Source organism: Lithobates pipiens, unplaced genomic scaffold (assembly GCF_037356315.1).
Source record: "Lithobates pipiens isolate NorthernLeopardFrog02 unplaced genomic scaffold, aLitPip1_a1.2 Scaffold_11, whole genome shotgun sequence".
Taxonomy (NCBI): domain Eukaryota; kingdom Metazoa; phylum Chordata; class Amphibia; order Anura; family Ranidae; genus Lithobates; species Lithobates pipiens.
The window spans coordinates 2,659,120-2,731,208 of NW_027507696.1; the positions used below are offsets into that span (position 1 = coordinate 2,659,120).

General features: G+C 43.9%; 1 protein-coding gene across 1 annotated transcript; it reads right to left on the reverse strand.

Moving 5' to 3' along the window:
* Positions 1–9,062: 9,062 nt before the first annotated feature.
* SLC2A6 (solute carrier family 2 member 6) lies at positions 9,063–54,405 on the reverse strand. The gene is made up of 10 exons (XM_077468171.1): positions 54,168–54,405; positions 47,453–47,615; positions 46,335–46,541; positions 30,593–30,692; positions 26,314–26,525; positions 23,578–23,730; positions 18,731–18,839; positions 11,805–11,975; positions 11,227–11,372; positions 9,063–9,675 (listed from the first exon to the last, which is right to left on the reverse strand). The coding sequence occupies exons 1-10, from the start codon at positions 54,257–54,259 to the stop codon at positions 9,520–9,522; spliced, it is 1,509 nt and encodes a 502-aa protein (XP_077324297.1). The 5' UTR covers positions 54,260–54,405; the 3' UTR covers positions 9,063–9,519.
* Positions 54,406–72,089: the final 17,684 nt, after the last annotated feature.

The window sequence follows — 72,089 nt, forward strand, 5'->3', positions numbered from 1 at the left end:
CCAGTCAGAACTTTCTCCGCATTACCATGTTAAGTCCACTAGAGGGTGCTGGGCACAGGAATACCGTATACTGTGCCTTCTGGTGGATTTATCATAGAAGTGCTCAGAGGCAAGATAAAAAAATAGGCAAACCAAAGATTGGGAGCTTTCAGTGTGTCGCTATTAAAAAAATAAATAAAATAAAAAATGAGAGAGATAGATATATATATATATATATATATATATATATATATATATATATATTCTCTCTCTCTCTCTAATATATATATATATATATATATATATATATATATATATATATATATATATATATATATTATATACATATATATAAAAATAAATACTTTTTTTTTTTTTTTTTTTTTAGCAATTTGGTGAGAGTCCTCTTTTGTCATTTTTGCAGGACTGGAAATAAAAAAAATATATAAAAATTCCACTGCAAAGGACACTGGCACCAGTGAAAACCATTACAACTAGCTGCCATCTTTTCTGGGCAGCATTTTAATCCCTAAAGACGGGGGGCATTGTGCAAGCACCCAAAACGCATGAGCTGTTTGATCCTGTTTATGATCTAATATACATGTTTTGGGCTTTTGATTGTTTCCAAACTTCACGAAATCAAAACCTGCCCAGTTGTAACCCTCTCCCCAATAAAGTGGGTGGAAGAATCCAGTCCTGCCATTGACAATACTTTGCTGCCACTAGTTGCTGCACCTTTAGTATGTGTGGCCTCCATCCTTTTTTTTATTTTTTTTTATGACTATAGATCTGCGCAATGATAGGATTGTTTCATTCTTTGCTCCGTTTTTTTTTTTTTTTTCGGTCATTTTGCACTCAAGCAACAGAAAATTTTGAGCAAAGTGCAGGAATTGCGAGGCTCCTATCACAGTCTATCACCCCGCTAGGAACGCTTGGAATCGGCCATTTATTTACATCTTACCAGATTACTGCAAACAGCTCCAGTCTTTGTTGTACCAGGCAAAAAGAAAAAAAGTGTATAAATAGCTTATGTATCAGTCAAGGTGGCTGCAGCTCTCTAACTTTTTATTGGCTACACTCATAGGTGTGCGCGGCGTTGGGGTGCGCACCCCAAAGCTCCAACACGCATGCTTTTCTTTGCAGCCTCAGCTGCACGGGACAGTGAATGAATGGAATGTGCTTTTGTTCTGAGCGGCTTCCTGTTCATTCGCAAACTGAAGCATAGTAAATGCAGTTTAATATGCTTGAGTTATGAATGGACACAGTGTGAGCGTGTTCATTTAGAAAAGTAAGGTGCTGGTAAATTACATATTGACTAGCCCCCCCCCCCCCCCCCCCCCGCTCCATCCTGAAACACACTCTGCAGCAGCCAGGGGGAAAGGAGCTTAGCCAGAAGCACTGCGGGGAAGCTGGGGGAAATCAGCACTACACAGAGTAATTTAGGGTGTGCCCCGGCACACCTGGCACACCCCTTATGCACGCCTATGATCATGCTACATGGTAGCCTCCATTGTTGTTGGTTGTAGACCAGCAACGCTCAATCCTGCTAGTACCGACTTGTTATTTTCTGTTTAAAATATTTGCAGCAATGGTTTATACTCTTCCCGATTTGTTTTAATGAGGCAATGCAGGGCGCAGGGAATGTGTGCAATGGGAAGTAACCCACAGCAACCAAAAACCATCTCTGAATCCTCATTGGTTTCTCTGGCTTGCAGCACTTTGCATTGGCCTCTCCAAACCAGCCTGATGTATTATCTTTTATGATTATTTGATTACAAATTGTAACAATTTTGCGAACACTAATGTGTTATACTGTGAACTGGAATTGTATATTTATTTATGTAGCATCTTACCAGCACAATTTTTTTTTCTCTTGGTAATTTGTAGCAGTTTTAACAGGAAATTTACTAATCGCATTAATAAATACACTATGTTTTAATACTTTTTAAAATTGCTGTAATTTTAATAATTTCAGGTACTGCAGTAGTCCTCTTAATAGTCAGTTAACTTTGAGATTTATTGGCTTCCTGTCTATGCAGTGAATAAAGATGATACCTTTCTACCTCCAAATGTCACGGACTATTCTTTGTTTTAGAGGGGCGGCACCCCCCAGAAAAATAACTGATATTTTGTGATTGATGGATGCTGAGGTTTTATTTTGAAAAAAAAAAAATGAACACAAGGGGGCGCCAGCTAAGTGCAGCATCAAAGGGTTTATTACGATTAAAAAGCAAACGGCGTTTAGTCAGTAAGGGAAACCAAGTCCAATATTCCAGGTGGTGAGGAGAGCCACGGTGGGACACAAGGCAGGATTTGATGTCACACCTAGGGAGGGCTGGTTGCTATGATGATGCGTTTTGTAACTCCTATTGGTTCCTTTCTCACCTAGGAAGATTTGGACTTAGTTTCCTTACTAACCACATGCTGTTTGCTGCCACAAGCAGCTCTCCTGGTGGACGGCTTCCAACAAATGTGGAATGGCTGCAGATAAGCTGTTTGATTTTATATTTATGTGAGTTTGCATTTTGGCTTTTTAATCATAGTAAACCCATTGACGCTGCACTTAGCTGGCGCCCCCTTGTGTTCCATTTCCTTTTTTTTTTCTAATATCGGATTTGGATTCTGTCTAAGACCCCTTTCACACTGGGGGCGCTTTGCAGGTGCTACAGCGCTAAAAATAGCACCTGCAAATCGCTCTGAAAGAGCCGCTCCTGTGTCTCCAATGGGAAAGCCCCGAGGGCTTTCACACTGGAGCGGTGCACTGGCAGGACACTAAAAAAAAAAAAGTATTAAAGCGGGAGTCCACCGGGACTCCGTTTTTTTTTTTTTTTTTTTTTAAAGCCAGCAGCTACAAATACTGCAGCTGCTGACTTTTAAATAGTGACACTTACCTGTCCAGCGCGCCCGCGATGTCGGCACCCGAAGCCGATCGCTCGCTCGTGCCGCCGCCATCTTGGGTATGGGAATCAGGAAATGGAGCCTTTCGGCTTCATTTCCCGGTTCCCTACTGCGCATGCGCGAGCCGCGCGGCGCAATCCGGACGGTCCCCGCTGCCTCTGGGAGCTGTGTGTTTCCCAGCAGGCAGCGGGGCACTTGCTGAAGGGGGCGGGCGCTTGCGGAAAGGGGCGTAACGTACGCCCCTTTCCGCAGAGAGCTAGCCCGGAAGTGGGTGCAGTTACCTGGATTATCCAGGTAACTGCACCCCCCTCCCCCCTGAAAGGTGCCAATTGTGGCGCCGGAGGGGGGGGGGATTCCGATGAGCGGAGGTCCATTTTAGGGTGGACCTCCGCTTTAATAAAAATGCTATAAAACTATCCCCTATTTTGTAAATGCTTTAACTTTTGCGTAAACCAATCAATAAATCGCTAATTGCTATTTATTAATATTTTTAGTTTTTTTTTTTTTTTTTTTGTTTACCAAAAATATGTAGAAGGATACGTATCGGCCTAAACAGGAAAAAAAACTTTTTTTTTTTTTATATATATTTTTGGGGGATATTTATTATAACAAAAAGTAAAAAATAATGCGTTTTTTTTTATTTTATTTTTTTCAAAATTGTCGCTCTATTTTGGTTTATAGCGCAAAAAATAAAAACCGCAGGGGTGATCAAATACCACCAAAAGAAAGCTCTATTTGTGGGGAAAAAAGGACGTCAATTTTGTTTGGAAGCCACGTCACACGACCGCGCAATTGTCAGTTAAAGCGACGCAGTGCCGAATCGCAAAAAGGGGCCTGGTCCTTTGGCTGCAAATTGGTCCGGGGCTTAAGTGGTTAAATAGCTAAAAAAAATAAAAATAACTGGACTTCAGACAAATGGCTACGTGCACATAATGGAAAAGTTTCACTTGCCATATGATTTCTAATTCTGTTCAGCCAGTCTTGTGCGGAAGGCTTCCCTGCCAGACAGCACAGCCAGGTCTCTTGACACAACAGGACATGAAAGCAAATCTCCCCCCCGGTGGGAACAGTCATCTAATCCTTCCCCATTCCATCCAAAATGAAGGAAAAACCCCTTTGGGGTGCTGGTTTAAGCATCCACAGAGAAGGCATTTCCCGGGGAATGGTATTACATTTCTCAATTATTATTGCCTTTTACCTATTTCTTTGACTACAACAAGTAAAAGCAGAACAAGTCTGGAGGGAGAGCCGAGGAAATGTGTGTTTGCATAATGTCCCGTACACGTCAGTGCCGGCTTCCCACAAGCGAATGGTGTAAGAGGTGAGCACACAAACACTTCCAGTAATAGCCACACTCTCCGGAAGTTTTATTTTGGGACAAAGTGTCAACTTCTGACTTGACTAAAAAAATGCCCAGCGCTAGATGTACTCTTTAATCAGTGTATATGATGTTACATTTGGTATGTATCTACCACAGGGTGGTCCTGGGGATACATTGCATAAAACACATGCCACGTCCCGAGATTTAGATTTACTAGAAAACACAGCAAATGGTGTTGAAAATGATGGACTTTTTAGGCATAAATATAGATTTAAAAAAAAATGAATAATTTTAAACAAATTTTATTTCTAAAAACAAACAGATTTTTAATGCCTCAGAGAATAAGGGCAGGTTCACACTGCAGGCGCGGCGAGGCAAGTCGGAGACCTGCGGCGACCTCAGCGGCGACTTGCAGATGACTTCTGTATAGAAGTCAATGCAAGTGGCCCCCGAAGTCGCCCAGAAGTAGTACAGGAACCTTTTTTCTGAGTCGGAGCGACTCGAGTCGCTCCTCTCAGAACGGTTCCATTGTACAGAACGGGGGCGACTTGCGGGAGCGAGGCGAGTCGTGTCGCCTCGCATCGCCCGCTGTGTAATAGTTTCACTGTCTAGTATGATATAAATGCATCACATTTTACATATATTCCCATCTGCATCCAACATGGGGACATTGAGAAAAGAAACCATCAATACAAAGAATACAATTTATACAGACAGTGTATCATGGACAACTCAGCTCAGAGATGCTCTACATCAGAGATATGCAATTAGCGGACCTCCAGCTGAACTACAAGTCCCATGAGGCATTGCAAGACTCTGAGCCACAAGCATGACACCCAGAGGCATGATGGGATTTGTAGTTTTGCAACAGCTGGAGGTCCACTAATTGCATATCCCTGCTCTACATGTTACGCGTTCTCTATAAGGCTTCATCAGGAGCTTATAACTTTTTGTGTATAGGAGCTGTTTCCTAATAAAGTTTCGACTTGGCCTTGAGGGAGAAGGGGAAAGGAGAACAACCCCTCAGTACCTCCGTAGCCACACACCGGGGCTACTAAGCAAGCAAGATGTTTTTTTTTTCTCTCTGGCTATCCATAGGGAACAAAAAGTTATAAGCTCCTGATGAAGCGCTGTAGAGAACGCGTAACATGTAGAGCATCTCTGAGCTGAGTCGTCCATGATAAACAAACAGCTTTTCAATGCCTCAGAGTATAATAGTTTCACTGTCTAGTATGATATAAATGCATCACATTTTACATATATTCCCATCTGCATCCAACATGGGGACATTGAGAAAGGAAACCATCAATACAAAGAATACAATTTATACAGACAGTGTATCCATGGACGACTCAGCTCAGAGATGCTCTACATCAGAGATATGCAATTAGCGGACCTCCAGCTGTTGCAGAACTACAAGTCCCATGAGGAATTGCAAGACTCTGAGCCACAAGCATGACACCCAGAGGCATGATGGGATCTGTAGTTTTGCAACAGCTGGAGGTCCACTAATTGCATATCCCTGCTCTACATGTTACGCGTTCTCTATAAGGCTTCATCAGGAGCTTATAACTTTTTTTGTGTATAGGAGCTGTTTCCTAATAAAGTTTCGACTTGGCCTTGAGGGAGAAGCCAGTAAGGTAGGTAAGACAGTAGTGTTGCCCATATATCGTGTAAAAAAGGCACAAAGGGAAACGAAGACTCCAAAAACATAGGACAAGGGAAGGGGAAAAGGTTGTAGAAACTGCGATCTTCCAATGTGTAAAGGAGCTGTTTCCTAATAAAGTTTTGACTTGGCCTTGAGGGAGAAGCCACACACCGGGGCTGCTAAGCAAGCAAGATGCTTTTTTTTTTCTCTCTGGCTATCCATAGGGAACACAAAGTTAAAAGCTCCTGATGAAGCGTTATAGAGAACTCGTAACATGTAGAGTCTACATGTTACGCGTTCTCTATAAAGCTTCATCGGGAGCTTATAACATTTTTTGTTCCCTATGGATAGCCAGAGAGAGGAAAAAAAAAAAGCGTCTCTACAGAGGTAAGGCAGTAGTGTAGCCCATATATCGTGTAAAAAAGGCACAAAGGGAAACGAAGACTCCAAAAACATAGGACAAGGAAAGGGGAAAAGGTTGTGGAAACCGTGATCTTTCAATGTGTAAAGGAGCTGTTTCCTAATAAAGTTTCGACTTGGCCTTGAGGGAGAAGGGGAAAGGAGAACAACCCCTCAGTACCTCCGTAGCCACACACCGAGGCTGCTAAGCAAGCAAGACGTTTTTTTTTTTTCTCTCTGGCCATCCATAGGGAACAAAAAGTTATAAGCTTCCTGATGAAGCGTTATAGAGAACGCGTAACATGTAGAGCATCTCTGAGCTGAGTCGTCCATGATAAACAGATTTTCAATGCCTCAGAGCATAATTGTTTCACTGTCTAGTATGATATAAATACATCACATTTTACATGTATTCCCATCTGCATCCAACATGGGGACATTGAGAAAAGAAACCATCAATACAAAGAATACAATTTATACAGACAGTGTATCATGGATGACTCAGCTCAGAGATGCTCTACATGTTACGCGTTCTCTACAATGCTTCATCAGGCGCTTATAACTTTTTGTTCCCTATGGATAGCCAGAGAGAAAAAAAAAAATGTCTTGCTTGCTTAGCAGCCCCGGTGTGTGGCTTCTCCCTCAAGGCCAAGTCGAAACTTTATTAGGTGTCTGTCTCTGTAGAGATGCTTTTTTTTTTTTCTCTCTGGTTATCCATAGGGAACAAAAAGTTATAAGCTCCTGATGAAGTGTTATAGAGAACGCGTAACATGTAGGGCAGGGATATGCAATTAGCGGACCTCCAGCTTTTGCAAAACTACAAATCCCTTCATGCCTCTGCCTCTGGGTGTCATGCTTGTGGCTCTCAGAGTCTTGCAATGCCTTATGGGACTTGTAGTTCTGCAACAGCTGGAGGTCCGCTAATTCCATATCCCAGATGTAGAGCATCTCTGAGCTGAGTTGTCCATGATACACTGTCTGTATAAATTGTATTCTTTGTATTGATGGCAGGCATGTACTGGCCATTGGGACTACCAGGAGTTTCCCGGTGGGCCGATGGCTCAGTGGGCCACTCTGATGTAAGGGGGTGGTGATGGGACACTCTGATGTAAGGGGGGTGGTGATGGGACACTCTGACGTAAGGGGGCTGGTGATGGGACACTCTGATGTAAGGGGGTGCTGATGGGACACTCTGATGTAAGGGGGTGCTGATGGGACACTCTGATGTAAGGGGGCTGGTGATGGGACACTCTGATGTAAGGGGGCCGGTCTGGATGACGTCCAGGGCCAAATTTCTGTCCCAGTCCAGCCCTGATTGATGGTTTCTTTTCTCAATGTCCCCATGTTGGATGCAGATGGGAATATATGTAAAATCTGATGCATTTATATCATACTAGACAGTGAAACTATTATTCTCTGAGGTATTGAAAATCTGTTTGTTTTTAGAAATAAAATTAGTTAAAAATTATTCTTTTTTTTATCTATATTTACGCCTAAAAAGTCCATCATTTTCAACACTATTTGCTGTGTTTTCTAGTAAGTGTATATGATGTGATCTCTGCTAATAGGAAGAGAGTTCAAGGCAGACGCAGACCCAGACATTCAGCAGCAACTCTTCGGCAGAAGCCACACGCGGTGTTGGTCATGCGACTTTTACTGCAGGAGGAAAGAGTTTAGAGGATTAAAAAAAAAAAAAAGATGTATTTGACATCTCAATTATTTTAATTACTGAAATGTAAGTGAATGGTACGATTCTACACTTAGGAAAACACAAGTCTTGTAACTAATTTACAATGTATACATTGTTAAATAGCTATTTATCCGTGTCTGTTTTGCTTTTTGAATGCACTTTTGGGTGTCGGAACTTCATTTCCAGAATCTTGCGCTCAATCCAGTGCCTGTGTGCCACAAACACATCAGACTCTACCACAGGGCTCAAGTCCTGCGGTAACGCATGGGAACGGAGTTCCTGCACTTTTTCCACAACAGGAACTCAGTTCCCGTTAGCAGCCGCATCCTTCAAGACTTTGAAGTATGTGAGGTGTGTGGCAGGTGCTACACCAGCAGCCACCGACACAGCGCCCAATAGTACGTGCCGCACACCTGACCATTCAGGCATTGCCAGTAGGGGGCACCATGACAGCTTCCGCTGCGATCTACCTGTCAATCACAGCTAGCTGACATGTGGATCAGGTCCCTGCTGCTAAGAGATTGTATTTAGTCAGACCTCTCGTGATGCTCCTCCCCGCCGGCCCCTCCTGATTTTCTGTCTCCTCATCTCCCCCCTCCCCCCAGTCTCCTGCATACTTGCTCTGTTTGTCCCGCTGAATCCCCCCCTCCTCTATCTTCAGTGCCATATGATGAGAGACCCCAGAGGAGGAGCACAGCTATTCTGCTCACAGGACATGCAGGGAGAGAGGTGAGCTGAGGAAGGAACATCAGTTTGGGGTGGTAAGCTGGGCACAATACCTGGCAAAGTTTAATGCCAGGAGGGAAGTTTATGTGGAAATATGTGAAGGGTTGGAATAGCAGCGAGTGTGTGTTGGAGCCCCTGCAGAGTTTGCAGCCCCCCCAAGCTAACATACATCTCCTAAGCAGGAACACATCACTATCTCCCCAACATTCTGTCCAGATAATGTGTACTTCATTTATGACCTTCCCGTTTAACCCTGTGTTATCCAAACTCTGTTCAATGAAAAGTGTAAACTCACCACATAAACACTCTATATACAAAATAACATCCCCCAATAAAGATCAGAACATGATGTTCACATTTGTATGGAAGCACAATGGAATGAATGCTGATTATTCAGAGAATTACCGTATTTATGTTTATTGAGGATTGTTTTTTTTTTATGTACTAACAGTTAAGCTTCATACACACAATACGAAAATTGGATGAAAAATATCATTTTTGAAGCGTTCGTGCATATGAGCGTATCATTTTTTTTTTTTTTTGGGTGGGGGAGGGGATCTTGGGTGGGAGTTCCCACACTTTTTTCCCCAGGACTTGACCCCTGCTGTCCCACGTACTATGACCGCAAAGCAACACAGTGGTGGAATCTGAATGTAATCTCCAGCGCACGGACTTTGCACCTTAAATATAGTCCACAGTGGTGGATCTTTAGTGTACGTTCAGACTCATCGAAGACCTAGAATGGTTTGGTTTTTTTTGATCCGGTCTCTTTGGCACACATCCAGTTTTGGTAGCTCCAAGCTACTAGTTAAATGTCACCACAGTCTTTCCACCTCAGCGTTAGAAGGCCTTCCTCGACTATCTCATGAAAGAACGTCGACCTGATTGGAAGTAGCATTCGATCTGCTCCAGCGTCCGCCCTTTGGTTTCCGGCACAACAAAGTAGGTGAAGATGAGGCAGCAAATACAGATGAAGGTGAAGAAGTAGAAAGGGGTCTCCAGCTCGAAGGCGCTCTGAAAAGATAAAGAAATTTGTTCAACTTTTATATGTGAGATGAGAGGAAATCCGCCATCTTTTAAATTGGGGTCTCTCAACTTATTAACCACTCGCCTACCAGGCAATTACACCCCCCTTCCTGGCCAAGCCTTTTATTCAACTTTTGGCACTGTCGCACTTTGAATGACAATTGTGCGGTCGTGCTACACTCTACGCAAACACATTTTTTAAATCATTTTCTTCACACAAATAGAACTTTCTTTTGGTGGTATTTAATCACTGCTGTTTTTTTTTTATTTTTTACAAAAAAAAAAGACCAAAAACTTTAGAAAAAAATTTTTTTTTTACTTTTTTTCTGTCAGTAAATTTTGTAACTAAGTAATTTTTCGCCTTCACTGATGATGCGCTGATTTTTCGCCTTCACTGATGTGAACTGATAGGCTGAACTGGTGGGCATTAATGAGGTGGCACTGATGGGGAGGCACTAATATGCCGCACTTATGGGCACCGAGAGGTGGCACTGATGGTCACTGATAGGCGGCACTGGTGGGCACTAATAGGGGGTATGGATATGCGGCATTGATGGGTGCCACTGATGGGCATTAACAGCAGTGATGGGCAGCACTGATAGGAGGCACTGATTGCCAGCACTGACTTGCATCGCTAATGAGCACTGATTGGTGGCACTTGTGGGCAGTGGTTGGCACTGATTGCTGCCACTGATAGCTGGCATTGGTGGGCAATGGTGGGCACTGATTGGTGACACTGTATTGCACTATTGTAATCAGGGCACTGATAATCAGTGCCCTGATTACATTCCTACATGTCCCCCTGTGGGGAGAAGCTGCTGATCCACTCTCCTCTCCTCGCATTCTGTCAGTGTGAGGCGAGGAGAGATGAATACCAGCACTTCCTTGTTTACATGTGACCGGCTCTGATTGGACACAGCCAATCACATGGTTAAAGAGCCGCATTTGCTGTTCTGGGACGCCGTTATATGAAGGTGGGCGGGTGGCAAGCAGTTAAACATAGAGCCAGTTTATTGTCCTTTAGGCTTTATGGGGGCTGGACTGTAGCCAGTGGGAGTAGAAAATATCCTGGCATCAGTGGGAGTAAATCGTTTCCCGTCATTGGTTTTAATAGGAGGAATAGTGCCCCCAATGATGGTGTCAGTGGGAGGAATGGTCACCCATCATTGGTCTTAGTAGGAGGCATACCCAGTTGGCTTGGACAACTCAACTGAATTTCTGGTCATTATAGTACTTTAATACAACATCCTACATGAATTGGCCAACATATTACAACAGCATAGTGCCCCAATAATGATGTCCATGGGAGAAGAGTGCTCCATTAATGGTGTCAGTGGGAGGAATGGTGCCTCAACATTGATGTCAGTTGGAGGAACAGTGTCCCAACGGCTGGATAGAAGCAAGCAATGGGCTACATCTGGCCCCCCGGGCCGCAGTTTGGACACCACTAGTTTAGAAGAATGGTAACGATTATAATCTTTATGTAAATTATAGCACCTTTATCATATAACAATATAGAAAGACAATGATCGTGCTTACCACGACAGGGAGGAATGCCTCAGTAAGAACAAAGCCGGTGATCCAGCTGACCACCACACATAGACCAGATGCCACTCCGCGAGCTTTTAGCGGCAGAATCTCAGACATCAGGAGCCAGGTGATTGGACCCCAGCCAAAGGCATAACCTGAAGAGGAGACAGAGAGCAATCAGTTCTATACTATAACAGAACCAGCACAGATACTAGGAATTATGTCTGGCATACAGAACAAGAGAAGTGCTACTGTGCCGCGTCCACACATTCAAAATAAGAACCAATACAGAAAACGATACAAGAGAAATAGTACCTAGCAGAATTCATACATACAGAATAATAATAATAATAATAATAATAAATGAAAACCAGAATACAAAACCTGAAAAGTGCTGCTGTTCATACATACAGAATACGAGCCTAAGAATTTCACCCGGCATACAGAACAAGAGAAGTGGTACTGTGCAGCAGTAAATGGATTCATATCACAGTATGGTGAATATTAAATCGTCACAAAAACACAGACTATGAATGCTTTCTATGCAACGCACATGACATAATGAATGATGCTGTATTTACACCTACCTAAAATATACAACATGATGCATATAAGGGGGATAACAGTCAGATAGTTTGGTTCTACGTGAGGCCCAGGCCCAATCAGTGTCGTATTGAAGGTTGTGGAATTGTGTTTTGCGTCGACTGTGAAATGAACATAGAGGCCCATTGCCAGGGAGGCGACCATCATCAAAGAGCCTAAAGGATATAAAAGGAGAGTGGTGAAGGTCATCTATTATGTGGAAAACATTTGTAACTGTAAGCCCTTGTACACACGGTCGGAGATTCCGACGGAATGTGTCCGATCGGACCGTTTTGTCAGATATTCCGACTGTGTGTGGTCTGCATCGGACTGTTTCCGTCAGAGTATCCGACGGACCAAGTTTTCCAACTTGCTGGTAAAATTTTCAGACAAAATGCTCCGATCGGACATACTCCGATCATGTGTAGAGAATTCCGATCGGACAAAGTGCCACGCATGCTCAGATCAAATTCCTACATCAAAGCTACTAGCCTGAACGTAGTCCCATCATAACGAAATAACATCATCACGTTCTGAACGATCGGATTTTCCAACAACTTAGTCCGACCGTGTGTATGCAACAGTTTCGGACAAAATCTGACGGATTTGGTTGTCGGAATGTCCGACCGTGTGTACAAGGGCTAACACCTTTACATGGCTTGACATGTTTATTTCTGTGGTTACAACTGTTGATTGAGAGCATTCAGCTGTTACATATGGTGACAATCTCTTTTTCTCTTTTTGTCTTATGCCGCGTACACACGATCGGAATTCTCATCGGAAAAAGCTCTGATGGTTTTCCCAACGGAATTCCGACGGAATTCGGCTCAAGCTGTCTTGCCTACACACGGTCACATCAAATTCCGATCGTTTATAACGCGGTGACGTACAACATGTACGACGTGACTAGAAAAAGGAAGTTCAATAGCCAGTAGCCAATAGCTTCCGTCTCGTAGTTGAATCTGAGCATACGTGATTTTTGGCGTGTTGGAATTGCATACACGCGATCGGAATTACCGATAGAAAGTTCTTCCGTCGGGAAAATTGAGAACATGCTATAAATTTTTGGCTGGCGGAAATTTGGACAGCTAAATTCCGATGGAGCGTACACACGGTCGCATTTTCCGATGAAAAGCTCTTATCGGTCTTTTTCTGGCCGGAATTCCGATCGTGTGTACGCGGCATTAGAAGTGAAATTTTTTTTTTAGCTTTTGCTCACATTTATTGGAAAACTTCTCTGTAGGTGAACTGGCACTTTTGGTGCTTATCACTGACAATGGCACCCACTGGTAATCCTGAACCTGCAGTTTGCTCTGCATGACCGATTATCTGCTATGGATTTTTTCGCATTGGGTGAACCAATAAAATTTGTACCTAGTACCAATCCACTTCCAGATAACATTGCTCCATAATGCACACTGGCTTAACAATCGCTGCTTCTACAGGAGTTTTGTGTTCTGCCTGTAGAAGCAGCTAATGTTATCCTATGTGTCCATGCACATTAGGGAAATTAGAGGTATATTTTGAGCTTAATGTTTAGAGGAAGGAAAAAAAAAACTTCTGGTTTGCGTTTAAGACTGGAGCTTTCTGGCAGAAAAAAAAAACTAAAAAAATCTCCTAAACCCGCCTAAACTCTGGAAAAAAACACTGTATGTGAGCCTTTTTTTTCTGGCAAGGGAACTGGAGTTTTTTTTTAAGCCCAGTGTGCATGGAGCCTAATTAAGCATGGTTTCAATAAACGACATGGCAAATAGCATTTATAGCAATTATTGAGAAGAGCTCTCCTAGCCCTTGTACACACGGTCGGACATTCCGACGGAAAATGTCCGATCGGACCGTGTTGTTGGATAATCCGACCGTGTGTGGGCTCCATCGGACTGTTTCCGTCGGAAGATCCGACCGACAAAGTTTTAGAGCTGGCCTATAAAATTTTCCGACAACATGATCCGATCGTGGAGAATTCCGATCGGACAAAGTGCCACGCATGCTCAGATCAAATTCCTAGACCAAAGCTATTGGCTACTAGCCTGAACGTAGTCCCGTCGTAACGAAAATTGCATCACCACGTTCTGAACGATCTGATTTTCCGACAACTTTGTTTGACCGTGTGTATGCAACACACGTTTCGGACAAAATCCGTCAGATAAAATCTGACGGATTTTGTTGTCGGAATGTCCGACCTGTGTGTACAAGGGCTTATAGGCTTGTGCAATTCGTTTCGCAACGAATCGAAATTCGGTCGAATTTTGCATCTTTCGGGCATTCGGATGCATCCGTATTGTCCGAATAAAAAAATAACGAATTACAACGAATATGAAAGAAATATAACGAATGAATTCGAATGAATTCGACATGATTCGGTAATTCTTTAAATATCTAATGAAACAAAAGGTCAGCTCAAAGTAAATCTTATAGTCCAATCAGCTAATTAATTTTGTGCCGGGCGTTGGATTACTGGCAAAAGTGCATTCCTGAGAACTGAGTGAGAAGGGTGTTGTATTGTATTTGAGCTGAAGTACTAAATGATTTCAACATGATTCGATTCGGGGTCACTTGGTGCTAGAAACTCCAATTGTTTGCACACCAAATTTGGGGTTTCTAGCTATAAGTGACCCCGAGATATGTGGCCCCAAAATCGGGTCGCAAAATGTCATTCTCTGCTGCAGAAAAGTGCTTGACATTTTGTGACCCGAATTTGGGGCCACGTATCTCGGGGTCACTTGGTGCTAGAAACTCTAAATTTGGTATGCAAACACAATAGTACTAGCACTACAACATATCGAAATTTGGAGTTTCTAGCAACAAGTGACCCTGAGATACAGTCTAAAGTCGGGTCACAAAATATTTTGAATGCGGTTGAAATAATTTCGAATGATGTTGAAATCATTTTGAATGCGGTTGAAATAATAAATCTTATAGTCCAATCAGCTAATTAATTTTGTGCCGAAGGTTGGATTACTGGCAAAGTGCATTCCTGAGAAGTGAGTGAGAAGGGTGTTGTATTGTATTTGACCTGAGGAGAAGAGACGTTGTCATTGTGGGTGTTAAAAGATTCAATAAACAAACGACTTTCTAAACTACGAATCATTATCACGAATGTCTATACATACATAAATAGCGAATTTCAAAGAATACGAACGAATGAATTCGACACTCTACGAATAATAACGAATTATCCGAAAACTTATTAACGTAACATAACGAATATATAACAGAACGAAATGATGTATTTTACGAATGACAACGAACCGAAACTAAAACGAAATTTTCTGTTGTGCACAAGTCTACTCTCTTATTGCCCTATCCATTAGAAGACATTCAGGAGTGGTGAATAGCAGACTTGCTGGCGCAATCTGGAACTGGCAGAAAAACTGCGAAGGGGTTATACTGTTGGAGTAAATTGGAAATTTGTAGCAAACATTCACTATATATTTGGTGAGTCAGTTCACTTATCACTAATGCTTGTCCAGCACAATCTGTCACATCGCATGCAAATGATTGTGCCAGACATGAGAAACATTAGATTGAGGTCAGAAGATCAGAATCGCACGTGGTGTGGAATGATATTGATATGGCTCCAGCCAAGAATACACATTGATTGCCTGTGCTTCAATATTATCGCTGATGAATAAAAGCTGCGGAGAAAATGTATTTCTTCCAACTGAATATTCAGCTGACAAAAGAAAAAAACAACAAGACGCTACACACAAACCTGAGTTAACTACAAATTTGTTGAGCAGTAATGCTCCTGAAAAATGACGAGCATATAGAACCCCTAATAACCCTGTGACCTCCTAAAATTCCCACCTAAAAAAACCCTTATGACCCCACCCTGACTGGGCCATAATGCCAATGCCATAAAGCATGTGCTACCTGCTGACAGTGCCACCCATGCTGCAAATGCCATATTGTGCTGCAGACAGTGCCACCCATGCAGCCAATTTCATAATGCCATTGGCAGCATGGGTGGCACTGTCTCTGCAAGCAGCAAATGTGTTAACGTCATGGGTGGCACTGTCTGCAGCACATTATGGCATTGGTGGCATAGGTGGCACTGTCTCTGCAGGCAGCCCATAACGCATGTGCTACCCATGCCATTAATGCCATAATGTCTACAGGTAGCACATGTTTTATGGGCCATAACGCATGTGCTGCCTGCAGAGACAGTGCCAACCATGACACTGATCTCGTAATGTGCTTCAGACAGTGCCACCTGTGCCGCCAATGCCGTAATGTGCTGCAGACGGTGCCACCCATGCTGCCAATGGCATTATGGAGGGGCCAGGGGTGGGGCTAAAGGAGGGACCAGGGGCGGGGCCAAGGGTGGAGCCAAAGGGGGCCCCGTCAGGTAGGCTGTATGGGGCCCCATGATTTCTATCAGCGGCCCTGTGCAGTCCCCTTAGGGAGCTGAGCCCAACCTCGCCTAAGCAGAGCCTCCAGAAAAAACACAGATGTAAGGGCCCTAAACCACCCAACCAAGGATCAGTTTAGCAGCCAAATCGGCTGCGATTGCCCCTTGCTCCACTGGGCGCAGTGCTTCATTCGCCCATTGTGGCTTTAAGGTGGAGTACCGCACACCCAGTAGGAACGAGGGCAACTCGTGGTCCTTGGGTGATTTAGGGCCCTTATATCTGTGTTTTTTGGGGGGTATCGCTGTTTAGGGGAGGGTGGGCTCAACTCCCTACGGGGACTGCATTCCCCATTGCTCGTTATTCCATTGTTATTGGGTCTGGGTCATATGGGGGTTTTAGGTGAGAATTTTACGAGGTCATTGGGTTATTAGGGGTTCTATATGCTTGTATTTTTTCAGGAGCTTTAGTGATAAATTTGAAGTTAACTCAGGTTGCTGTTTGTAGATATTATATTTAGACAACACCCCCATTATTTATAGGGTGAATACTACATTTTTCTACTAGTGGGAGTCACATTTTTCTCTATTTTTGTATATTGAATATTCAGCTGGCCAGAGGACACTGCATAGTCATCCTGTGTATACAGACATACAGTACATTTGTATCCTGAATTGACTGTATTGTCAAAACAGACAATTATTACCTCTTAAGTCTGTAGTCTGATGTTTTTTTATCAACCAGCGGGCTGAATGAAAAAACTGACCAAATTCCCCCATCCACACATTTGAACTGGATGGGAAAATACTCCCTGCTGCGTCGTTGTATTCTAAGCCCTTGTACACATGGGTCGGACATTCGGACAACCAAATCCGTTGGATTTTGTCCGACGGATTTTGTCCGAAACTGTTGCATACACACGGTCAGACAAAGTTGTCGGAAAATCCGATTGTACATAACGTGATGACGTTATTTCGTTACGACGGGACTACGTTCAGGCTAGTAGCCAATAGCTTTGGTCTAGGAATTTGTTCTGAGCATGCGTGGCACTTTGTCCGTCGAAGTAGACTACACATGATCGGAGTATGTCCGATCGGATCATGTTGTTGGAAAATTTTATAAACAAGTTGGAAAACTTAGTCTGTCGGATATTCTGACGGAAACAGTCCGATGGAGACCACACACAGTCGGATTATCCAACAATACGGTCCGATCAGACACATCAAGTCGGAATCTCCGACCGTGTGTACAAGGGCTAAGAGGGAACCTTCCCCACCATCTGAATACACAGATTAGTGCTGTGGGCTATAACCTACAGTGCTGATCAAGAGGACATTTTCCAGCAGGACAGTTGTACAGAATTCGATCAGTAGATGGATTTTTGTAAAGCCACAATGCCCATACATGGATTAAAATTTGGCCAGTCCCTACTGAACTGGCTGAATTTCGATTGATCGAAGTCTTTTTTTTCTTTATCGGTATGTAATAGGGTTCTTTCACATGGGGCGGACTCTGCGATCCGCTTGCCCAGCAGGGAATCTGTCCGCTGATCCCAGCTGAGCAGGCAGGTGACAAGTCAATGCCCGCTTTGCTTATGCAGTGTGGATACATCCCGTTCTCCTCTAAGGGTGGTCAGATGTAAACAGACCATCTGTCCATATACAACCAGCTGCCATCCGATCCGCTGGACGTAAGGGGACCGGATCCCCATCCGTTTTTAGCAAATCCAATTGAATATAGACAGTTGTAAACAAACACATGTCCATGTCAGGGCCAGATTAAGAGCATCATGGTCCTGGTGCTGAGGATTTTGGAGGGCCGCTTTTATGGTTAATAAATAAAATTAAAACGCAAACAAATTTTTATTTACTCAAATTAGGTATTTTTAACAAACTGCTCATTCACACTATGTGCAAGAGAACCTGTGCGAATGAGCCAAATTTTCTGTATATTTTTTTTTACATTTTGAATATTTTTTTTTATTATTATTATTATTATTGCAATCTTTTATTGTTTACATTCTTATATTTGTTTTTTCATGTTTTTTTTTACAATTTAAATTTTTTATTATTTTTTTCCAGTGGACGGCAGTGGATGGTATAAATAGTGCAGTGGACGGTGTCAGCATTTTTTTTTTTTTTTATTTCATTTTTTTATAATTTATTTTTTACAATTTTTTTTTCAAAATGCACTTGGGGCTGGGTTTTTGGCAGTGGACAGCATCAGTAGGGCAATGGCGGTGCCCAAATGGTCAGTCCAACCCTGCCGGGCCTTTATTAAAGGTGGGGGCTTGGAGCTGCAGCTCCAATAGCCCCTACGTTAATCTGGCCCTGGTCCATGTACACCTGCCGCTCCATAGAGGAGAATCGAGGATCCGATCCGATCAGACCCGACTGGCACATTCGTGTGAATGGGGGCCTTAGGTTTTGGTAATAATGATTGAGATAACCTGCAGTGAATTACTACAGAAAGTGAATTGCACACTGAAATACCCCCCCCCCCCCCTTTTTAGGATTGCTTCCTAAAACAATGCACCTAGTTCTGATTTGCTACACCTTCTGTACCCCCAATCAAACACTTACCAGAGATAAAGAGCAGAATTTTCCTTCCAGCTTTATCCATAACAATGGCAGCAACCAGGACTGACAGCAGTCTTACCAGTCCAACAAGTGCAGCATCATATTTTCCTGGCTAAAGAAGAGAGAAAGAGAAACGTATCAGTCAAGCAACCCCAAATACTGCGTGACAAGATATCTGGGTAATATAAGGGATCACAGAATAGCTGAGTTGGAAAATATACAAGATATGGAAAAAGGTTTTTAGTGTAAAAATTAGATTTTTAAATACTCCTCATTAACAATACTGTAAGTGTAAAATGAATGAACAACTAATACTGTAACTATAGTAAGGGAAGAGTAGAAAGGAACAAAAAAAGAGATTATTAGAATATTGTTTTGGGAAAATATAAAATGTATGTTAGCTGTGTGACATATTGAAGAAAAAAATTGAATTAAAAAAATCAATACATTTATTGAAATTCCTGATGACAAAGATTTGATGCAGTGGGTATAACAGAAACCTGGCTTGAATAAAGTCATGACTAAATAATGATTTTGGAATGGATAAAGAAAGTCAAAAAATGTTGACTTGGTTTGTTTGTAAAATGTTTAATAACACTGAATTACCTTCTTTCTTGCACTGCATGAAAACTTTTTTTTTTTTTTTATAATACTGAATTATTTTAAGATTTTAATCCAGGAACTGAAACCTACTTTTTAGAGTCAGAAATTGTCCCCTCGTAACTACCTGATAATATTGCTCAAAGTTTTGTTTTGCTTTGTTTGCAATAAAACTACTGGAGGCTACAGACCAGGGATATGCAATTAGCGGACCTCCACCTGTTGCAGAACTACAAGTCCCATGAGGCATAGCAAGACTCTGACAGCCACAAGTATGACACCCAGAGGCAGAGGCATGATGGGACTTGTAGTTTTGCAACAGCTGGAGGTCCGCTAATTGCATATCCCTGCTATAGATGGCTATTTAACACTTTTTTTTTTTTTTTTATCACTTACTACTTATTTCATTTCATTATGTATACACTCACTTATTTGTAATACGCTTTTCATCACCTAGTCACTTTTTGATAGGTGTTTAAGCCCAGGTGGACAGTGTTGTTTTTTGCAACCCCCCTTACTTCACACACATTTTATAACACATTATTTTTATTTATTTTTTTCATTTAAAACGTCATCATTCATCATAGCTTTTATCATCCAATTTTTATTTTATTTTACTTCACTATATTTATTTACTCTTTTAGATTCTGATCTGTGGCCCATATGTGCATACCTCATACTCTAGCATTGTGATGTGGCTGTTTCGCTTCTCCCGTTGGCCGCTGTTTCCCACTGCCCCTTCTCCATTCCTCCATATTCCTTGGAGAGCTATGGCTTAGGGTGAGGGGGATGTGTCCCCGCCTCAACCCCCGGGGGAGACGGCTCATTCAGTGCCACCATCCTATTCCCTTTTTGGGTCTGTTGGGTTACTTATCTGAACGTGGCCAAAGGTAATGCATTCACATTTAACACCTGCTCTCTTTTTGAAAGCAATGATTTTTTCATTTGAGACTGTGACCGACCTATTTACTCATTTATTTCATCTCTTTATTTAGCGATTTTTGATGCATCCCACTCCTGATGATTGGCTGAAATCGGCATGAAACGCGTAGAGTCCATACTCAGGGGTGTCAAGTCAAGTTTGCTGCAATCATGAATTTCTTTTATTCATTTATAGTTATATTTATTAGGATAACCATGTTCACCTGCTCTGTATATCCATTACATTTTTTAATTGTGATTGCTTGTACCAATTATGTCTATCCATTTTATACATTAAATATGTCAACATGATTATTACTACAATTAATTATGCTTCTTGTTGCATGACCCATGTATTATATATTATGATACATTATATATACCTACTATTTAGTATCTGTATTTAATTTATTGGATTGATTAGCAACTTTTTATGGGTATACAGATTTTCCCCGCAGGGACACTGACAATGAATTTTAGGTATCCTAGACCAGGGGTCATCAACCCCCGGTCCGCGGCCCACTACCGGGCCGTAGCGTCTTTGCAGCTGGGCCGTGGCAGACTCTAAGACACCGATGGATTGAGAGGAAAGCGGGCGGGTGAATAAGAGCAGCGGGCTGGCGAGCAGAGATGACATCTCTCTCCGCCCGCCTAGCATCCCCGCTCTCCGCTCTTCCGCCCTCACAACGTGCGGAATGACGGTGGTGCGGCGGGGAGCAGAGAGATGACATCATCTCTCCCTGCCCGCCTAGCATCACCAGTCTTCCGCCCTCACAGCATACAGAATGTCGGAGGTGCAGCGGGGAGCAGAGAGATGACATCATCTCTCACTGCTCTCCCCGCATCTCTGCTCTCCTGCCCTCATATAACAAAGACCACTGAACCAGTGTCACCAATGCAGTGACAATCCTCATCTGGTGGCACTGGCGGGTGATGTGGCAAGTGGCATTCCTCAACTGGTGACAGGCAGGTGATGTGGCAAGTGGCATTCCTCAACTGATGGCAGGCAGCGTGGCAAGTGGCATTCCTCAACTGGTGGCAGGCAGCGTGGCAAGTGGCATTCCTCAACTGGTGGCAGGCAGCGCGGCAAGTGGCATTCCTCATCTAGTGGCACAGGCAGGTGATGTGGCAAGTGGCATTCCTCAACTGGTGACAGGCAGGTGATGTGGCATTCCTCAATTAGTGGCAGGCAGCGTGGCAAGTGGCGTTCCTCAACTGGTGGCAGGCAGCGTGGCAAGTGGCATTCCTCATCTGGTGGCAGGCAAGCGTGGCAAGTGGCATCCTCATCTGATGGCACAGGCAAGTGACGTGGCAAGTGGCATTCCTCATCTGGTCGCACAGGCAGGTGGTGTGACAAATGGCATTCCTCAACTGGTGGCAGGCAGCGTGGTAAGTGGCATTCCTCAACTGGTGGCAGGGCAGCATGGCAAGTGGCATTCCTCAACTGGTGGCAGGCAGCGTGACAAGTGGCTTTTCTCATCTGGTGGCAGGCGACTTGGAAAGTGACACACTCAGGGCTCCCACTCATTCTGCATTATGGTGAGTTGAACTATTTCATTTATATTACAATGTAATATAAGAAATAATGCACTTTAATCATTCTGACACCATACCAACCATGGTGGCGGGATGACTGAAGTACCAACAGCCGAACACCAGCTATTGCCCGATAAATTGCCGGCAAAATTCGCTTACCCCCCCCCCCCCCCCCCACGTGTGTGCGTACATCACCCCCAGTCCCTCGCCGGGCCTTGGCACAATTTTCTTCCACGCAGCCGGTCCCCGGGGCCAAAAAGGTTGGGGACCACTGTCCTAGACCATTTCAAACACATGTCCATGCCTCATTTAAAGTCCCACAATCCACTTTTTTCATTCCCTGCTATAAAGATGGTTGAAGTTCGTAGTCAAGATTGTTTATTTCAAATTTGTAACTACATAATTATGTAGCTGACAGAATTATCTCTGTAGATATGGTTTATTATTGTGCTGTCACACAGTAGGTGACAGTGTTATCACTAATTCACTGATAACGCACAATGTTTAGGGGCTGAAGATAATAACCCAGTAACTCTGGGTCAATGTAGGGTAGGTGAAAAGGTTCCCAATCCTTTCTGCAAAAATTGCCTTTTCTTTAATTTTTCACCCCTCTAATTGCCAGGTAAATATGGAGAAAAGTTCATTTTAACTCCTGAGTGTGAACATCTGAAATGAAAACTTTGAGAATGAATTCACCTTTACCAAAAAAACTGCCTATGCAGATAAGGGAGCCTGTAGATAGAAATAAACTCTGCAGCTTTGACCAAAGTTGAATAATGCTCTTGCTATATGTGTAGGATATTTGCATACCTCATAAAGCCTACTGGAAAACTCCCATAGATTGCATATGCCCAGTGCCGGGACAAGGTCATCCAGAGCCCAGGGCAAACATGCCAAACTGCACCTCCCGCCCCCCCAAGGTGTATGAGCATTATGCTTCATCAAAAATCCCCCCCCCCAAAAAAAAACCTAAGCATAAATTCCCCCTCCTCCCAGTGCAAATCTGTTCCCCCTGCTGAAATCCCCACTCCCAGCACAAATCTTGTCTCCCCCACCCCCCAAATCGCCCCCAATTCAAGTGCCGCCCCAAAAAAATCACTCCTTCATGCACAAATTATCTACCCCTAAGATTACCCCTTCCAATAACCCCACTGCAAATCCCCCTTCCAGCACAAAGCGCCCCAATCATCCTTCCTAGCACAAATCTTCTTCCCCCCATTCCTTCTCGACAATACATTTTAGCATACCCTACCAAATTTCCCCTCCTAGAACAATACTTACTCCCTGCTGCCCCCCAAATCCCCCTTTCCAACACAAATCCCCTCCCCCCTATTTCCTTGTGGTGCCCCCCCACCGCCCATGATACCACAGTGCCACCCCTCCTGCCCACCCCTTGTCCCGGCCCTGCATATGCCCATCATGTTGCTAGGACCTTGCTATGACACGTCCACCTGTTACGGTTCTCCACCATCACAGGGGGGCGATTTAAACCTCCTCACATGCACTTTCTATCTGAGCCCTGAGCTCAGCATTTGCGAGACCACTCCTGTGATGGTGAATGGTGTGGGGTCTGTCTTTACTCTTGACTTTCCTGGTCTGAATAATTGTTCTGGGGTGGTGTCTCAAAAATTATAAGCCAACTCCAGAACTAGCATTCTCCAAAAGAGGCGAGCAATTGTGGCCGGTTTATCTCTCAGTACAAACGTACTTAACGCCCAACCCTGAGCTCCAGTTCCAATGCATTGTACATAAAATTCTCTCTGTGAAGATACCACAGCCCTATCGTTCCTCACCAGAATGACTTTGGTCCTGTTGAAGATGGGCTCCAGGTATGTCAATATTGGGTTGATTCCGGACATCTGTTGTAAGAACCTCATGGAGACAGCAATAAGGATGGGTTTGTAGTAGTGCCGCTCAGACAGGTCCTTGCACGTTAATGAAGTGTTCTGAAAGAAGATGTGACACCATTAACGCTGATTAACCTTCTGCCAAAAAATCAGTTTGTAATTTTCTGGAACCCTTCCCAAACCGTTGTGTCATTGTTCTGGGTCCCTAGAGGCAGTGTGTTGTTTTATCACCCTCAAATGTCAATGTCTCACTGTTCTGAGAGTCCCTAAATCTCATGTGTCATTGTTCCAGGACCCCCAAGTGTCAGTGTAACACTGTTTTGAGACCCAGTCGGAAGATTCCAACGGAATGTGTCCTATCGGACCGTTTTGTTGGATAATCCGACTGTGTGTGGTCTCCATCGGACTGTTTCCGTCGGAGTATCCAACGGACCAAGTTTTCCAACTTGTCCGTAAAATTTTCAGACAAAATGCTCCGATCGGACATACTCCGATCGTGTGTAGCCTACTCCGACGGACAAAGTGCCACGCATGCTCAGATCAAATTCCTACATCACAGCTATTGGCTACTAGCCTGAACCTAGTCCCGTCGTAACAAAATAACGCCATCACGTTATGTACAATCGGATTTTCTGACAACTTTGTCCGACTGTGTGTATGCAACAGTTTCGGACAAAATCCGTCGGACAAAATCCAACGGATTTGGTTGTCAGAATGTCCGACCGTGTGTACAAGGGCTAAGTGGCACTGTTCTGAAGATCCCAAGTGTCAATGTGTCATTGTCCTGGGGACCCCTCAAAGGGTTACCGTGTTATTTTTCCAGGAATCCCATGTGTCACTGTCATAGTTCCAGGATTCCAAACTGTTAGCGCGTCGTTGCTTTGGCATACCCAGTGTCAGATTATCATTATTCTGGGGACACTGATTTGTCAGTATTTCAATGTAGTCATGTTGCTCCCCAAGAATCAGTTTGGCATAGTTCTGGGACACCCCTTCCCTTTTGTGTCATTGTTCTGGATCCCTTTCACCAGTGTGTCATTGTTCTGGATCCCTTTTACCAGTGTGTTATTGTTCTGGACATCTACATGTTAGTGTGTCATTGTTCTAGGCTCCCAAATGTCAGTATGACATGGTTTTGGAACTTCCATGTGTCAGTGTATCATTGTTTTTGGATGCATAGTTGTCAGTGTGTCATTTCTTTTGGGCCTCCTAAGTAGGGATGAGCTTCGTGTTCGAGTCGAACATACGTTCAACTCGAACATCAGCTGTTCGCCCGTTCGGTGAATTTCGAACGTTATGGGCCGTTTGCGCCAAATTCGTGTGGCGCTCGCGGCCCACAATGCACTGCGATGACGCAGTGCATTGCTGGCTCATGATTGGCCAATCACAGCGCTGGCAGCGAGGAGAGCCATGATTGGCCACAGGCAGGATGCCTGTGGCCAATCATAGCTCAGGCTGTGTAGTACATGCCCCACACTATATAAGGCCGCCAGCGCGGCGGCCTTTTGTAGTGTGCTGGCGTCTGTAGCAGTTAGTGGGTGTTCTGTGTACCTTCAACACAGTACACACCGATCGTTATCGGCCGATTTTTCGTTCTTGCTCTTCTGTAGTGGTTGTTGTCTGCGTGCCCTGACCGCAGTATACACCGCTATATCCACCTATATAGCTAGCGATATATCTATCTTTTATAATAGAGCTTGCAGTCAGTGTTAGGAGCTTGTGCGTGCTGTCTGCGTGCTCTGAACACAGTATACACCGCTATATCCACCTATATAGCTAACCATCTTGCTCGTTTTAAATAGAGCTTGCAGTCAGCGGTAGGAGATTGTGCGTGCTGTCTGCGTGCTCTGAATTACAAACAGATTCTACTAAACACAACAAACCTACACAGTCCCTGTCTTGTTTGCACCGCCTGTATACTGCTGTTCTGAGTATATAGGGCCTGGGGGCCACAAGTGTTTCCTTTTTTTAATATGGGTACGGGCTTCCCCTTAATATGCGTACAAGACCCAAAGGGGCTGGTAATGGGCAGGGAGGGCTACCCATGCCATTTTCTCAATGATTTTCAACCATATTACAGGAACCAGATATAACATTAAAACCGCAAGCAGTTTTAAATGACGTTATTTCCGTTAAATGTCATTTTGTGCAGGGACTGTTCTAAACACGGGAAACACGTGGCACTTCACAGGCATACTACAGACACCCCCCAGGCACCATATTTAAAGGAATATTTCACTTTTTTTTTCACTTTAATCGTCATTAAAATCAGTGCTCCCGCCAAAACGGCAGTTTTTAAAACTTTTTTTTGCATTGACCCATGTCCCCTGGGGCAGGAGCCAGGTCCCCAAACCCTTTTTAGGACAATATCTTGCATATTAGCCGTTAAAATTAGCACTTTTAATTTCGAACGTTCGAGTCCCATAGACTTCAATTTGGTTCTAACGTTCCTACGAATTTGGGGTCCGTTCGAAAGTTCTGGTGCGAACCGAACCGGGGGGTGTTCGGCTCATCCCTACTCCTAAGTGTCAGTGTGTCATTGGTTTGGGCCTCCTAAGTGTCAGTAGGTCACTATTCTTGGATCTCAGTTGTCAGGGTATCACTGTTGCGGGACCATCCAGTGTTCAGGATGATTTTGCTTTGGGTTCAAGTGTCAGTGTGTTGCCCTTTGACCTGCAATACCGTATTCATAAGGCTGTCCTCAATTCTCTTGAGCTCTTCTCTGTATTCTGTATTTGGCCCTCTGAGCCACTCTAGAGCCTTAAGGGCTCTATCTGTTTTTCCTTTAGCAGTGAGGAATCTTGGGGAGTCTGGCATGAAGCACAGGAGGATGAGCATGGTAATTACAGGTATTTCACCCACTATCGCCAGCCAGCGCCATGGTACAACAATACCTGAGAAGACAAAAGTAAATAATCTCTATATGAACTGGAAAATTTGTATATTTTAGTTAGAGGTAAGAAGAAAAATAATTACAGATGGTGGGAAAGCTTACGTAAAAGAAATGTGAATAACATTTATGGATAAATATGTTAATATTTTCAAATGTATTCAAAAACAGATATTTGAGTAACAAAGTATATTCTGCATATTCCGACTTTTGCTTACAGCTAACTTTTACCCTCCTAATCAGTGACTACTGTCACATGAACATAAGGCCTCTTTCACACGGGGCGGATCAGTAATGATCCGCCCCGTGATGATCCGCTTGCTCAGCTGGGATCGCTCCGTTGTCCCCGCTGAGCCAGCGGCGGACAGGGCGGTCTCCGCACACTGTGGAGGGACCGCCCTGTCAGCTCTCCGCTCTCCTCTATGGGGGATCGGATGAGCACGGACCGTCTGTCCATGTTCATCCGATCCGCTCTGCAGACGGATAGAAAAATAGGATTTTCCTCCGTCTGCAGAATCGGACAGTAGCGGAGGCGGACGATATCGGGTGTCTGCGGATGCTCATCTGCAGACACCCGCTATCCCATAGGGATGAATGTATGCCCGTATTTCATCCGCAAATGGATGGATGAAATACGGACATACCATCCGCATGTGTGAAAGGGGCCTAAAGTAGCACAAAATCCAAAATGTTACAATTGTCACCAGTGGTGGCTGGTGCTATAAATTGTTGGGGGGGCGCAAACAAACCCCTCCTGGTCTGCACTCACCACGGTCATGTCTCCTCTGATACTACTCTCCTCCTCCACTTCCATGATAACCCAGTCTTCTTTCCGGGTTCCATATCTTCAGCGTCCTGATTGGCCAGGACGAGAATCCAAAAACTGGAAGTGACGCAATGGCAAGTATTGATTCGCTAAAATCACAAGTGGGAGGGTGCAGGGCACAGTGCTCTGCGCCCCGAGGACATCCTAAAACAAGCCAATTAGAGCCTCGGGCTCTTAGCACAATGTTTGTACAAAAATGATGGACCTAATAGAAACCCCATTAGTCCGGCGCCCCGCACTTTGCAGTGAATGCATGAGTGATTTTTAAATAAATTATAATATAATTAACCTTTTTTAATTTTAAGATGTTAAAAAATGTTAGTCATATTCTCAGTTATTTTAAAAATAAATCATTGTATGATTATGCAAACTAACTTTTGGAACTTTGGAGGGGGGGGGGGGTGGAGCTGCGTCCCTGCGCCGGTTATGGACTAGCTACCATTGACTGTCACCATAGCAAGAAGTGAGGGGAAAAGAAAAGACATGCTGTTCCTTGCAAAAATGCTGTAAGTTATAAACCATATCCAAACGCCAAATAAAAAATATAATATATTGCAGCTTACTGGCCTTTAGATGTGGTGGCTGCCTTTGTTTTGTTAATTTTCGATTGGTAATACTGTAAGTAACACACTTCACGTCCCTTCATGTCTACACTAATTTCTGCAGTGCATGAATGGAGGGAGCCATGGTCACACAGGCTGGACCTCAAACACCTCTACCTTTGTTCTTCTCCATTACAAGGGTATTTTGGGAGATTAGTAGACTACACCAGTAGTTCAACAGGGGTGCCGTTTGGGTTCCCCTGGGCACCATGAGAATGGCACCCAGTTTTCTCTGTATCAGAATCATGAGTTTACATCGGGTGGGTGGGCTGGCCCCAGTACCATAACAGCCAATGACGTTCTAGGGAAGTAAGCATGGCATCGTTTATTACTATGGTGTTGTGGGCCAGCCTGTCACACTCCTACACCACAGCAACACTTAACACTGATCCAGGGCAGGAGGCACGCAGAACCACCCCTCCGTAAAGGACAGAAGTCCGACTCCTCCAGACCTCCTGCCCTCTGTGGCCGCTGCTGGAGCTAAGAGATAGGTCTCTGATGTGAAGCAAGTAATGTGTGACCGGGTGGGGGCTCTGATGTGATGGGAACATTTGGTGATAGGGACTCTGATGTAAAGGTGGTTCTTTGACATATAGGGAGGACTTTGATGGAAAGGGCGGCCTCCGATGTGATGGGAGGGGGCTCTACCATTATGGGAGGACTCTGATTTTCTGGCATCCTCCTGCTTACTGAAATTGTTTAATAGCATCTCTTAGAAGTGTACTCTGAGGTTGAGTCGCATTCAACCTGTTGCATATGTAGATATCTACTATCCTCTACTGTCTGAATTTGTAAATACAATATATCATGTATGCACTTCCTGCCCCTGGTTCGTTGGCTTTGAAACCCTAGAACAGTGATGGTGAACCTTGGCATCCCAGATGTTTTGGAACCACATTTCCCATGATGCTCAAATACACTGTAGAGTCTCAGTGGAATCAATTGGTATTCCAGAAGTGCTGTTTGACCTCCTTGTAAAAAGGGGTCATAATTCTCTGGTGAGTGGCCACCCATCTCTTGAGCACTTGTGGTGAAGAACTAGGAATCAGATTTTGAGCATCACAATTTGGTGTTGAGATTTATCATATGTGGACTTTTAGCTTGCTATTTATTTGTACTCGCATTTTTGATTCACTGAACATCACTAACGCCTCATCCTTTAATATAAATTTCCTGCTACACTGTAGAGTGCATGAGCATCATGGGAAATGTAGTTCCAAAACATCTGGGGTGCCAAGGTTCCCCATCACTGCCCTAGAAGGAGGAAGTGGGAAGAGAGAAGGGACTCAGCCACATTTCCTGTGCATGCTACTAAATCTTGGGCAAGTAGATATTATAAATTTCTAAGGGGAGACTAAAGTGCAGAGTAGATTCGGAGTTTCAGAGCCTCACCAAAGTTCCTGCCAGTGAGATGTCCCATTCCAGGCTAGTTGGACAACAGTTGGAGAATACCTCCGTGAACGCTGATCTTGTCTTCAGGTTTCTGACACAAAGACAGACACCACATTATCCTCAGAGGCCCCTGCAACATTCATCCGGAGGTATCTCTATATAAAAACTATATATACTCAGGTATATGTACACAAATCCTTTTATCAGGCCCTTTGTTGATAATATCTGTTTGTACATTGTATGTGTATACTGTTATCAATCTCTTCTTATTTACAGCTTGTATTATTTCTATGCACTGGTGTGCATCAATATGCTTATCGCTAATGTTATATGCTGGTTGCAGTAGTTCTTCTGCTTCTAATTACTTTGATAATAAATTGGTTAACTTGCCAGGAAGGGAATACCCTTTGTTCATATAGGCCCTGCACAGGGTGGAGGCACTGCCAACTGTATTATCAAACCTACTCTTGCACTTAGAAAACGTTCTGGTTCTATTATTCACCTACAGGGTTAATGCAATATCCTGTTTGGGAGGGGAGGGAGGGCCATTTCCTCATAACCCCCCCCCCCCTTAAAAGAGGGCTATATGGGGGGAATATGGGATCCCTGGCAATGAGTTTAGGTTTAAAGTGTTACTAAATCCACAACAGTAAAATGTCAGGGCTGGCTTAGCCCTTCCTCCTCTGGGCTGGCCGCTCAGCTGTCGGCTAATTGCCAGCTCTCTTCTCTTTCCACAGTTACCAGCTGTTCCTGGTGATGCTAGTCTGACCTGCCTATTTAAAGCCTTCCAGCCCACTCTTTCCTTTGCCTTTGCGTTGGTCACATCACTAGGAACCAACTCCTGCTGTTTGTTTCAAGACTGGCTTGCTGACATCCCTCCTGGCTTCTATCCTGCTTGCAGTTGCTCTCCTTGGATCCCTGACGTCTGGACTGGCTGATTACCCGATCTGGTTTATGAACTTTGGACTGGCTGACTACCCGATCTGGCTACTGGACTCTGGCTATGCTTTTTCTTACTTACCTTTTTATTTTTATTAATAAACAAGTGTGATTTGATTGTACTTCTGTCTCTGTCTGTTTCATGGTTCCTGACAGTAAATCAGTGTGTATATGCAGCATAGCATGCTTGTAAAACTCACAGTGGAACTTAAGGGGTTAATCCTCTGCATTGTGTAAAAAGACTGTTTTGTCCTGTATGAACAAAACTTTTTTGTTATTATAAAAAGTAATCTTTGTCAGGGTTATACGTACTGAGCGCGTACAGGACCAAGGCACCACATACTGCCATAAGCTGAGGACAAGCCCCCAGTGCACCCCTCACTCCCGCGTGAGAGATTTCTGAGATATAAACCTGCAATATAAACAGATATGATACATTGTTCAGTATATTAGGCAAAGTAAATGACACAATAAATACAGGATATGTTTTTTTTTAATTAATGAGCTAAAATGTATTACATGAATGAGTCAGCAAAACAAGAAGTAGCTTGTTAAAGGAGAAGTATGGTCAAAGCTCTTTTGGCGCTACTTTTCCTGCGGTCCTGTGACCCAGATTCAGCCAGGGCAGCAGGCTAAAGTCTGCTGTCTGTCGATGTCACAGGGCCAGTCCAGGCTCTGCAGGGATCTTAAAAATAATTTTGGGATCTGCCCAGATGCCTGACTGCTAAGTGCCTGAGCCAGTCGCTCCTGCCCCCTCCACAGCCTGGCTCTCCAGTGAGCACTGGAGGGGCAGAGAAGAAAGCGGTGATTTACAGTCACAGCTCTGTGCTCAGAGTGGACAACAGAACTGAGTGATCAGCAGTGTTTGATCGCTCAGTTCTCAATGTAGAGCTGGCGGGGGGACAGATGCAGCACCGGATCAATGCTGCAGCCATCTTAGTGACTATAGATGTTTATTTTTGTTAAATCCCACTCTTCTCTTTTAAGACCAGTAGGTGTCCTATTCTATGTCAGACATGAACAAGTACCAGGTGTTAAATGATCAAATGACTACTTAACCCAGCATACCCTGTCAAAAAGCCACCCCTGCTAGACAAGGCAACATTTGGGAGATAGCAGGACAGCAAATTAAAGGGCTGTACTATTTGGGTGAAATGTGTGTAATAGTTCTATGGTTTAAAAAGTCAGTAGGGGAGCAATTCTTACAATTATTGTAAAATGGTCCTCTATACTAGAGCTGCCACGACGGGTCGACGTAATCGATTACGTCGACTTCAAAAATACGTTGATGTGCATGCAGGGCGTCGATGCGTCACAGTGCTCCGTATCTCCCGCTCTCCTCCGTGCCGCCATCCCCCTCTCTTCTCCCCCTCCGTGCTGCCGTCCCCCTCTCTTCTCCCCCTCCGTGCTGCCGTCCCCCTCTCTTCTCCCCCTCCGTGCCGCCGCCCCCCTCTCTTCTCCCCCTCCGTGCCGCCGCCCCCCTCTCTTCTCCCCCTCTCTTCTCCCCCTCCGTGCTGCCGCCCCCCTCTCTTCTCCCCCTCCGTGCCGCCGCCCCCCTCTCTTCTCCCCCTCCGTGCCGCCGCCCCCTCTCTTCTCCCCCTTCGTGCCGCTGCCCCCCTCTCTTCTCGACCTCCGTGCTGCCGTCCCCCTCTCTTCTCCCCCTCCGTGCCGCCGTCCCCCTCTCTTCTCTCCCTCCGTGTCGCCGTCCCCCTCTCTTCTCCCCCTCCCTGCCACAGTCCCCCTCTCTTCTCCCCCTCCGTGCTGCCGCCCCCCTTCTCTATTCTCTGTGTCCCCCCCCGTGCTGCCATCCTCCTCTCTCTACTCCCCCTCCGTGCTGCCGCCCCCCCCCCCCTCGGTATCTCAGGATGGAGAGCGGAGGTAGAAGCCGGTAAACCCGGCTCCTTCGTTTTCAGAATGGACAGAATCAGTGACCACTGACTGTCCATTCACATAACTGAAACATTGTAACCTCCCGTGATTACGATGTCTCAGTTAATGAATGAAGAGAAGCCGCTGTCTTCTCTCCATTCATTATCAATGCAGCAGAGGCTGCAAAGAAAGGGACTGGGGAATCTCTGTCCTCAGTCCCTTTCCCGGTCTCAAATGGGAGATGTCAAAGGTCTGTTAAGACCCCTGATATCTCTCCATAGCCCCCTCAACAGGGCTGATAAAAAAATTGCAATAAATAATAATAAAAAAATTGTAAAAAATAATAAAAAAAACAAAAAAAAAACACACTGACACTGTCCCCCACACACACTCCCCCTTAAAAAAAGAAAACATTGTAAAAAATAAATTATAAACATTCATGAACTTCTGAACAGAAAATATAAAGCTAAGATAAAATAATGTATATTATATATATATATATATATATTATTCTTTTATCTTAACTTTACAAAAAAAAGTACATAAAAAAAAGGTAAGAATATAAGTACATATTTATATATAATATATATATGTATGTACTAGTTATATTCTTTTATCTTACTTTATTTTTTTTTTTATGTACTTATTTTTTGTAAGGTTATCCAAAGGATTAATTAGCTAATCAAAAAAAAAAAAAAAACACTAGATTAATTAAAAATATAAATAAAAATAATCGTATAGTCGATGACTAATCGAAAAAATAATAATCGATAGATTAGTCAACAGACAAACTAATCGTTAGTTGCAGCTCTACAATACACACACTACAGATGGGCAATTGTGATAATATTTGGCAAGAAATAGAAAATAACGACAATGCGCAAGCAACTGACAGGCGTTTTTTACAATACATAGAAAAACAGGTGCTTTCAATTGGCTAAAACAAAAACACTCGAAGCTTGAATACACATGTAAATTTGCTTCTAAAATTCTTGTATAAGTGTGCAAAAAACGCTGAAATAAAAATGCCTGAAAATCACTCACTCAGGTGTGAATGCAGCTATACAGACCACTAAGGATGAGCTCAGGCGTGTTCGCACGGTCCACGTGCGGAGCCCGCCAGGAAGTCGGCGCAGCGCTGCGCTAATCACAGGCAGTGAGACATTGCCCCCGATACGCGTCTGCAGAGATCGGGCAATGTCTGACTGCCTGTGATTAGCGCAGCGCTGCGCCGACTTCCTGGCGGGCTCCGCACGTGGACCGTGCGAACACGCCTGAGCTCATCCCTACAGACCACAGTAAAAGTAAGCTGGTGTGAACACCTGTTTGTAATTAATTGAAAAAAGCATTTAAACAGTTCCCCAGCTGACAGTAAGCAATTTTCATCAACAAAAAGGGAGGAAATGGGGCAGTTAATCAAAGATAGAAGAGAAGGGATGAAAATAAAGTAAATTTTATAAGTAGCAATTTTAATGCATTTTTACAGTTTTATCACCAATAAATAAATAGAACACAGTCAATGAACAATGTGTGTCTCTTATAGGCCTTTTAGCAGGAATTTCTGCAGATCCTGGCATCCCAAATTTCAGCAAATCTAGATTTCCTGCCGGTCACACACGAGTGTAAATTTTATGGCAAGTGATTGCGAATTTACCCGTGTCACCACAAAGTACAAAAGCCGCACTGTCCCCAATCATGCAGAGACGAGAGTGACAGCATTCCGCACATTTCTCTATGTATGAGCCGCATGTCTCTATTCCAAGAATATTATTCTAATCGAAACCTTCTGACTGCGCTGAACTTCCCTTCTTCACAACACTGTATGCAGGTTGATGTTTTATCAAATTTCAAAAAAAAGAATTGAAATATTTGCTTTCGCATTTTGTTCTGTATAATGAAAAGCCGATCTTTTACTTAAGGCCCGTACACACGATCGGACTTTTTGACAACAAACATGCAAATTAGCTGTTTTGAGGCAACATCTGTGTCGCCTCAGGCGACCGGGATCCGACTTTAGCGGCGGGCAGCTTGCAAAATGACTTCTATATAGAAATCAATGCAAGTCGCCCCAAAAGTCGTACAGGAACCTTTTTCTAAGTCGGAGCAATTTGAGTCGCTCCGATCCATTGCACAGAACGGGACGCGACGACTTGTCAGGTGGTTAAGTCGCCTGACGAGTCACCCCTGTTTGAACCGACTCTTACCAGAACTGGTGGACCCCCTAAAGAACAGGGTCTAAAATGCCAGCAGATTTAGCCCTCTGCCTCCGTCCTTCTGAAGCACTCCAAAACCAGCAAAAATTTGCCAGGAAGGGAATACCCTTTGTTCATATAGGCCCTGCCCAGGGTGGAGGCACTGCCAACTGTATTATCAAACCCACTCTTCCACTTAGAAAACGTTCTGGTTCTATTATTCACCTACAGGGTTAACGCAATATCCTGTTTGGGAGGGTAATTTCCTCATAACCCCCCCCCCCCCCTAAAAGAGGGCTATATGGGGGGGAATATGGGATCCCTGGCAATGAGTTTAGGTTTAAAGTGTTACTAAATCCACAACAGTAAAATGTCAGTGCTGGCTTAGCCCTTCCTCCTCTGGGCTGGCCGCTCAGCTGTCGGCTAATTGCCAGCTCTCTTCTCTTTCCACAGTTACCAGCTGTTCCTGATGATGCTCGTCTTACCTGCCTATTTAAAGCCTTCCAGCTCACTCTTTCCTTTGCCTTCGCGTTGGTCACATCAGTAGGAACCATCTCCTGCTGTTTGTTTCAAGACTGGCTTGCTGACATCCCTCCTGGCTTCTATCCTGCTTGCAGTTGCTCTCCTTGGATCCCTGACGTCTGGACTGGCTGATTTCCTGATCTGGTTTATGAACTTTGGACTGGCTGACTGGACTCTGGCTATGCTTGACTACGCTTTTTCCTACTTAAAGAACAGGGTCTAAAACTCCAGCAGATTTAGCCCTCTGCCTCCGTCCTCCTGAAGCACTCCAAAACCAGCAAAAATCCTCCGTGATGTCCTGGTGTGGAAATGGAAGGTTTGGTCTGTGAACTGCACTCCTCAGAGAAAAGACATTGCTGGATCTGGCATTAAAGGCTGGGTATGGAGACAAGTGAGGTGAAGATGGCCCCCGCCCGTCTCCTTAACATTGCAGGGCGGAAATCCATAGCTCTTAAATATAATTTTTTTTATTTTTTTACATTTTTTAAAATTTTTTATTGCATTTTAGTGTAAATATTAGATCTGAGGTCTTTTTGACCCAAGAGCTCTTATTTAAGAGGTCCTGTCATGCCTTTTTTCTATTACAATGGATGTTTACAGGAACATTTATTTAGGGATAAAAGTGACACATTTTTTTCTTTAAAACAGTGTAAAAAATAAAAGGTAAAATAAATAAGAAAATTTTTTTTTTTTTTTTTAAATGCGCCCCATCCCACCGAGCTTGCGTGCAGAAGAGAACGCATAGGTGAGTAGCGCCCACATATGAAAACTGTGTTCAAACCACACATGTCAGCAATAATTCTAGCCCTAGATCTCCTCTGTAACTCAAAACAGGCAACTTGTAGATTTTTTTAAATGTCGCCTATGGAGATTTCTAATGCCACGTACACACGATCGAATTGTCTGGCGTACTTAGTCCGGCAAACAATCCGGCGGATAGTCCGGCGGACTTTCTACTGAACGGACTTGGCCACACACAGAAAGTCCGACGTTCGCTTGCGTGATGACGTACAGCACGTACGACGGGACTAGAAAAAGGAAGTTCAATAGCCAGTAGCCAATAGCTTCCTTTTTCGTACTTGCTTCTGAGCATGCGTCATTCTTAGTCCGCCGGACTAGCATACTGACGAACGTATTGTCCGCTGAAACCCAAGTCCGACGGGAAGATTGGAGTGCAAAAATACTTTCTTAGTCCGCCGGACTTCACGCTGGAAAAGTCCGCTGAAGCCCACACACGATCGAATTGTCCGCTGAAATGCGTTTCGGCGGACTAAGTACGCCGGACAATCTGATCGTGTGTACGCGTCATAAGGGTAAAAGTTTGTCGCCATTCCACAAGTAGGCGCAATTTTGAAGCATGACATGTTGGGTATCAATTTACTTGGCATAACATTATCTTTTACAATATAAACATTTTTTACTGTTGTCTTATTTTTTAATTAAAAAAAGTGTTTTTTTTCCAAAAAAAGTACGCTTGTAAGACTGCTGCGCAAATACGGTGGGACAGAAAGTATTGCAACGACTGCCTTTTTATTCTCTAGAGTTTTAGAAAAAAAAAAAAGTATAATGTTTGGGGATTCTAAGTAATTTTTGAGCAAAAAAATTTTTTTTAACATGTAAACAACACATCTCAAAAAGAGGCTCAGTCCTTAAGTGGTTAATAAGGATGAGCTCAGGCGTGTTCGCATGGTCCACGTGCAGAGCCCGCCTTGAAGTCGGCGCAGAGCTGCGCTAATCACAAGCAGTGAGACATTGCCCCGATGCGCGGCTGCCTGAGCTCATCCCTAGTGGTTAAAGAGGAAGTAAACCCTGATGGGTTTACTTCCTCTTTTTTTCCCTGCAAAGGTAAAGCATAATGGACTACTATGCATCGCATCGCATCGTAGTCCATTATGTGTCACTTACCTGACACAGGAGCCAGTGAAGTCGCCGCTGATCCCTGTAGTCCGCCGCATCCATCTTGCTGGTGGCGTCTCGCAGCTCCGACCAATGACAGCGGCGAAGCCGCGATGACGTCACTCCTGCGCATGCGCACGGGAGTCGCGTCTCGCAGCTCCGCCTCTGCCATTCGGCGAAGCCGCGATAACGTCACTCCCGCGCATGCGCACGGGAGTCGACAAATTAGGCAAATCCATTCTTGGATTTGCCGCATTTAGTGCGCCTGCGCGCCGCTGTCTACGGCGCATGCGCCGTAGACAGCGGTGCCCATTTTCGGGCAAATATCTCCTAAACCATATAGGTTTAGGAGATATTGCTTGGACCTACAGGTAAGCCTTAATCTAGGCTTACCTGTAGGTCAAAGTGGTTTGTAAGGGTTTACTTCCTCTTTAAGCACTCAAGCCTGAGAGTGAGTGTCCTGGCAAAAACTGGGATGGGTAGGGAAACAGGAAAGGGTTAACAATATAGATATAAATATATGTGTGGCGCACCACAGGCAATAAACATAGGTATCAAATAGACATAAAAGAAGTTATGGTGGGTCATATAAAACAAAGTATCAAAAATATCAATGTACAATTTTAGAGGCAGGCCTAAGCAACAACCTTAATTCCTCACTATCTACATAAAATATATGTACAGTGATAATATAGAAATGGGTCAGTGGTGACGGCAGGTTAGATCCCTGTCTGTCCTTAGCCAAGGAAGATGTACCGACACATAAACACTCGAAGGAGAAAAACAACAGCAATGCAAATGCATCCTATCCAAAAGGTAAGAAGGTGCAGTATATACATACGTGATTAAACAGGTTTTAATTGCCCTTAGCCGAAGACAGCATAGCAGTGTAAATGCACCCTATGGAATATTACATTATTTACATTTTGGAAAACAGGCCCCATCCTCACAATGCGACCCCCTTCCCATTGGTTAACAAACTTGCACTTAGCACATAATATGAATACAGTCCACTCAGATCAGCACTGTTCACACCACCCTGGTGATCACACTAGAGACAGTTTATATGTATGATTTGGTCCATTATTAACATGCATGGTGGGGGGGTTTCCCCTTCTATTAAAGCCTAATCTAACTAGATAAACACTTATGCCGCGTACACACGATCAGACTATCCGGCGGACTTAGTCTGGCAGACAAACCCCCAGAAAGTCCGGCAAATTTCCGAACGAGCGGACCTGCCCACACACTGGACTTTTCCGGCGGACAGACTATGGCGGGAGTCCGCCGTACTTTTGAAATGAACGGACTTGCCCAGACACACGGAGGAAAGTCCTTTCATTTTGAACGTGGCTCCAGGTAGCCGGGACTAGCGAATGAAGTCAATGTCGCCGCCGAGATTGACACGTCGCTGGCCCCGTCACCTGGTATGGACTTAAAGGGGAAGCCCTACGCCGAAAAAAACGGTCCATATCAGATCCTTATATGAGCACGTTATCCGGCGGGTCAGGAAAGGGGGTGGGGACGAGCGAGGACCCCCCTCCTGAGCCGTACCAGGCCGCGTGCCCTCAACGTGGGGGGGTGCTTTGGGGAAGGGGGGCCGTGTGCCCCCCCCCCCCCACCCCAAAGCACCTTGTCCCCATGTTGATGAGGACAAGGGCCTCTTCCCGACAACCCTGGCCGTTGGTTGTTGGGGTCTACGGGAGGGGGGCTTATCGGAATCCAGGAGCCCCTTTTAATAAAGGGGCCCCCAGATACCGGCCCCCCACCCTATGTGAATGAGTATGGGGTACAATGTACCCCTACCCATTCACCTGTGAAAAAAATTTAAATAAAACACAAAACACAAGGGTTTAAAATAATTTATTGCACAGCTCTGGGGGTCTTCTTCAGTCTTGGGGGGTCTTCTCGCCGGACTCCTCCGCTATCTTCTGCTCTTTTACTAGCGGAGAAGCTCGGCTTTATTCTTCGTCGTCGCCGCCCGGTGGTCTTCTTCCGACTTCGGGGGTCTTGCCCCACTCTTCGGGGGTCTTGTCCCCCTCTTCGGTTCTTCTTGCCGGGCCTTCGCACCTTCTTCCAGCTCTTTTACTGGCAGTGGCCTGGTCTTCTATCGCTGCTGTCTTCGCCGCCTTCTGTTCTTCTCTTCTTCTTCGGTGCGGGAAAGTCCGTTCATTTCAAAAGTACGGCGGGCTAGCACACAGACGGCTGTATTGTCCGTCGGAATGCGAGTCCGGCGGACAGTTTTTGGGTCAAAACTACTTTCTAAGTCCGCCGGACTTTTGGGTAAAAAAAAAAGTCAGCCGGAGCCCACACACGGGCCAGACCAGAGTCCACCGGACTTTTCCGCCGGATAGTTTGATCGTGTGTACGTGGCATAAGCGTCCAAGGCATGTTACAGTCCATTGATTTCCCTCTGGGTGGACTATATTTCCTAGCAATCTCCCTTCTTCAGGAAAAACTCCGGGGACCAAAAGGCACAGCTGCATTCCAGTCATCAAACAACCAGGCCTTAGTGCAAGGGACCGCACTGCAGAACACAGGTCCCTTTACAGAAACATCCTCAGTCTGTCCATATGATAGCCGGGGACACAAAAAATATATATTTTTTCTTTTCCTCATCACTGGGGAAGCAACAACTTGCTAAAGATCACAGGTCGCCCTTCAGGGTGGATCATCCATGTATTTCTGGCAGCATTCAGTCCAGCACAGTCCGGCCACTACAGCTCTCTGAAATGTTCTCCACTAACAACAATGTGTGTGTGATGTGGTTGTCAGCATATTGTCCTTGACATCACACAACACATATTTGTAATCCAAGGTGGTAACGATACCATTTCGATGACACCTTGCAGTAGAACCCAGGGTCGGGTAGAATCACAGACCCTCCTGTGCATTTACCATGGTGATAAAGCGCTGAATATCCTTTTTATCAGGTTGGCGGATGATTGCACCGCCAAGGTTATTCTTCCTGTCATAACCCAAGGTATTCAACACTGACAGGTACTTTTTGGACATCCTCGGTGACAACTTGAGAAAGTCTATCTTGAGAGGAATCTGAATGAACCCACACACGGCTTCATCCACCCATTGAATTTCCTTCTCCGAGCTCTCCTCTTCCAGATGAGGAGGAATGTAGGGGTATAAGTACCCGCAGTCTTCTGCCACTTTCCTGATTATTATCCTCAGTATTTTGGACAGCCAAGACAGGGTCTTGGGGTCTCCATTGCCGGGTAGGACCCAAGCATCTGGAGCACATTGAACCAAGCACCCAGCGACCACATCGGGCTTATGGTCTAGTATTAGTGTTGGGCATAGGCGTGATAGGGCGGACTTTGGGAACCCATTGAGCCCAGCGATCTTCCTCAAAAGACCTTGAGATGCTGATCAGCGGGACTGTATTGGCAGATCATTTGCTCCTCACTGTCACTCCATTTTCCAGTACAGGACAACGTGTCAGAGAAAAGTTCAGATAGACTATCAGATGGAATGTCTGAATCTGAAAATGGTAGGGAACTCTTTGACCAGGAAGTAGTTGCGCTTGGCACACGCCTTGATTGGCACAACAATGGCATCCCCTTTGACGGCCACTGGCATCACTTCCCCACAGGCACACCACTCTCACTCCTTGCTGGCTTACCCAGCTCCGGTATTTTCTTCCCGGGTGGCTCGCACATCAGGGCGAGCAGCTGGTCCCAACCATGGCCTTGAGGAGCGATCGGTGCACTGGGTTCTGGGGTAATCACTGCGGCAGGGGCAGCAGCTTCCTGCACAGCTCAGGTAATGGCGGGTGGACTCTAAATATCACTCTCAGCTGGGATAGAGATGTTCCTGTCCCAATCCACTTGTAGGATCCACTGAGGTAGAGTTGGGGAGATAACCTCAAACAATTGATCTCCGCAGCATCCACAGACGATCCAAGGCCTCAACTGTGTTGTCAGGCCAGATCATTTCCCACAGATCAGTCCCAGAGCCTCATAACCTCCAGCGGTATATAGGGCAAGCTGATCCTTCAGTGTATACCACACTCCGGTGTCATTCAGGACATGTTTCACATTGCTCAGACCGAAACAAACACCTGGAGAGTACTTTTTGCAATCCACCGTGTCTCCTACGAATTGCGCCATCTTCCTCTCCAACCCACAATCCGACACACATGGCATCACTTCCTTATCCTCCTCTGCAGAACGGGGGCTCCTCCCCCTGCCAATCGATTGGTGAAAATGTTCTCTGGAAACTGTTGCAGCACGCCAGAACTGTAATGGAGTCCATTTTGGAGTCTGTATTAACCCTCACAGCGCTGACAGGAAGTGTCAAAAGACAAGGCTGATCCTCTCCCCCGAGCAATGAGACTTGTTGGTTCTTCCCCGCATTGGTAGCACACATGACAACACTGTCTATAAGAAGTATGGATTTTACTTTCCACAGAACCAGACGAAATCCCGATGAAGCTGAGGCCGGTTGTTAAGGGCAACTGCTGTAGAGATAACGCCTTAGCCCCACATTGGGCGCCAAATGTAGCATGGTCCCAGGCCTCTTTGGTCTAATGAGAACCTCCAGGGCCAGAGATAGCTGACATCCTTCTGTATATGGTGGGTTGTGAGGCATAGTAGGTGCAAGGTGGGTAAAGTTATTGGGCACCAGAAATTTCTTGAATGTAAAAGAGATTTTTATTTCTCTTAACAAAGTTTTAGTGGAAAAAGGGTTAGTGCCAGGACACCCTTAGGTAGTTGCAAATTCAATTGGCAGACTCAGACTTCAATAGGAGGACAGCCATGCAGGGAAAGACATCCAGTAAGATGCCACATCTGCATGTGCAGGAATGCTGTCTCCTATGGCAACAGTTACAGTTTAGTTTAACAGTTACTAATACAAAATGCAACAGTTCCTTTCACTTCTACTACAATATCTCCTTGTAGTTCTTCAGCCCACTGAGCTTTTGGTCTCTCACTAGACACACTGATTCACTGTCACTGAATCCCTTGAGCTCCTCCAATTTTCACTGTGGTATCTTCCTCAAGCGTTACCCCCGAATCTCTGCTGGTTCCCTAGCTTGGCAGTCCAGATACCTCTCAAGCTTCACCCCACTGGCCTGCTCGGTCCCTGGCTTGACACACAAGGCTGCTCTGCAAGTGTTACCACCGCTCGCTGGGTCCCTGGCTTAATACCCACTGAAGTTTCCTGATTCTTCACCGCCCTTGGTTGATGAGAATACTGCTTCGGTACTTGCTTCAGTTACTCACTGTGGTCCCTGGTAATAAGTTTGTTGGACCTTTAGTGGCGACAGCTTCCCTTCTACCTCTGACCACAACAGGTTGGACTGCAAGCTGCCTTCCCAGACATGCACTGCTCTCCTGCTTCTGGATAGGCCCTCAGACAGCCTACCAGCCAGATGTGCCCAGGAGAGGCCCAATCTTTATATATACACAGTATCTCACAGAAGTGAGTACACCCCTCACATTTTTGTAAATATTTTATTATATCCTTTCATGTGACAACACTGAGGAAATTACACTTTGCACTTGTCTACAATGTAAAGTAGTGAGTGTACAGCTTGTATAACAGTGTAAATTCGCTGTCCTCTCAAAATAACTCAACACACAGCCATTAATGTCTAAACCGCTGGCAACAAAAGTGAGTACACCCCTAAGTGAAAATGTCCAAAATAGGCCCAAAGTGTCAATATTTTGTGTGGCCGCCATAATTTTAAAGCACTGCCTTAACCCTCTTGGGCATGGAGGTCACCAGAGCTTCACAGGTTGACACTGGAGTCCTCTTCCCCTCCTCCATGATGACATCACGGAGCTGGTGGATGTTAGAGACTTTGCACTCCTCCACGTTCCATTTGAGGATGCCCCACAGATGCTCAATAGGGTTTAGGTCTGGAAACATGCTTGGCCAGTCCATCACCTTTACCTTCAGCTTCTATAGCAAGGCAGTGGTCGTCTTGGAGGTGTGTTTGGGGTCCTTATGTTGCAATACTGCCCTGTGGCCCAGTCTCTGAAGGGAGGGGATCATGCTCTGCTTCAGTATGTCACAGTACACATTGGCATTCATGGTTCCCTCAATGAACTGTAACTCCCCAGTGGCGGCAGCACTCATGCAGCCCCAGACCATGACACCCCCACCACCATGCTTGAGTGTAGGCAAGACACGCTTGTCTTTGTACTCCTCACCTGTTTGCCGCCACACAGGCTTGACACCATCTGAACCAAATAAGTTTATCTTCAACTCATCAGACCACAGGACATGGTTCCAGTAATCCATGTCCTTAGTCTGCTTGTCTTCAGCAAACTGTTTGCAGGCTTTCTTGTGCATCATCTTTAGAAGAGGCTTCCTTCTGGGACGACAGCCATGCAGACCAATTTGATGCAGTGTGCAGCATATTGTCTGAGCACCAACAGGCTGACCCCCCCACCCCTTCAACCTCTGAAGCAATGCTGGCAGCACTCATACATCTATTTTCCAAAGCCAACCTCTGGATATGATGCTGAGCACGTACACTCAATTTCTTTCGTCAACCATGGCGAGGCCTGTTCTGAGTGGAACCTGTCCTGTTAAACCGCTGTATGGTCTGTACCGTGCTTCAGCTCAGTTTCAGGGTCATGGCTACTTATAACAAGCACTCGCCTGTTGTGAGGATTTTGATTTGGATCCCGGGATTCTATGTTCCAGTTGGCCCCCAGTAAGTGATTAACCAAAATATAATAATTGTACCAGCTCCCATGCAGTACCCCTTATCAATGGGCACTAGCACTGGTCTGTTTTAATCCTAATTGTATTACCGTTTCTCTTCCTACAGGAGACACAGGCACGGGTGGTCAAGCCCTATCATGCTCCCACTTCTGGCCTGTGGTCTTTATCACTGGGGTCACATATGATCATAATTTCCCCTAGTGGGTTGTTTCTCCCAGGATCCCTTTATTTTATTAACACTATGATCCGGTATATGCTGCTTATCTCTTCCACCTCATCTCACATTGGTCCACTCATTCTCACCCTCATTACACTGCCACTCTTCCTTTTTCTCTATCAGGTTTCCCAACATCCACCCCCCCCCCCCCCTCCTTTTCATTTTATCACTTTAATTTCACCTCTTCTCACCACCCAACCCCTTCTTCACCTCAATTTGATTTTATCCTTATCGTTATTTTTTCACCTGTCTTCACATGTATTGCGCATGCGCACGATCTCCCATCCCTCTTTTCTTTGGGATTCTCACCTATGTTTTTATTGATTTTAGTTTCATACACTTTCACCTCTTGCTATGACAAGCTCACAATATACCTACTATTATTGTTTTGCCTTTTTACCCAGATTCCAGTCATCATACCTAGTAGCTCCCCCCGGGTTGCCGCGGGAGACATTTTTTAGGTGGTAGCATTTTACGCTTGATGTCCGCTGAAGCTTGGGTAAGCAGCTTTGCTCTCTCCTCATTTTTACCTTTAAAGATTTTTTCAAAAATGATGCTGGATGATAACTGTGTAATTTTCTATGTTCGATTATTACTTTGTTCTTTTGATCTTATCACAGACAACCTCCTGATGAAGCGGCTTATGTCCGCAAAACTAGTCGAGGAAAATGATACCTGTGATGAACTGCCCCACTGTGAACACCCACTGGTGACATACTCTGTCTAGCTATGATGTTTTATTTGTAAACGATGAATTGTTTTTTGGCATCAATAAAATCTTCTGTAATTTTTATATATTTATTTGTCATATTATTTGTATTGTACCGTGATAGTCCAAGTGCCCCCATTTTCATGGTAGCCTGGTTGGGGATTAGGCTCCCAATTTCTATATTATTGATTCTGGATGATGGTACAAGTCCCTACCTATTCTTACTTTTGCATTATTTCATAAGAAGCCATATCTATTGTCTTGGCAATCTTCTTATAACCTAGGCCATCTTTATGAAGAGCAACAATTATTTTTTTTCGTGTCCTCAGAGAGTTCTTTGCCATGAGGTGACATGTTGAATTTCCAGTGCCCAGTATGATAGAGTGTTAACACCAAATTTAACACACCTGCTCCCCATTCACACCTTAGACTTTGTAACACCAATGAGTCACGTGACACCGGGGAGGGAAAATTACAAATTTGGCCCAATTTTCGACATTTTTACATAGGGGTGTGCTGAATTTTGTTTCCAAAAGTTTCGACAATAATGTGTACAGGCATGTACTGGCCATAGGGACTACCGGGAGTTTCCCGATGGGCCGATGGCTCAGTGGGCCACTCTGATGTAAGGGGGCTGGTGATGGGACTCTCTGATGTAAGGGGGCTGGTGATGGGACTCTCTGATGTAAGGGGGCTGCTGATGGGACTCTCTGATGTAAGGGGGCTGCTGATGGGACTCTCTGATGTAAGGGGGCTGCTGATGGGACACTCTGATGTAAGGGGGCTGCTGATGGGACACTCTGATGTAAGGGGGCTGCTGATGGGACAATCTGATGTAAGGGGGCTGGTAATGGGACAATCTAATGAAAGGGGTGCTGATGGGACACTCTGTTGTAAGGGGGCTGGTGATGGGACACTCTGATGTAAGGGGCTGGTGATGGGACACTCTGATGTAAGGGGGCTGGTAATGGGACACTCTGATGTAAGGGGGCTGGTAATGGGATACTCTGATGAAAGGGGGTGCTGATGGGACACTCTGTTGTAAGGGGGCTGGTGATGGGACACTCTGATGTAAGGGGGGTGGTGATGGGACACTCTGATGTAAGTGGGTGGTGATGGGACACTCTGATGTAAGGGGGCTGGTGATGGGACACTCTGATGTAAGGGGGTTGGTGATGGGACACTCTGATGTAAGGGGGTTGGTGATGGGACACTCTGATGTAAGGGCTGCTGATGGGACACTCAAAATGTAAGTGGGCCGGTCTGGATGAAGTCCAGGGCCAAATTTCTGTCCCAGTCCAGCCCTGAATGTGTGTTGAGTTATTTTGAGAGGACGGCAAATTTACACTGTTATACAAGCTGTACACACACTACATTACATTGTAGACAAGTGTCATTTCTTCAGTGTTGTCATATTAAAAGATAGAATAAAATATTCACAAAAATGTGAGGGGTGCACTCATGTTTGTGAGATACTGTATATATTTAGTTTTTTTGTTTTTAACTGTGTTCAGCTACTTACTTGGTGATCTTTTCCTACAGGAGATGTATAGCTATGACCAAAAACATGAATTTTATTATCTAAGGAGCTTTTGATGCTGGAACGGGACAAAGCAGCCATTGTGCTGTATGGGGACACACATGAATTTCGACGTGTCAGCACAAAATTAATTCTGGGCTATCGCTGACAGAACGCTGATTAAAAAGGCCACCTACCCCCACAAACACCAAGTATCCAGCAAACAGGTTACTTTATCAACAGTAATTCCTTGTTGACGGTCAGTGGCATAATTTCTGAAGAAATGGGAGTCAAAGTGATTTCTGGATTTACATACTCAATTGCCTGTGATCACAAGCTCCTGATGAAATATTTCAGAATCCAACTCTTTCCACCGGTACATTTTAACTATATAAGCCATATTGGAATAAGAATGTTCTAGAAAGTGACCCACTCACTGGTATTGAGGATGATGTCAAACCCCCGGCTAGACCTGTGAGGATTCTTCCCAGGAGAAGCATGGAGACGTGCTGAGCGCTCCCCATTAGCAGGAAGCCAATGGCTGCAGGAAGTGCGGAGAACATGATGCTTAGTTTACGTCCGAGCCAATCATTCAGGAACATTGAGCTTAATCCACCGAAACAGGTCCCCAGTGCAAACACTGACTGCAAGGGAAATGCAATGAAGGAATCATTAGAGTGATTTACAAAGTATATCAGAAGAGGAGATAAATAGTGGAAGAAGAAAAATCCCCCAATAGCCATGAGTATATCAGCAGAGGAGCTAGATTGTGGGAGGAGAAGAGTCCCCCAACAGCCCAGAGTATATCAGCAGAGGAGCTAGATTGTGGAAGAAGCACAGTCACCCAACAGACCAAATTATAGCAAAATAGGATTTAGATAATGGAAGAAGAGTCCTCCAAAAGCCCAGAGTACATCAGATGTGGAGTCAGATAGTGGTAGGAAAAGAGTCCTCCAAAAGTATATCAGAAGAGGAGATAAATAGTGGTAGGAAAAGAGTCCTCCAAAAGCCCAGAGTATAGCAGAAGAGGAGTTAGTGGAAGGAGATGAGTTTTCCAACAGCCCACAGTATATCAGAAGAGGAGTTAGATAGTGGAAGGTGAAGAGTCATCCAACTGCCCAGAGTATATCAGAAGAAGATTTAGATAGAGGAAGAAGAAGAGTCATTCACATGCCCAGAGTATATCAGAAGAGGAGTTAGATAGTGGAGGGAGAAGAGTCATTCACATGCCCAGAGTATATCAGGAGAGGAGTTAGATAGTGGAGGGAGAAGAGTCATTCAAATGCCCAGAGTATATCAGAAGAGGAGTTAGATAATGGAGGGAGAAGAGTCATTCAACTACCCAGACTATTTCAGGAAAGGTTAATTGATGACGGAAGAAGTAGAGTCTTCCAGCAGTGAAAAAAAATGTGGAATTATTTAGTAATTTTGATGTAAACTATTTAAGCCAAAGCAGTATACAGTACAAAAGGCTGGTTTCATCATCTCAGCAAGATGCCAGTTTATATTTCTGCTTTAAACCTTTAAAATGTATACAAAACTTTAATCTCATTACCCCAAACCAAGATATCTCTGCGTCTGTAATGTGCAACGTGGGATCGCCACCGTGTTCCAGAACTGGAATGACTGGCGAGGGGTAAACCAGTGCGTAACCAAATGTGAAGTTGCCCAAGACAGCGGAAAACGTAGCCAGGAACATCTTCCGGTTATCGAGTGTTCTGTGGGGAAAAGACGCAGGTAATGAAGGCAGCTGCTCGTGGTCTCTGTACTCAGAGGGTGAACTTCATTCAAATTGTTAAATCTGGCCCAGATAAAACCAGGATTATTCTAAACTCTGGAGTGCAATCCCTAAAGGTCATCTCTTACAAAACAGTGATACTAGTTATATTTTGCTTCTGGCAAGCGGAATCACCCCTATGACTTACACTTGTGAATAGTCACTTCTCCCACCAGTAACTTTTGGAGATGTTGAAACAAATGAAGAAAGCAGAAGTGGAAATGGCTGCTTTGCTTTGTGTCTCATGTCAGGAGAATTAAGCAATGGGCATGTTTTCTTAGAAGTGATTCGGTTACATTTTTTGTTCAATCACAATTAGCCCAGCTTTCTATATTGGCCTTTCATAAGTATTATCATGAAGCATGCGGTGTTTTAGAAGCGCAATTTCAAATGACTGCAGTTTTTTCATCTGTCCTCTGGGTGGCGCTGTTAGCCCTTGTACACACGGTCGGACATTCCAACGGAAAATGTCCGATTGGACCGTGTTGTCGGATAATCCGACCGTGTGTGGGCTCCATCGGACTGTTTCCGTCGGAATATCCGACCGACTAAGTTTTAGAGCTGGGCTGTAAAATTTTCCGACAACATGATCCGATCGGACAAAGTGCCACGCATGCTCAGATCAAATTTCTAGACCAAAGCTATTGGCTACTAGCCTGAACGTAGTCCCATCGTAACGAAATAACGTCATCACGTTCCCGAACGATCGGATTTTTATAACCTAACCCTGCTTTAAACTTCTCCACAACTTTATCCCTGACCTGTCTGGTGTGTTTCTTGGCCTTCATGATGCTGTTTGTTCACTAAGGTTCTCTAACAAACCTCTGAAGGCTTCATTTACACACAGGTGGACTCTATTTATCAATTTAGGTGACTTCTGAAGGCAATTGGCTCCACTAGATTTTAGCTAGGGGTATCAGAGTAAAGAGGGGTTAAATGCAAATGCACTTAACACTTTTCACATATTTATTTGTAAAAAATGTTGAAAACCATTTATCATTTTTCTTCCACTTTACAATTATACTGGTCTATCACATAGAATCTAAAATACATTTAAGTTTTTGGTTGTAACGTGACACAATGTGGAAAATTTAAAGGGGTATGAATACTTTTTCAAGGCACTGTATGTGGTACAGTGCACTGCAACACATAAAGTGAAACCATGTATGTGATTTTTCATATGTTGCAATGGGACACCTTTTAAAATTAATGGCATGGCTTAATGCAGGGGTTCCCAACCAGTAGCCTGGGGGCCACATGTGGCCCGCGGAGACCTCCTGCTCTGGGATGGCTGGTTGGCAAGCCCAGGTTGTGGGTTGCCGATCCGCCATCCCAGAGCATCAGTGCTGTGAGTGAAGCCAGCAGTAGAGGAAGCAAGCAGCTGCTCCAGAGCTGCATAAGTCGATGCTTCCTGTATAGCGCCGCCTCCTGTCATAGGCGGAATGATACCAAATGCACTCTGCCTGGGACAGCAACAGCCGGCGCTACCCTAATGGAAGACTTTTATTAACCGCTTCCTGTCCGTGTCTTGCAGATATACTGTGGCAGAAGGGCACATACAGGCAGATTAATGTACCTGTACGTTGCCCTTTAAGAGGCGGCTTGCGGGCGTGCCCACCGGGAGCTCCATGACCGCGATCGTGGGTCCCGCAGACTCGATGTCCGCGGGCATACCCGCGATCGTCTCACGGTGAGGAAGAACGGGGAGATGCTTGTTTACATTAGCATCTCCCCGTTCTGCCTAATGACACTGTCACTGATCACAGCTCCCTGTAATCGGGAGTGGTGATCAGTGACGTGTCACACACAGCCCCTCCACCCCACAGTTAGAATCACTCCCTAGGACACACTTAAACCCTACACTGCCACCTAGTGGTTAACCACTTCACTGCCAGTGACATTTTTACAGTAATCAATGCAATTTTTTAGCATTGCTCGCTGTATCAATGCCAATGGTCCCAAAAATGTGTCAAAATTGTCAGATCTGTCCGCCATAATGTCACAGTCACGATAAAAAAAATCTCGGATCGCCGCCATTACTAGTAAAAAAAAAAAATTAGCAATAAAAATGCCATAAAACTATCCCCTATTTTGTAGACGCTATAACTTTTGCGCAAACCAATCAATAATCGCGTTTTGCATTTTTTTTACCAAAAATATGTAGAAAAATACGTATCGGCCTAAACTGAGGAAAAAAAAAGTTTTTTTTTATATATTTTTGGGGGATATTTATTATAGCAAAAAGTAAAAAATAATGCATTTTTTTTTCAAAATTGACGCTCTATTTTTTTGTTTATAGCGCAAAAAATAAAAAACGCAGCGGTGATCAAATGCCATCAAAAGAAAGCTCTATTTGTGGGAAAAAAAGGACGTCAATTTTGTTTGGAAGCCACGTCGCACGACCACGCAATTGTCAGTTAAAGCGTCACAGTGCTGAATCGCAAAAAATGCTCTGGTCAGGAAGGGGGTAAATTATTTTGGGGCTGAAGTGGTTAAAGGTAAGTTTAATACTGAAATCACAGTGTATATAGACGTATCTGTTCTGCAGTGGTTACCGTGCTGCTTTCAAAATGATTCACAGGTGCAGCGCAGATACCTGTACTGAGCCATAGACTTCTGTTACTATGAGCGGGTTCGGTGCACTAAGTGTAGTTAGCAAGGGATCAATACAACCTGATAAAGCTGGCTATACGCCTGCAAAATTTCTTTCAAATGTTTGTACAGAAATTCAGAAAAAATGTTTATCAGACCATTTACATGGTACCGTTAGGGACTCAACAAATTTTATATGAAAACCCTGAACATTTTCATTTGATTGCCACGTCAGCGTTTTGAATGCTGTGTTCGATTTCAGGATGCATAAGTGCATTCCAATACGTAAGATTTTATCCAAGCGAAATCATTAGAGAAAAAATGTCAATTTTTCTTGTTTGATTTTACTTGTCACTATAGTCAAAACCGATCATCAGTTTGATCCCATAAACTATTATGCCGCGTACACACGACCGGACTTTTTCCGGCAGACTAGGTTCGACGGTCTTCCCAACGGACCTTCAGAACGAACGGACTTGCCCACACAGGAACGGATTAAGCCCTTGTACACACGGTCGGAGATTCCGTTGGAATGTGTCCGATCGGAGCGTTTTGTCGGATATTCCGGCTGTGTGTGGTCTGCATCGGACTGTTTCCGTCGGAATATCCATCGGACCAAATTTTCCAACTTGCTGGAAATATTTTCCGTCAAAATGATCCGATCGGACATACTCCGATCATGTGTAGAGAATTCCAATCGGACAAAGTGCCACGCATGCTCAGATCAAATTCCTAGACCAAAGCTATTGGCTACTAGCCTGAACGTAGTCCCGTCGTAACGAAATAACGTCATTACGTTATGTACAATCGGATTTTCCGACAACTTTGTCCGACCGTGTGTATGCAACAGTTTCGGACAACATCCGTCGGACAAAATCCAACGGATTTGGTTGTCAGAATGTCCGACCGTGTGTACAAGGGCTAAGTCTGTTCGAAAGTCCATTTGTTTTGAGCGTGATGACGTACGACGGGACTAAACAAGGAAGTTCAATAGCCTGTAGCCAATAGCTGCCCTTGCGTCATATTTGGTCCGTCAGACAAACGGTTTTCCCAATAGGAATTGAGTCTATCGGACAGATCTCATACACGTTCTATTTCTAGATCTGTCTGATTTTTTTTTAACCACTTTGCGCCGGTAGGACGTCCAGGGATGGCCTCGGCTTTCCGTGGTTATATCTGAATGATGCCTGAGGCCACAGACATCATTCAGATATCGGCATTTTCAGCCGGCGATTCCCTACACTATAAGAACGATCATAGCGGCTGTTCCACCGCTTGATTGTTCTTACAGGTGGTGGGAGGGGACGTCCCCCCCCCTCCAGCTGCCCTCCGGTGCTTCTACCGACTCACCGCTTCCATTGGTGAGTCGGTCACAGGATCCGCCGACCCCCGGATGATACCATAGAGCTTTTCGGTGGACCAGATGGTCCCCGGAGTCTCTGTGATCGTTCGGAGGCCGGGCGCGATGTTATGACGTCACGCCCGGCCTCTGCATTCAAAATAACGGCGCCGATTTGGCTGGGAAGCCGTGATCGTTTTTTATTTTTTTTTATTTTAGGCTTCCCAGCCTAGAGGTGAGATGTGGGGTCTTATTGACCCCCCCATATCTCACTGTAAATAGGTCCGATCGTGCCATATTCCTATTACAAGGGATGTTTACATTCCTTGTAATAGGAATAAAAGTAATACATTTTTCTTTTTTTTTGTAAGTGTCAAACTAAAAAAATTAAAGTAAAATTAAAAATAAAAAAATAAAATAAATTAAAGCGTCCCCGTCCCCGTGAGCTCGTACGCAGAAGCGAACGCATACATAAGTCCCGCCCACATATGAAAACAGTGTGCAAACTACACATGTGAGGTATCGCCGCAAACGTTAGAGCGAGAGCAATAATTCTAGCTCTAGACCTCATCTGTAACACAAAACATGTAACCAGTAAAAAAATTTAAAGCGTCGCCTATGGGGATTTTTAAATACCAAAGTTTGGCACCATTTCACGAGCACATGCAATTTTGAAGCGTGACATGTTGGGTATCTATTTACTCGGCTTATCTTCATCTATCACATTATGCAAAAAAATTGGGCAAACTTTACAGTTTTTTTTTTTTTTAAGCATGAAACGGTTTTTTTTCTGAGCAAATACCATGCAAGATAAAAAGTTGCAACAACCGCCATTGTATTCTCTAGGGTCTTTGCTAAAAAAAACATATATAATGTTAGGGGGTTCTATGTAATTTTCTAGAAACAAAATGATGAATTTTACATGTAGGAGAGAAATGTCAGAATTGGCCTGGATGCGAAGTGGTTAATGAAAAATGATCGGATTAGCCCACACACGATCGGATTGTCCGATGGACTGATTCTTTCAAACCTAGTCTGCCGGAGAGTCCGGTGGTGTGTACGCAGCATTAGAAAAACAAATGAATGTTTCCGAAATTGAATTTTATGCAAAAAAATAATAATTTCTACTGGTCCGTGAGATTTACACACAGCAAAGTTTCACAGAATTGTCCCTGAGGTTGTAATGACCCGATGACAGATTTTAGCAGAGTTGCTGTCTGGGTGTTAGGATTCGGACTGACATTTTAGGGTGGGGTTGTTGTCAGATTTATTCATCGGTTGTAGAATTGTATACTTCTCTGGGGTGTAGGGTCATTATAACCTCCTCACTTGAATGGATTCAAACCCCTTTTTTATTCACAAAGGATTGATTTATTGTACTGTTTTGTCTTTTTGGTCCTCCTGTGCTGTCAAGCATCGCAACTATCAGAATGCCATAATGCATATACACTTATTTATTGATACATTTGGCAAATTTATAGTAGAAAACGACTTTGCCTATTGGCATTTTCTCATATCAAATACTTTTATGCCCCATACACACGGTCGGAAATTCCGACGGAAAAAGTCCGATCAGATTATGTTGTCGGAAGATCCGATCGTGTGTGGGCTCTATCTGACTTTTTTCCATCGGAATTTTCTGACGGAAAATGTTTGAGAGCTGGATAGGGTTAGGGACCGATGTGAGTGTGCAATGTACAGGGATAGGGACAATTGTAGACACTCAGGTTGAACTGGATGGACTGGTGTCTTAATTCAACCTTACTAACTATGTAACTATGATCTAAAATTTTCCGACAGCAAAATCCGATCTGACTTTTTCCGATCGTGTGTAGAGAATTCTGACGTACAAACAGTGCCGGGACAAGGTCATCCAGCTCCCAGGGCAAAAGATGCCAAACTGCACCCCCCTTTTCCCTTAGGGTTAGGGTCAGGGTGCCCCCTGCCCCTGCAATAAAACATTGCGCCAGGGGCAGCCGTCCCTCCTGCCCACCCCTTGTCCCGGCCCTGCGTACAAAGTGCCACGCATGCTCAGAAAAAATTTGGAGATGAAAGCTATTGGCTACTGGCCTCTATGTAGTCCCGTCGTACGTTTTGTACGTCACCTCGTTCCGAACTATCGGATTTTCTGACAACTTTGTGAGACCGCGTGTATACAACACAAGTTTCGGGCCAAAATCCATTGGAAAAAAAAATCAGACGGATTTTGTGCTCGGAATGTCTGACCGTGTGTATGGGGCAATAGATGAACTGCACACGAAGCCCATACGTGATTTTTTTTTTTTTGATGGCACTTTTGCCTTGCAGCACTGGCGTTAAGGATTTAGTTCCCTTGTTACTCTGCTCTCCAGTGTTTGTTTGGATTCCTTCCTAGTGGACTAAAAGTTAATCATATCATCCTCAAATATGTGTTTAGACTGTTAAAAAGGATATTAGACTGTAAGCTCCTATGGGGCATAAACTTAGGTACATGATTTTTTAATTTTGTAAATGCAGCATGAAATACATACACAGATACAAATATATACATATGTATAGAGAACATTATAATTCCTCACTTACTTGACATATCTCTTCTCTGCTTCTCTCAAAGTCTTCCCCACAGACTGGTAATCAGAAGTTCTTGGTGTGCTGAGCAGCGGTCTTGTGTCCATGGCGATGGCGGCGTAGAGGGGTCAGTTTATCCGGTGTAGTGAGGTCAGTATATGTATAGTGTTAGTTCATGCTCTGCTCTGTTCTGGTCTCATCAGATAGAGCTGGAAGGGACGGAGTATCAGTTCTGCATGCCATAGGTAGATTCCCATCACTGGGGAGGGACAAGAAGAGCATTGTGCAAAAAGGGAAGAACTGTATGTATATAAATAGCTCCGTTCAGAATGTTGAAAATCCCAACTGTGTGTTCTCACTGCAAATACAGAACAACCTATCAGAAACTGGGCAACCACCATCAGAAACTGGGCAAATGGGCCACCATCAGAAACTGGGCAACCACCATCAGAAACTGGGTAAATGGGCCACCATCAGAAACTGGGCAAATGGGCCACCATCAGAAACTGGGCAAATGGGCCACCATCAGAAACTGGGAAAATGGGCCACCATCAGAAACTGGGCAACCACCATCAGAAACTGGGCAAACGGGGCACCATCAGAAACTGGGCAACCACCATCAGAAACTGGGCAACCACCATCAGAAACTGGGCAACCACCATCAGAAACTGGGTAACCACCATCAGAAACTGGGCAAATGGGCCATTATCAGAAACTGGGCAACCACCATCAGAAACTGGGTAAATGGGACACCATCAGAAACTGGGCAACCACCATCAGAAACTGGGCAAATGGGCCACCATCAGAAACTGGGCAAATGGGCCATCATCAGAAACTGGGCAACCACCATCAGAAACTGGGCCACCATCAGAAACTTGGCAACCACCAGTACCAACTTTACACCTCCAGACTTTCTGCTATAGGAACAAGAGATCACCTTTACTGCCAACATTTATGCCCCCCCCCCCCCCCAATGATGCACCCTTACATCAAAAGTTCCTGGATTTATAAACATCTACAACAACCAACATCAGAAAACTAAGGATAAGTGAATACAAAAAATCTCAAAATTGGTAACATACACAATAGTGTTTAATAGTTGTGTTGTCCACAATATCCAGACTCCATCAGACATCCATGGGTTGGTTCACCACTGCTTTGTTTAACCACTTACAGACCGGACCATTTTGCTGGTCAAAGACCAGACCACTTTTTGCGATTCGGGCACCGTGTCGTTTTAACTGACAATTGCGCGGTCGTGCGACGTGGCTCCCAAACAAAATTGACGTCCTTTTTTTCCCACAAATAGAGCTTTCTTTTGGTGGTATTTGATCACCCCTGCGGTTTTTATTTTTTGCGCTATAAACAAAAATAGAGCGACAATTTTGAAAAAAAAAACGCATTATTTTTTACTTTTTGTTATAATAAATATCCACCAAAAATATATAAAAAAACATTTTTTTCCCTCAGTTTAGGCCGATACGTATTCTTCTACATATTTTTGGTAAAAAAAATTGCAATAAGCGATTATTGATTGGTTTGTGCAAAAGTTATAGCGTTTACAAAATAGGGATAGTTTTATGGCATTTTTATTAATAATTTTTTATTTTTTTATTTTTTTACTAGTAATGGCGGCGATCAGAGATTTTTTTTGTGACTGCGACATTGCGGCAGACACATCGGACATTTTTGACACATTTTTGGGACCATTGTCATTTATACAGCAACCACTGCTATATAAATGCAGTGATTCCTGTGTAAATGACACTGGCAGTGAAGGGGTTAACCAGTGGGTGGCAGTGTAGGGGTTAAGTGTTCCTAGGGGTGTGTTACTAACTGTGGGGGGGCTGGGCTTTCATTTAGTGAACACTGATCTCTGCTCCAATCACATGGAGCAGAGATCAGCGTCACTAGTTGCTAGGCAGAACGGGGAGATGCTGTTTACAACGGCATCTCTCCGTTCAGCCGCCCCGTGAGACAATCGCGGGCATGCGCGGGACCCGCGACTGGACTCACGGGGGTGCCGACCGGCACGCTCGCGATGGCAGGGCGGCATTGAAGATTGGACGTACCTGTACGCCAATATGCCTGCCCGTGCCATTCTGCCGACGTACATCGGCGTGTGCCGGTCGGGAACCGGTTAATGAAGGTGTTTATAAATAAAAAAAATTGGTCATTACATGGAGGAGTTGGAAATTAAGAGCAGTTTTGAAATCTGGTAGGTAAATAGTACATTTTATCATACAGATGTATATATCAGACTTCAGATTAAATCAGAAGAGGGGGAGGGGCTCCAAAAGAAGGAAGGGAATTCTGAAAACTGTTGGAGATGTGAGGTAGAAAGGGGAACATTAGAGCAGGGCTGGTGCAAAGATTTTTGAAACCCTAGGCGAAACCTAATTTTGCCGCCCCCTTTGGCTCCACCCCTGACTCCACCCCCTTTACCCTGCCCATGTGACAGGAGGCAGCGCTATACAGGAAGCATTGGCTCTGCTTCCTCTGGCGCTGAGACTCCCATTGCTGTGATGCGCTTCTAATTACACCACCAGACGGACGGAGCAGCTGCCTGGGACAGAGTTAGTTACATGCTGCAGCCTGCAGCCTGCAGAGCATGCAGTCATGGAGGAAAATCGGCGGCCGGGCACCCCTAGGCAGCAGTGCGCCCTAGGCGGCTGCCTAGTTTGCCTAGTGGTAGCACCGGCCCTGCATTAGAGCATATATGGTACGAATGTAGTAAGATAAAAGGTTTCTGGGGTAAGATAATGGAAATATACCAACAGGTGACAAGAGTAGAGTTAAATCCGGATATAAAAATGGTCTTATTTTATTTTATGGGAGATATGTGGTTATATGTTGATATGTTGTGTGGTTTATTGATGGATAAATGTTACTGTATGTTTTTTTTTATTTTTATAAAACTTTAATAAAAAGAAATTTGAAACAAAAGAAGGACTGTCCCTAAAAGTAGGGTCTGTTAGAAGAAGAGATTTTTGTCCTGCAATACATTTAGTTATTAGTGCCGTACAAATGGATTCACACAGAGCAGCGCAAGATCCAGATCACCCCGATTTGCCTGACCGACAAAACATTTTGCGCTGTTCTTCATTTTTGCTGACCTTCAGGGAGATGCAGGGGTGGACTGACAACTCATGGGGCCCCCGGGCAATAGGAGATTATGGGGCCCCAGGCAATCAGAGATTATCGGGCCACACAGTATACACAAACACACACAGTATACAATCACACAATATACACAGACATGTTTCTATTGGCTGAGAAGGTACTGGAGAGGTGGGGCAGTTATAATCTCGGGATTTTTAGACCAAAAGGATGTCAGTAAGGGACATTTCAGAGACAGATGTAAAAAAAGCACACATTTTTACATACTGTCCCTGGTTTTACTGAGGCTGGCAACCCTGATGGGGCATAGGGCATGGGGCCCTCGGGCAGTGCCCGAGTGGCCCAATGGTCAGTCCGCCCCTGGGGAGATGGAAATACAGCCTCTGATTGGTTGGCTCTGGTGGAGCATCACCTGTTGTCATGTGACCCGTCACTGTAACAGCTGATAGATGCACTTGGCACAAGTCCTGGTTTGCATAGCTCCCAACTGTCCCTGATTTCGAGGGACTGTCCCTGATTCGGAACAGAGTTCCTCTGTCAATCTTTAGTTCTCATTTGTTCCTCATTTTGGTCTGATCTGTATAGTTGTATATAAAATGCACTACTTATCTATCAAAATCAGTGTTTCCCAGCGCTAAACCTTTCATCCTATTTCTTAAAGTGGTTGTAAACCCTTACAACCAACTTTGACCTACAGGTAAGCCTAGATTAAGGCTTACCTGTAGGTCCAAGAAATATCTCCTAAACCTATATGGTTTAGGAGATATTTACCCGAAGACAGCCACCGCTGTCTACGGTGCAAGCGCCGTAGACAGCGGCGCAAGCGCCATAGACAGCGGCGCAAGCGCCGTAGACAGCGGCGCGCAGGCGCACTGGGCAGGCCGCAGATCGCGGCGATATGCCGCGAGTGTCGGCTCCCGTGCGCATGCAATTTACAAATATAGCAATTAAAGAGGAAGTAAAGGCTAAAAAAATAAAATTTAAATAAAAACACACCCTGTAAGGCATAATGAGCTAGTATGCATAGCATACTAGCTCATTATGAATAACTTACCTGAGAATGAAGCCCCCGAAGCGGTCCTCCGTCTTCATGCCCGCCGCTGCCATGGATCCCGGAGTGACTTCCGGGTCTCGCTGTTCCGGCGCTGTGATTCGCCGTAGCAGCGAGACCCGGAAGTCACTCCGGGGTCCTTGGCAGCGGCGGACATAAAGACGGAGGACCGCTTCGGGGGCTTCATTCTCAGGTAAGTTATTCATAATGCCTTTGCCTTACAGGGTGTTTTTTTTTTTTTTTTTTTTTTAGCCTTTACTTCCTCTTTAATTGCTTCATTTGTAAATTCCAAAAGCCAAAATAAAGGAATATGAAGTAAGTACTCCTGCGCTAAAAGGGAATGTAAGTGTTTAATTTAGGTGCTGCAACCATGGTAGGGGTCAAACTGTTACCCAAATAAGGGAAAAACTAAAATGGTAAGTGATGTTGCGCTCCTAAAATTCTTCTCTGAAAATCATAACAAAATTGTCATATATCTGAGTGACAAGAAGTATAAAAAAATATATATATATATATAATGTTCAGTTATGTCTTTTGCAATAAAGTGCTATTGTGCAAAATCCGGACAGATCTAATCCACAGTGTGCAAGATATATAATAAAAACAGACGTAATCAGCAATCCAACTGAGTGCCAGTAAATATATGTGCAAATAAGCAAAATATATAAATACTAATCCACAATGTGCAAAAATAAAGAACAAACGTAATCAGCAATCCGACTGAGTGCAAATAAATATATGTGCAAATAAGCAGAATATATAAATACTAATCGGTGCATAAATCAATGTGCAAATAAATAAAGAAGATGTGCAAATATATAGAAAAAATGTCAAAAGGAAGGCATAGATAAATAAAGTCCAAAGTGAGATATGGAGCTCTTCGGGGTCCACTGTGCAAACTAGTGCAAGTGTAGCAGTGTTTTAAAGGAATGCTGAGTGATAATACAATAATATCCAGTGGCAGTGTGACTTTTAAGTGCGGTACGTGTCTTCAGTGTCACTGACACTCGTGGCTGTGCTAAATGATTACCTGACTGCTGTAAGGCAAACAGCATGTAGAGGAGGTAGGGGGGAGTCCCTTCAGATTGTAGTATTCCTGCACGTCCCTACTATGTCTGAAGCAGAGCCAGAGAAGATCCTTCCTTTTCCTTCCGCTGAATAGGTATCTATGATCACTCCCATGTTCAATGTATCAGGATATAAAGGGGGGGGGGATAAAGAGCCCACCATGGTGTAGTATATTTACAACAAAGGTGAAGTTTTATTAATGAAATAATCGAGAACTCACATTTCCATGTGTAGATCACACAATGTAAAAACGAGCGCCGAGTTCGTTCCTGACCGCCTCTTCCGGTGTCTGTCTGCCTCAAGCTATCCTACGCGTTACGTCACAACACATGTGACTTCGACTGGGATGCGGCTTGAGGGCAATAGATTGTATTTAAATAGGTCCGGATGATATTATTATTGGTCGGCCATTTTCTTGAAGCCCCTATTCAAACCAATGGAGCGGCCATTTTCCTAGGGATCGTCGCCTGGGCTCTGATTGTGGCTGTGGATTTTTTTCTTCTTTGAAAGAAGTAATAGTATGGTCCAGCTGTGGCCATATTATAGTGGTCTGAGGTTAATATAGGCTATATACGCTTTGGTCATATTGGGAGTGTCAGCACAGTATGTATTAATCAATGGTCTAAAAAAACTGACATCGTTGACAGCGTTTGATGGTGTAGCAACCAACATAAAGCAAATAGTGGTGTATCGTTCATCATAGACCACCATGATATATATATATATATATGGATGAAAAAGGAAATGTAAGAAAGAAATTTTAAAAAGATGATTGGGAATAACTATATAAAATGTTAGAAAAAGATATTAGAATTATATAAAAAAAAATTATTAGATAAAAATAAAAAAATAGCGATAAAAATATCATTAAAAATAAAAATAAGGGACAGACTCCAGAAATGATGCTCAGGTATGCAGAACATGTATGGACAACATATAAAATTTATTTCAGACAATATATATATATATATATATATATATATATATATATATATATATATATATACATACACAGTGCCTTGCGAAAGTATTCGGCCCCCTTGAACTTTTCAACCTTTTGCCACATTTCAGGCTTCAAACATAAAGATATAAAATTTTTATTTTTTGTGAAGAATCACCAACAAGTGGACACAATTGTGAAGTGGAACGAAATCTATTGGATATTTTAAACTTTTTTAGCAAATAAAAAACTGAAAAGTGGTGCGTGCAAAATTATTCGGCCCCTTTACTTTCAGTGCAGCAAACTCACTCCAGAAGTTCAGCGAGGATCTCTGAATGATCCAATGTTGTCCTAAATGACTTATGGTGATAAATAGAATCCACCTGTGTGTAATCAAGTCTCTGTATAAATGCACCTGCTCTGTGACAGTCTCAGGGTTCTGTTAAAAGCGCAGAGAGCATCATGAAGGCCAAGGAACACACCAGGCAGGTCCGTAATACTGTTGTGGAGAAGTTTAAAGCCGGATTTGGATACAAAAAGATTTCCCAAGCTTTAAACATCCCAAGGAGCACTGTGCAAGCGATCATTTTGAAATGGAAGGAGTATCAGACCACTGCAAATCTACCAAGACCTGGCCGCCCCTCTAAACTTTCAGCTCAGACAAGGAGAAGACTGATCAGAGATGCAGCCAAGAGGCCCATGATCACTCTGGATGAACTGCAGAGAACTACAGCTGAGGTGGGAGAGTCTGTCCATAGGACAACAATCAGTCGTACACTGCACAAATCTGCCCTTTATGGAAGAGTGGCAAGAAGAAAGCCATTTCTCAAAGATATCCATAAAAAGTCTCGTCTAAAGTTTGCCACAAGCCACCTGGGAGACACACCAAACATGTGGAAGAAGGTGCTCTGGTCAGATGAAACCAAAATCCAACTTTTTGCCCACAATGCAAAACGATATGTTTGGCGTAAAAGCAACACAGCTCATCACCCTCAACACACCATCCCCACTGTCACACATGGTGGTGGCAGCATCATGGTTTGGGCCTGCTTTTCTTCAGCAGGGACAGGGAAGATGGTTAAAATTGAGGGGAAGATGGATGCAGCCAAATACAGGACCATTCTGGATTAAAACCTGTTGGAGTCTGCAAAAGACCTGAAACTGGGACGGAGATTTATCTTGCAACAAGACAATGATCCCAAACATACAGCAAAATCTACAAAGGAATGGTTCACAAATAAACATATCCAGGTGTTAGAATGGCCAAGTCAAAGTCCAGACCTGAATCCAATCGAGAATCTGTGGAAAGAGCTGAAAACTGCTGGTCACAAACGCTCTCCATCCAACCTCACTGAGCTCCAGCTGTTTTGCAAGGAAGAATGGGCAAGAATTTCAGTCTCTCGATGTGCAAAACTGATAGAGACATACCCCAAGCGACTTGCAGCTGTAATCGCAGCAAAAGGTGGCTCTACAAAGTATTAACGCAAGGGGGCCGAATAATTTTGCACGCCCCACTTTTCATTTTTTTATTAGTTCAAAAAGTTTCAAAAATCCAATAGATTTCGTTCCACTTCACAATTGTGTCCCACTTGTTGGTGATTCTTCACAAAAAATAAAAATGTTATATCTTTATGTTTGAAGCCTGAAATGTGGCAAAAGGTTGAAAAGTTCAAGGGGGCTGAATACTTTCGCAAGGCACTGTATATAAATAGGAAGAAGGCTAGTTTTTGATGTAAATTCATAGCTAGAGATAATGGCTGACGTGAATAGATGGAGAAGGTATAAAATAAAGAAAAAAGGAAAAAATTGTTTTAATTTTAAAATTTTAGAAGTATATGAGAATTTTTAGTTTAAAAATCACTGATGAAGCAAATAAGGTCAAACTCTATGTTTAGGCCCCGGGGAGGAGGGGGGGTAAATGTATCAAGAATAAAAATCCATTTTGATTCAATTTGGCTGACCTTATGTCCCCCTCGCCAATGTTTTTTATATGGCTCAATCCCCCAAAATTTTAGATGTGAGGGGTCCTTCCTATGATGTGTGGCAAAATGCTTGGAGACGCTATGCTTATCAAAGCCTTTTATGATGTTTTGTACATGTTCTTTAATCCTTACCCTAAGGGGCCTTTTAGTGCGCCCAATATACTGTAAGCCGCAACTGCATTCCAAGGCATACACTGCACCTTCTGTGTTGCAGCAAATAAAATCACTGATTTCGTATGTATTCCCAGTGCTGGTGGATGTAAATTCAAACACTTTTTGTTCTGGCTTTTTTGTTTTAGTGCAGGCAAAGCACCGCTTACAAGGGTAAAAACCCTTTTCCCGTGAAAAACGTAAATCCGTTAGAAGGTGGATCCGGTATGTTCTTGACTATTTTGTCTCTGAGTGTCGGGGCGCGTCTATAGATGAATTTTGGTACCAGAGGAAGGACAGATTTCAGTTGTGTATCATTTAGCAGAATGTGCCAATGCTTTTTAATAATATTTTCCACTTTTTTATATTGAGCATTGTAATCTAGTATAATTGGTACATTATTGGGCCTTGGGTCTGTCTTCTCTTTATCTTTGATTAGCACTTGGCGGTCCATTTCGCTCACTTCTCTGATTTTATCTTTAATGAGGTTACTTTTGTAACCTTTCTCTACGAACCTGTGGCCTATTTTGTCGGCTTGGTCAAGAAAATCCTCTGCTTTACTACAATTTCTTCGTAGTCTCATAAGTTGTCCCTGTGGTATGTTGAATAACCAGTTATGATGATGGCAGCTTGTCATGGGTAGGTAACTGTTTTTATCCACGTTTTTAAAAGTGCGTTTTCCTGCTCAGGGTATTCCTGTCTTGAATAATATCCAAATCTAGGAAAGTCACTTGTTTCTGGCTTATGTCCCACATCAGGGTTATATTGCGATCATTTTTATTTAGATTTTCCAAAAAGTTTACAAGACCCCCTTCTCCTTTCCAAAGAATAAAAATATCGTCAATGTATCGTTTAAACACTACCAGTTCAGGCGGTGCGTTTGTAAAGACGGATTCTTCTTCCCATTTTGCCATAAATAAACCTGCTACACTAGGCGCAAATTTAGCACCCATTGCCACACCTGTCTTTTGGTGATAGTAATTACGGTTGAACCAAAAGTAACTATTCTTTAAGCAGAAGTCCAAGCATTTGATAAGGTATTTTCTCTGTGACAAGATAATTCTGAATGTTTCCTTAGGCCCCATTTCGTGGCCTCACACGCTTGATGGTGGAAAATGATGGTATAAAGTGAGGACACGTCTGCAGTTGCTAAAACCCAAGGTCCTTCGTGGTTAGGTAATTCATCTAAAATCTGTAATATTTGTTTGGTGTCCCGTAGATATGCCTTTGTGTTTTTCACAGTGGGTTGTAGAAAGTTGTCCATGTATGCACCCATTCTAGCAGTGAGTGAGTCTATTCCATTGACAATTGGTCTCGGTGGAGGGTTCTCCTTGTTTTTGTGCAATTTGGGAAGAGAATAGATCACCGGGGTGCGACATGACTCTGGAATGAGGTATTGGGCTTCTTTTTTGCTTAAAATATTTTTTCTTCAGGCCAAGGTGTACTACTAGTTCGAGTTCTTTTCTACATTTAAAAACAGGGTTCCTTAAAAGTTTAAGATAAGTGTTGGTGTCACCAAGTAAAATCTCCATACTCTCATTATATTGATGTTTTCATAAAATGACAATACCCCCCCCCCCCCCTTATCGGCGGGGCGTATAACGATGTCTATTGAGCTAAACCTGTAACACTCTGTGTATGATTTGAGGCTAGGACGGAGGTTCACCTTCCAGCGGGACAATGACCCCAAACACACTGCTAAAGCAACACTTGAGCGGTTTAAGGGGAAACATGTAAATGTGTTGGAATGGCCTAGTCAAAGCCCAGACCTCAATCCAATAGAAAATCTGTGGTCAGACTTAAAGATTGCTGTTCACAGGAGCCTTGAAGGAGCTGGAGCATTTTTGCAAGGAGGAGGAATGGGCAAAAATCCCTGTGGTAAGAGACTGATCCAAAGCGACTTTGAGCTGTGATATCTACAAAGTATTGATTTTAGGTGGGGGAATAGTTATGCACATTGACTTTTTCTGTTATTCTGTCATATTTGTTGTTTGCTTCACAATAAAAAGAAAAAACATCTTCAAAGTTGTGGGCATTTTCTGTAAATTAAAAAAATATTAGTTAAACTGCGCGATTAGTCGTTAGAAAAAAACGCAAACTCTATTCAATCCCCCCCTCACGATCTCAATCTGGCATTTCCACAATTCATGAAACAAGTGCAGAGACGTTCTCTGATCAGAGCTGTCAAAAAAAGGAAAACAAAAAGGCAGCCGGTGAACTGTCACATAGTGTCCCCCATCGGATAATGTCCGCTGTGTAGTGCGCATGCGCAGTACACAGCACACACAGATTCTGAAAATAGCCGAAGATGAACGGCGCCTGCGCCGTGAGTCCAGGTTCTATCCCCACCATCCAAGTGGACATAGAGTTAGAATAAAAACAGGCCGAGCCTGAAGCGTGGCGAGCGAAGCGAGCCTGCGAGGGGCCCCCTAATATCGGCAGCCCTATGTCCACTTGGATGGTGAGGCTAGCATCTCCACTCACGGCGCAGGCGCCGTTCATCTTCAGAGATTTTACGAATCTCCTTCTGCTCCATACTGCGCAAGAGCTGCGCCTGCGCACTACGGGGCGGACAGTATCCGATGGACGGACAATATATGGCAGAACACCGGCAAAGTTTATCGCACCATTGCTCAGAACTTTGGTCTGCAAATTAGGTCAGTTTAACCACTTAAAGACTAAGCCTTTTTCTGACACCTGTTGATTACAAGTTAAAATCAGTATGTTTTCCTAGAAAATTACGTAGAACCCCAAATTTATATATATATATATATATATATATATATATATATATATATATATATATATATATATATATATATATATTTATTTGTAGCAGAGACCCTAGAGAATAAAATGGCAGTTGTTGCAATATTTTATGTCACACAGTCACTTTTAAATTAAAACAAAGTGATGGCTGTGGAAGTTCTACATTTTATTGTGAAATTTCTTGGAAGTTTCCACTTCCTCTTTCTCATTCGGCCACATCTAGTATTGACCCAATCAAATATCTACATTTACTTCTTTATTTCACCCGTATGTCTTTTTATAGGTTGTGTCTAATCAGCGGACCAACAATGAAGAAATTCAATACTGATATAGAGAAGTTGCCCTTGTGTGCATGTACCAATATTGTAAATTACATTGTAAATAAAAAAAAATTCTTAGAAAACTAAAATAGCAGCAAGAAAACATTGCCAGACCGAAAATGACTTCTGACCCCTGGTTCACGCTGAATCAGACTTTGAAATTGTGCGACTTCACTTGAAATCGCACAATTTCGAAGCCGCATGTCAGTGCGAATTGGCTAAAATCTATGCAACTTCATGCACAGATGTCCAGGCAATTATGCAAGTTTCACCTGAAATCAGCAAAAATAGTGCAGGAACATTTTTTTTTTTCAAATCAGTGCGGCCCCGCAAAATCGGCATCGCACCAATTTGAACAGTTCCATTGGCGACAATAGGGTGTGACTTGTCATGCGATTTGGACCTGTCCAATAGCATGACAATTTGCACCAGTGTGAACGGGGGCCTAAGGCTCCTTTCACTCCATTCATATGCGACAGAGCATGCGTGTGCTTTTGTGTGTTTGCATGTGTAGCATTTAGAGTAGCCCATTCATTTCAATGGGCTGGCCTACACGTGAGAAAATCACAATAGAAGTGTTTGACCCTTTTCCAAAATCATACCACACCAAAACACACAATGCATAGGGGGCGCCACTAAAGCAGTGTTCCACCCGCAAATATTTTTTTTTTTAAAGTCAGCAGCTACAAACACTGTCAAACACTACAAACACTGACTTTTAATAAGAACACTTACCTGTCCAGGGCGCCTGCGATGTCGCGCCCCCCCCCCCCCCCCCCCCGTCCATTGGATCGGGGGCAGGTGCTGCCATTCGCGGCTTCACTGCATGTTTCCTACTGCGCACGCGTGAGTGGGGGAGTGCGAACAAACTGAAAAAAAACCCCATCATTTGCAGCCTCACTGTGCCATCAAATGCAGCCACTGTGCCCATTAAATGCCACCACTGTGCTGATCAAAGGCTGCCACTGTGCCATCAAATGCTGCCACTGTGTCCATCAAACTGCACCCATCAAACACTGCCACTGTGTCCAAATGCTGCCACTGTGCCCATCAAATGCAGCCACTGTACCCAAACGCAGCCACTGTGCCCATCAAACGCTGCCACTGTGCCCATTGAATGCTGCCACTGTGCATGAATCTATCCATTCGTCATAAAGTAGGTGACTGGAGAGAGGGGACGGCGCCCTTATGGATGCACCACCACTGGTCTCTACCCCTACTATACCTCCAGTCCTCTCAAAAACCTGCACTGAGAGGAATGAAGGTATAGCAATAGGTGCCACAAGTACATGCAGCCAATCTGCTAGCAGTACACCACCAGTTGATAGCAAAAGGCAAATTTCACTACCCCTGTTACTGAACTGTAAAAAAATAAAAATAATGTCCCAGCCAGCCACATGCTCACTTGACCTATGTTCCATGCTTGGCACACATCCTGAATTTGGTGGTGCAGCGTACTGGCCTGGTGATTTGGGGGTCTGCGGGGGGGGGGGGGGCTATCGAAATCTGGAAGTACCCTATGTAAATGGGTATTTGGTAAAAAAAGTGTCAAAAAGTATGGGAGGTGTCCCGCCGACTGCTGTCTCTTGGCTGTGACAGCTGTTATATAGGCAAATGCGGAGTGATGTAACCGAGTGACACTGCCCCTTCTGACATCATGTGTCGCCAGAGGGGGCAGGGTCATCTAGTTACATCAGCAGACCCGCCCTTGCCTATATAACAGCTGTCACAGCGAAAAGACAGCAGTCGGTGGGACGCCTCCCATGGAAAATCAGTATTTTCGTTTTTTTTCTATTTTTCGGGTCCATTGGGTGGCGTGATTGACGACAGATGTACACTTTTTTTTCTTTAATAAAGGGATTGTCAAAAACTGTCTATTGTGTTTTTTTTACCAATTTTTTTCCCAATTTTTTCATTGATATTTATCTATATTGCCGGGAGTCGGCAATTCATTACAGCCGTGAGCAATTTTAAAAGACATTTTTTCCTTTTAGAAATATAATTTTGCTGCAGCACTACCCATTGCACAGATGCACCACCTTAGAGGCAGACTAAGGGGACCCCCCCCGACACGATATTTAAAGGAATATTTAATTTTTATTGTTTCACTTTAAGCATTATTAAAATCACTGCTCCTGAAAACAAATACAGTTTTAAAAACTTTTTTAGCATTCATACATGTCTCCTGGGGCAGGACCCAGGTCCCCATACACTTTTTATGGCAATAACTTGCATATAAGCCTTTAAAGTGAGCACTTTTGATTTTTCATGTTTGTGTCCCATAGACATTAATAGGTTCACAAGTTCGCACAAATTTTTTTTCCCGTTCGCATTTTCTGGTGCGAACCGAACCGGTGGGTGTTTTCGGCCCATCCAGTTTTCTCTATTGGTGAAAAAAAAAAAAAAGCCAAATCTCAAAATCGCGTGCAAGTCGTGCATAAAAAATGCGCCGAAATCTCATGAAAAAATGAGCAGAAAAAAGCTGAAAAAAAAAAAAAAACGCTCATAGGCGCTACTCTCAGGTGTGAATGCAGCCTAATGGCCCACATACGCAGCAGCCATGTTTGAATTTTATCTCCAGAAAATAAATGAGCTACTCCGCAAGCTAAAAGGCAGATCCTTACAGCCCACCTTCCTTCCCCAATCATAAGAAAGCAGAAGAACACACATCATGCTCATTTTTAGCTTCTGGAGAGGATCTGAAACAGATGAAGAAACCGTCATTGTAAGTGTGGGAAAAATGGTTGCAATTGTAATAGATTCTCTAAAATCTGTCTCTAAAAAAATAAAAACCGTAGAGGTGATCAAATACCACCAAAAGAAAGCTCTATTTGTGGGGAAAAAATTATAAAAATTTCATTTGGGTACAGTGTAGCATGACCGCGCAATTGTCATTCAAAGTGCTACAGTCCTGAAAGCTCAAAATTGGTCTGGGCAGGAAGGTGTTTAAGTGCCCCCCCCCCCCCGGTATTGAGGTGGTTAACTGACAATTGTGCAGTCGTGCGACACTGTACCCAAATAAATTAATGTCATTTTTTCCCACAAATAGAGCTTATCCAATAAAATAAAAAATACAAAAAAAAAATCTAATTTCTTCATAAATTTAGGCCAATATGCAATCTGCTACGTATTTTTGGTAAGGAAATCCCAATAAGCGTATATTGATAGACATGGTAACACCATTCCAATGCTGCAGGAACTCATCCCACGTGTGTAGATCCGACAAAGCGGAAAGATCTAATCTGACACCAGAATCAGGAGCTGAAGGTAACAAAGATAATAATCTAGAAATGAATCCCCTGGGGGATGATCATCATCGAGGCAATCGAACATGCAAACTTATCCCCTAAAATGAAAACATTCCCCCTGAATAAAAACCACCCCTGCTCTGAAAATGATACCTACCTGAGGCGGGTTACCGGTTTAATTAGAGGTCGACCGATATATCAGCCGATATTTGCCGTTTTTTAAATAATCGGCATCGCCCGATTGTGCTGATAAAAAGCCGATTTAGAACTACAGCGGGACTTTGAAATGACTTCTGTAATAGAAGTCGGTGTAAGTTGCCAGAGTCGTCATAGAAACGTCTTTCCTCCTCTCTGGGCTGCCAAGAAAAGAACAGAAAGATACAATGTTTACACTTCTGATTGAATGAAATCATCTCGGTGTGTAGAAGTTCTCAGTTTAACCATTTAAAGACTAAATCTTTTCTGACACTTGTTGCTTACAAGTAAAAATCCTGTATTTTCTGCCAGAAAATCACTTAGACCCCCCCCCAAAAATTATATATTTTTTATTAGCAGAGATCCTAGGGAATAAAATAGCGGTTGTTGCAATATTTTAGGTCACACGGCATTTGCACAGAGGTCTTTCAAATGCATTTTTTGGGGAAAAAAATACACTATTTAAAAAATAAAAATAAAATAAAAACAGTAAAATTAGCCCATTTTTTTTTTCGGTCAAAAGTTTTGACTACCTGTTTTTATTTAATATACAGTTTTTTTTTTTTAATCTAAATCATACATACAAGTAAACTGATTGGAAGTTTGTTTTGTTTAATAAATGTTTAAATGTAAGAAATTTTCTGTATCACTTATGAAGGCTGCTTTCACACTGGAGCGGGCAGGCGTTGATGGTAAAACGCAAGTTTTAGCGGCTCTTTACCATCATTTTAGCGGTGCTATTTGGCTGCTAGTGGGGCATATATAACCCAGCTAGAGGCCAAGGAAGAGGTTAAATGCGCCCATGAAGCACTGTTGCCAAATCGCATTGCATGCGCTTCGGCAGTGGTGCCCATTCATATCAATGGGCAGGAGTGGTGGAGGAGCGGTATACACCACTCCAAACGTGCTGCGCTGGCAGGATCTTAAAAAAAAAAAAAAAGTTCTGCAAGCATCGCCTCAGTGAGAAAGCACTCTGTCTTTCACACAGACTGCAGGGGCGCCGTTTTGCAGGCACTTTACAGGCGCTATTTTTAGCCCAAAAGCGCCTGAAAAACGCCCCAGTGGGAAAGGTGTGTTAGATCAAGGGGGATTAAAAAAAAAAAAAAAAAAAAAAAAAAAAAAAGGAAAAAAAAAATAAATAAAATCGGCCCAAAAAATAAAAAAAATAAAAATAAAAAAAATCGGCATCATATATCGGCTATCGGCCGCCATGATTTCTAAATAATCGGCATCGGCCAGAGAAAAACCCATATCGGTCGACCTCTAGTTTTAATAAACATTTCCTCATAAGGAATGTCCAGACAACAAGGTGTTTGGGATTTTCTCATAGAGAATGAGGGAGTATTGGAGGGAGCGCTCTTTACAGAGACTACCACGGGCTCTATATAGGGTTAAATGGAGATAATCATATTAGGTCCGAAACAACTAATCGATTATGAAAATAATCGATTACTATTTTCATAATCGAGTAATCGGCCACTAACATAATGGGGTTAAAAAAAAAACTAAATTTAGCCCTTTATAGTACAAAGTATGTGAAGCAGGACTAACGTGTCTGCTTTGTGACCACCTGAGGCCTAGCAGGCCGCCCAACGTGAATTCAGGTCCGAAGAGCCTGAAACATGCCCAGCCAAAACGACAAGTCTAGTGAAATGTGTTATGCCCTGCACACACGGTCGGACTTTCCGACGGAAAATGTGCGATCGTACTGTGTTGTCAGAAATTCCGATCGTGCGTGGGCTCCATCTGATTTTTTCCAACGCACAAAGTTTGAGATCTTGTTCTAAAGTTTTCCGACAACAAAATCCGATCGTTTAAAATTTCCGATCGCGTGTAGACAATTCCAAGGCACAAAGTGCCACGCATGCTCAGAATAAAATTACGAGACGAAAGCTTATTGGGTACTGGCCTCTTTATAGTCCCGTCCTACGTGTTGTACGTCACCTCGTTCCGAACGATCGGATTTTCTGACAACTTTGTGCGACCGCGTGTGTATGCAAGACAAGTTTGGGTCAAAATCCGTCGAAAATGTTGTCGTCGGGATGTCCGACCGTGTGTACAGGGCATTAGTGTGAGAAAATCGAACCGAAAGAGCGGTGTAGAAAGGATGAGGAGACTTGCCACTGTACAAGCCAATTAAAAACGATCACCTCAATTCGTTGGCACCCATAGACGTGATGGGTGAATGCTACAGTGGTGTAAGGGCGTGAGACTCAAGCTGTAAGAACGAAATGTATCGTGAAAAGGGAAACAGAAAACCAACCTGAAATTAACTGAACCGCGAAGAAAACGAGACAAAATAACTCCAAGAATCTGCTGAAATGAAGTAAAACCACTATGGAAAGAAAACAAACACAAAGATACCACTTAGAAACAACAACACGTACGTACTGAGTCGGGTTTTGAGAAATGAAAATAATCACCTCTGAAAATCTGTCATGAGAAAAACAAATGACACCTACCTGTGTAGAAAACCAACTATGGAAAAAAGGGATATAAGCAGGGCTCCTGCGGGAACGCATGGGAACGGAGTTCCTGTACTTTTTCCACAACAGGAACTCAGTTCCCATTAGCAGCCGCGTCCTGCAAGACTTTGAAGTATGTGAGCTGTGTGGAAGGTGCTACACCAGCAGCCGCCGACACAGCTCACAATAGTAAGTGCCGCACACCTGACCATTCAGGAATTGCCAGTAGGGGGCCCCATGACAGCTTCCGTTCGATCTACATGTCAATCACAGCTAGCTGACGGGTAGACCTGCTGCTAAGAGATTGTATTTAGTCAGACCTCTCGTGATGCTCCTCCCCGCCGGCCCCTCCGGATTTTCTGTCTCCTCACCCCCCCCCCCCCCCAGTCTCCTGCATACTTGCTCTGTGTGTCCCGCTGAATCCCCCCCTCCTTTATCTTCAGTGCCATATGATGAGAGAACCCAGAGGAGGAGCACAGCTATTCTGCTCACAGGACATGCAGGGAGAGAGGTGAGCTGAGGGAGGAACATCAGTTTGGGGTGGTAAGCTGGGCACAATACCTGGCAAAGTTTAATACCAGGAGGGAAGTTTATGTGGAAATATGTGAAGGGTTGGAATAGCAGCGAGT

Bases quoted from the DNA above. Each gene is read 5' to 3' on its own strand.
- SLC2A6 (XM_077468171.1), bottom strand. From the start codon at position 54,259: ATGGACACAAGACCGCTGCTCAGCACACCAAGAACTTCTGATTACCAG. The intron at 23,731-26,313 runs GTATTGCAGGTC...ATCTTCTTTCAG, and splicing joins AGGACAGCCTTATGAATACG to AACACTTCATTAACGTGCAA. The intron at 9,676-11,226 runs GTAAGCACGATC...TTATCTTTTCAG, and splicing joins AGGCATTCCTCCCTGTCGTG to AGCGCCTTCGAGCTGGAGAC.